Here is a 57,746-nt window from a genome sequence, read left to right on the forward strand (position 1 = left end):
AGCTTGGGTGTGATACTTGATGTTTCATTATCCATGGAAGCTCAAGTCACTCAAACAGCCAAACTGGCATTTATCCTTTTCACTTGGCTAGGTTACTGGCCCCCTACTTAGTCACGCTCTGACCTAGCCACAGTGATCCATGCAACAGTCACCTCCAGATTAGACTATTGTAACTCACTCTTCACTGGGATGCCCTTGAGGCTGACCCAGAAACTGTAACTAGTTCAGAATACGGTAGCACAGGTTCATACCAGGACCCTACAGCATGAGCACATTCTATCAGTGCTCTAATGGCTGCATGGTTGCCAGTGGAATACTGAGTCAGATTCAGGGTTTTGGTCTTAACCTTCAAAGCCCTGAGCATTCTGGGACCATCATATTAGGACTACCAGAGCCCTTCACTCCACGGACAGCAGCTTGCTGGTATTGCCTGGCCCAAATAATTTCCAGCTGTTCTCAACCAGGGTCAGATTGTTTTTGGCTCTGGCCCCAATCTGGAGCAATGCTCTGCTGAATAAAATGTCGGCCCTGCCGGACTTCTCTTAGTTCCACAGGGCCTGTAAGATGGAGCTATTCCACCAGGCCCACGGTTGGGAACAGCAATGGCATTTCCCCATCAAAACTGGCCTCCTTTTCACTATTCTTTTTTCCTTTCCCTTTTATTTTATCTTATCTTCATTCATCTTAGTTAGGAAGCTTTAAAGTGCTACTGAAAGTTGAAATTGGGATTTTAAACTTTTTGGGGAGCTGTCCTGAGCCCACCATGGGGATGGGTGGCATATACATCAAATAAATAAATCCCACTGGCTTGAGAACATAAATGGTCTGCATTTGACACAAACTGAGAGTATTCCAGTGCTCTCCTCACTCCTCATATATTCACACAAACACATGTGCACTTAGTTCTCCCAATCCTGGTTGCTTGCTTTGTATAAGCCACCTAAGAGGACTAGAAGCATCAGGAAAGACCTCCACTACTGGTAATTTTCCCCAGGCATCCTAGCAATGTGAAAAAGCCCTGTATCAGAGGGCCCCATCAAAACAGATCTCTGCTAGTAGAGTAGTGTGACCAGACGTCCCGCTTTTGACTAATTTGTCCCATGTCCCGCAGGGTTTTTAAAATGTCCTGATTTTTGGAAGGCTGCCGCACTGCCTTCTAGGGCACTCCCCTGTGACAGGGCGGGAAACAGGGGTTTGGCAGTGTGGCAGCCTCCTACGTTGCCTACTGGGGCGCTCCCGTTTCCCGTCCTGTGACAGGGCGGGAAACAGGGGAGCGCCCCAGAAAACAGTGCGCTCCTGCGGCTGCGTGCACACACACACACACACACACACACACACACACACGGCGTCCTGCTTTACAAAGGTGAAAATCTGGTCACCTTATAGTAGAGTGACTGCTGGGAAGGTGTTTCAGATTTTTCCAGAAGTGAGAACGCAGCCCATTCAAAACAATGGTGAACTCCTTCCCAACAACTGGAACCATAAGGATATTGGTGGGCATTTGACGTATCTTATGCCATGAAAAGCCCATCTCACAGTAAGCAAAGGTATCAGATTAGGGGAAGGTATGCTAATTTGCATTGTGCTTTCAAGTCACAGCCCAGATCCACATATGCTCACATGATATAGCAGAGCCACCTAGTGGAAGCAGTGCTGTACCACACTGTCTTCTGCATGTGTTGGATGAAGATGATACCTCATTTTACTTCACAGAGGTACCATTTATCTCAGTCTTACACAGCTGTTTACAGCCATAACTGCTTTCTTATGCAGCATTTGATAATTCTGCTTTGACTCACCCACCTTGATCACAAAAAACATCATTGCCCTTCTGACTCCTGTATGTAAAAAGTAGCCTCTTTACTAGAGACACTTCAGAAATCTCAAAGTATCCATTACATTTAATTAAACGAGTTACTAACACTCTTATTGCTAGAAAAGCACTTTTTGCAGATAATTAGCTGAAAAATTGTTAGCATAACAAATATCGGCTGCTATATCTTCTCTTGCTAAATGTTCATTTGCGTAAAAACTTTAGTTCCAAAAAGCAATCTGAATCAATCACAGTACAGACTGTGCCAAATAGCTTCCACCAGAAGCCAACCCTTCCACAGAATCCTTCAGATTCCACAGTGAACTGAAAAGGATTTGCAAGAAATAAAGCAATTACATTGCACTTTGATGGTCCTGTATCTTTTTCAAAGCAGTCTTTTTTTGTCCCAAATATTCTGTAAGGATTTTGGGAACCTTGAAAGCAAAATGCAGGCCAGGGAAAAGGGTACAGCACCAAGGGGGAGGGAATCAGGTAAGAGTGATTATATTTCCTCTCATTGCTGCAACTACATCATGCCCCTGTTGGAGCCTTTGCTACCAGTTGCTTTGCTTATGCATTGCTGCACTATTTATTCAATTGATAGCACTTCAACTGCAAGACTCAAGAAATTACAACTGACCAAGCTATACTTAACCCGCAGCTCTAATTTTCCCCACAAAATTAGGTCTGTAACTAAGGACTTATTGTATCGGAGAAAAAAAGGAGCCTTCTCATTCCAGAATGGAGAATGCCATAACAAATATTTCACAGCAAGGTAACATGTCCAATAGACTTGTAAAGAACAGATTTAAAAGTCAAGGGAAATGACACAACTTGATAGCCAAGTTTTAGGGCAGTTGGAGAAGCACAAAGAGTCAAGTACCAAAGGCGACTGGAAAGTATTTTAACTTGAGGCTGATAATTCTTTAAATCCACTAGTAAGAAGGGGCTTGAGGGAATATGAACTGTGATCCATCCAAGGTCCTTAAATCATTTACTTTTGACCAAGGTCACTAGTATGCCCGACTGGCTACTGGTTACTTGTAACAGACGGAGGAAGGATCAAGAAACCAAAAAGAAGAAATGAATGCATACCAAACTTGAAACACAAATGGAACCAAAATCAGGGGCTGATCTCTGCTTGTATATCACAAGCTAGCTGAAGCCCTCTTTTCCACAGCATATGCTGCTATTGGCAAGTGGATACACCCTCAAAAGCCCTCTCATGGTACAGAGGGATTCTGCTACTTGAAGTGCCTCTTCAGAAAAGCTGCTGCATTTCTCTGCCATTCTGAGAAAAATCCAACAAATCTGACAACATTCTATTTTCCCCACAAGTTTAATGACAATACAAAATAATAGAAAAACCACCTGGTCTTCAGTTATTCATGTGAGCACAAGAAACATTTTCTATTCTAGTACAGATAAATAAGGAAATATAACTTCCCAAATACAGCTGCGGTCGATTCATTTCACTTCATAACCCATTTACTCCAGCGTTATGGTACTTGTCAGTTAGACTAATCTGAAATAAATGACTTATGAAGTGTATCTGTAAAGCTTTTAGCTCACACAATAGGGTCACACTTTAAATAAGGCAGGGTTATGCTTTTGCTTTTATACAAATTATAGCATAGCTTCCCGGTACAAAATACTAAATTAAAGCATGTTTATTTCTGCTTGGAGAAGTACTCTTTACTCTTCTGAACATCAGGCTTGATTGTGTCACTCCCAGGTTTCCAGCCAGCAGGGCACACTAAAAGATAAACGACGTTACTTAGGAGCGTCAGTTGAAAGCATATCAAAGTTTAAAGTCAAGTTATGGACCTACAAGGTCACCTGGAACAGTGAAAAATTATCAATAGTGGCTGTATCTATTTGACGATAGTAAACTGATTCTTTGTCACTACTCAGGGTTGGCCAGAATAAGAACTATAACAACATGCTGGTTTACCTCCTTTGGATTACTGAGGGGAAAAAACAAAAGTAGACCATTTGGGAAAAAAGCTAGTGGTTCAAGAAAGTGGAGCAGACAGGGATTTTTTTATTATTTTATTTTGCTGACAAGTCAGTTGTCTTGCTGTTTGCTCCTGGCCCACAGACGCCTCATAAAATGAAGCCCAGTTCTACCTGCCTTCAATTCTGTTTTTTAGCCAATCTAAAGTGGTATCTTAGAAGCGTTTTCTTGTAAAATGACAATGGGTCACTGTTACAGAGAAGTACAGCCTCAGGTTACCATCTTCTTACCAGCAGGTGTGACAGAAGTGCAGATGAGCTGCCAATGATAGTAAAATGAACTTAACACAGTGGTTCTCAACCTTCCTAATGCCGTGACCCTTTAATACAGTTCCTCATGTTGTGGTGACCCCCAACCCTAACATTTATCCATTTCACAGATGGAGAACACTGATGCAGAGAGTCTTAGGCGACCCCTGTGAAAGGGTTGTTCGACCCCAGGTTGAGAACCACTGAATGTGAACAGGGATAAGTTGCTCAAAAGCAAAAGCCACTTGGAGACTACCTGAGCAATCCCACTGATCTGTATTTGTCCTTTCCTTTATTTATACCCTCTGCTGTTCCCTTCCTATTCTCCTCAATCCATTTTAAACAATAAAACATCAGCCAGGCAAGTTATGATCCAAGATAATCTTACCTTCTCCATGTTTGTCTGTAAACTGAAAAGCCTGAACTAGCCGGAGTGTTTCATCAACTGAACGGCCAACTGGGAGATCATTAATTGTGATCTGGCGTAAAGTTCCTTTATCATCAATGATAAAGAGACCCCTTAATAAAACATTGAGCACAAATCAGAAAATTTAAGCAGATACAACACTACGACCTAGTACCGAGTACAAAGTTGTGTCCCAATAGTGTATTCTGTTCTCATCTCTCAATTTCTAGCATGTTTTTCTAAAAACAGAAATACATAAAATCTGATTTTCAATTCTTGCCATAAAACATATAAAACGTATCAGAAAGGATAATGGTAAAAAACAACTCAAAGTTATATGGGGTCATAATCGAATAGTGCTGTATGATGTAGACTTAGTTACAATAGATTATATCATAAACTCTGTCCTCAGGAGAAGGTTAAAGTTATAAATGGTGCAGAGGTAAAGTTTTATAATACCAAGCTCACAATCTAGACCAGGGGTAGGGAACCTGCGGCTCTCCAGATGTTCAGGAACTACAATTCCCATCAGCCTCTGTCAGCATGGCCAATTGGCCATGCTGGTAGGGGCTGATGGGAATTGTAGTTCCTGAACATCTGGAGAGCCGCAGGTTCCCTACCCCTGATCTAGACCAAAGAAAATTACTACCACAACGCCAGAGTCATGTAGCTTTATGGAAATGTCTTCCTATCAGTATTGGATCTTTGTATTTCTGGAGAATATTTGCATACAAAGTATGCGTAAGTGGTATTACTTCACTCCTGTAGTGCAAAGTAATGAAAACTGCCAGTTCCTTAATGACATACAGGAATAATTTCTAAACAGTATTAGTTGAATCTGTATTTGGATTTCCTAAACCCAGTAATTAGGCCAAAAGAGGGAAGACAAAACAGAGCTTTTGGACTGTGAATGCCCTAATCCTTGTTCCACATATGTTAAGTAGTATGAATATGTTTGTTTCTAGACTTACTTATCTGGGATCTTCATGAGTCTTTCTTGTTTTCCCTCTTTCAGCCTAATTACTGGGTTTAGGAAATACAAATACAAATTCAACTAGTATTATTCATATTCTTGCACTACTTTTTACTGGGATGAAGGGAAACATGCAGAAGATTTCAAAACTCTTCTCCCCAATATACCACAGGAAAACATTTAACAAGGACACCAAGAAGAATATATTGAGAATTGCAACAGCATTATTGCTTGTCATCATACCATGCTCTCTAAGCAAGTCATTTAAAGGTTGTAATAGCTTTACCTGTAAGAAATGCCTTCATCTTCTTTTAGTATTCCATACATCTTAGCAATCTCACGCTTTGTGTCAGATAACAAGGGAATGCGCATGTTACCCAGACCACCTTGCTTCTTAGGAGTGTTGATCCTGTAAAGGTAGGAGAAAGGGGTTTAGAAAGCTGAATCATATTTCAAGAATTCAAGGAGAGGTCATAGGAATGTCATTTGTGTCAAATGTAGCACAATAAGATAATTACTTATGTATATCGATCAATCTTTATAATGGCCATAGATCAGCATGAAGTAAATAAAATATAACTCAAAGGATAAAATTTTAGGTGATTTCTGCTGTTTAGTCACTTTTAGAATCTTACAAATTATACAGCATTAATCTAAGAAAATATAACTCGGTTTCAAGAATGACATGGAAATGCCTTGGTTTCAAGAATGACATGGAAATGTTACGTTTCATACAATGTTAGAGTGACACAAGAGCTGCTACCGGTGATCCAGTCCTATAGTGTTCTTGTATCTTATCAGAGGCCCCTTCTGCATGGGCTAATAAACGCAGGCTAACCATGTTATAAAATCCATGTTAGGGGGGAACTTCGCACAGATCTCATTCGTAACATGAGTCTGTTCCATGTTTCCCGCCCCCAACCCAGGATTTTCCAAGAATTGCACAATCTGCAATTCTTTTGTTTTAACGGGGATTGCAGCCACAGCCAAGCAAACGGCTGTCCTGGGAAGCGCGTTACTTGGCCATGCTTCCCTTTTTTTTCAGTCCCCACCTCTCTGCTGCATAGCTACAGAAGTGCACAGGTTCGGCAGCATGGCTGTGGAGGTCCATGCCTACCAGGCTTCGTAGCTACGCAGTGGAGGAAGGTGAGTGGAAAAAAAGCACCTCCGTGTGAAGGCACACGCCCCGCCCAATGCGCTCACTGACCATGGGATGCCCATGTGAATGGCCCAGGGCTACGACATTTATCCCACATGCTTTACATCTGCTGCCTGTGAGGAAAGGGCCTACTTATGAACTTGATACCAGACTGCAGATCACTAAATGGGGACCATGCATGAATAGGGGAGGTTTTCCTGAAAACCTGGAGCAACCCGCAGGTCTGTAGAAAAATCTTAATTTTTTTAAAAGGGGATAATTCCAAGTTCTCACAAGCTTACTTCGCAAGATCTTGACAGCCATTTTGGAATGCCAAGGCAACAACTGACATCACAATTGTCTGTGACTGAATAGAAAAATGGCTGCCAAATTTCTTTTGAAACTCAAGGCAACTTGGAAAAAAAGGAAGAAAAAAATGTCCAAAAAGGTTAGAGAGAGAAGGGAAAGAGAATGGGAGTAAGGAGGGAAAGGAAAGGAGTGTGGAGAAGAGAACCAGCAAGGTTATCTCTAAGAAGGAATCAAAGTTATCTCAAAGAAGAAATCAACAATGAAACACTTAGGAAATAAATTCCATATTGCCTTTAGAGACTCACTGATCGATTCATGTCACAAGATTGTGAAAGGTGGATCTCTTATGGACTACTTGGCAATTAACAATGAGAATCAAATATTTGTGAACCATAAAGTATTTGTCACCTGCAAAAACGGTTCTTATTCCTAAATTGCTTTGACCAAGACATGAACTTCAGACTACTATTCCCTGGCAGCAGCTACTTCTGCCTTTACAAGGTTTGGAAGAACTTGCAGAAGATAAATGAAGTTTGTGACCCAAGAATTCTTACCAGGCAAGGTGGCAGAAGTGGGAATCAACAGAAGCTCCAATTACTTCACAGTTGATCTTCCGAAATTCCTCAGATCTGTCACTGAATGCAATAATCTCAGTTGGACAAACAAAGGTGAAGTCAAGTGGATAGAAGAACAGCACAACATATTTGCCTAAGGAAAAAGTAACTAAGTTAGTATCTTTGCATAAAATAAAGCAGCAACAATCTCAGAATTTACAAGTCAAAACATTATCAAATCCACACATCAGGAGTATCTTCTTTGGAACGTTCTGTTGTGCTCAATTCACCTGCATCCTCAGATGCTTTTTTAAAAAGTTACATACAAAAGCTACTTATTGCTAAATTGGCAGAAGTGTCATATGGTTCAACTAAAGACTCAGCATGTACTAGATTACCTAAGTGGTTCATAAGTACGTAGAAAGTCTCTAGTGGGTGGTGAGATTCTGCCCTCGCTGGGCCTAAACACCAGGGAAGCTAGTTCTGTGCCAGATTTTTTGTCTGTCCACTGATACCTTGAAAGCCCGGTCAATCTGTACTCTAAGTTAATGTCTTGGGAATATGCCCTGCTTCCATTTTGACTTGAAAATGCTTTGAGTGCACGGTGGTGTGGGTCACAGCTTGATACATTTGCTGCATCTCAGAAAACAGCCCACAAACTGTTGATTTCTTGCAGTCCTCAGCAGACTGAACATAGGAGAAGCAAAGCCCTTTGCCACTTCACTTTTGGACTATAGTCCTCCAAGTTCAGCCCACCAAGCTCAGTTAATCAGAGATGCTGAAGGAAACACAGGAGAGAAGCAATGTCAGGATAAAGAACAGCATCTGTAAGTGGGATGCAAAGATCAGACAAAAAGGAGAAGAGACCTCGCTTTCAGAAATCAAGGATGTCAGAGGTTCCAGCCTGTATAAAGAAGCCTCTGCCAAGTTGATTCACTTTATTTGGAGGTAACTGAAGTGAAACTATAGGCAAGCCCCTAATGATTCAGGAGCTCGTTAGTAAGAGACAAAGAAGTTGGCCCGCAGATAACGAATACATGTTTCTATGGGTAGATTAGAAATTTTTAAGGACTAACTTGTTGTATGCTACCATCACAGCCAATGTTCTATGAGCAAGAAACTTGCTTATTCAGGTCCATGACCCTTGTTCTTGAAATGCAACTAGTCTGGAGTAAGAAAACTAACAATGTCACTAACGCAATCTTTTGCATTCTAGCTTAAGTAGTTTACTGTAGATTTATTACAAATTGCTTATAGGAAATTATATAAATTCCAAAGCTATGCTCCAATCACAATAGAAATTTTATAACATAACCAACAAAGTATGCTGGAAGTTATTTTTGCAACAGTTTCCTTATTCTGCATCCAATAAAAGACATTTTAGAATAATATTTTCAGTGCAAGGAACGTTAGGATTTTACATGAAGAACATCGCATTCTGCTTCTGATCTGCAATCGCCTACCCACAATTCCAACAGTTTTTAATATTCTTACCTTTGTAGCCTGAGAGCTTGATCTCTTTGAATTGCCCATCAGGCATCACAGCTGTGGCCTGGAAATCAGGGGCTGGTTTACCAATATGAGCATCTCCTGACGACATTCTGGCAGGAACTGAAGACATTTAGAATGTGTTAGTTTTTGTAGCTTTTAAAAACTCTTCTCCAGAGCCAGAAACCAACTGACATTATGTTAAAATGCTCTTATTAATTTCCAGATTGACCAAAACAACTACAGGTTTGCAAAAGCACTACAGATGTAGAGATTTCCATATTTAGGCACCATGAACAGAAAGTGCTTTAAACTGAATTGTGGTGTTTTAAAGTACACTGAAATATTGCGAGTAATCAAAAACAGTATTATCTGCAGCGCTAAAGCCTCTGACTTCACTGTTGTAAGGCAACAGTGCACAGGTTTAGCAGTACACAGGAATGTTAGCTGTTGTATATTACAAGCATTCAGAGCAATTCTATAAAGCATTTTCACTAAAACAACCATTACCCCTAGGTGGAGCAGGCGGGGAAAAAGTCCACCTCCTGTACTATTGTGAAATTCAGAGGACAATTGTCAATTTAGAGCACAAGCAGTGAATGTGCTTCAGTTCTTCCTCACAACCCTCCTGTGAAAAGGACTGCTGAGACACTTCAAAGCAAAATTACTGCATTGATATGGAGAATGAACTTCAACCAAGGCTGTGAGATTTTTAGACACTTGAACCTTATCAGATACACATTCATTTGTGAAGTGTAATTGTCAGAAATTCCAACACTGGCAAAATCCAGCTAAAGGTTTTAAAAGGCACAGTTCTGCCCATGAGATAGTATGTCCACACCAATTTCTGTCATCACTTGAAATATGCACCTAGCAATTAAAACTTAAACAATCAGAGAGGTCTTGTCAGCCCTGTTTGCCCGTGTCAGCTTAAGGACAAGCTCAGTCAACTAGGCACATGCTAACACACACTTCAGCAAACTATGTTAATAGCTTTAAAAGCGATATTATAGTCATAACCATTTCTGAAGAGATCCTGCATATGACGAAGTGAACTCTGACTCACAAAAGCACATGCTGGAATAAATGTTAGCCTTTAAGTCAGTGGTTCTCAACATGCGGGTCGGGACCCCTTTGGGGGTCGAACAACCCTTTCCCAGGGGTAGCCTAAGACTCTCTGCATCAATGTTCTCCATCTGTAAAATGGATAAATGTTAGGGTTGGGGGGTCACCACACCATGAGGAACTGTATTAAAGCACTGCAGGATTAGGAAGGTTGAGAACCACTGCTTTAAGCCATTAGACTTCAGTTTTGTTAGAACAGACCAGGTGTCCCCAACCTTTTTGAACCTGCGGGCACATTTGGAATTCTGACAGCAACAAAATGACTGCCACAGAATGACTACTGCAGTAGGCAGAGCCAGCCACAAAATGATTGCCACAGGTGTGCGTGCTGTGGTCACAGCATGGTGCAGTGAGAGCCAACAAGGTGTAGTGGTTAAGAGCAGTGAACTATAATTTAGAAAACCAGGTTTGTTTCCCCACTCCTCCACATGAAGCCTGCTGGGTGACCTTGTGTCAGTCACAGTTCTCTCAGAACTGTCTCAGTCCCACTGGACTCACAAAGTGTCTGTTGTTGAGAGAGGAAGGGAAGGAGTTTGTAAGCCACTTTGAGATTCCTTAGAGTGTGAAAGTGGTGTATAAATCTAAACTCCTCCTCTGCAAAGAATGTTTTAGAAGTCTCATAGCCAATCAAATTTCCAATAGTCAATCAGAAGCCATTCTGGGCAGAAGCCCTACCTGACCTTCCCACCTCCTCTCCTAAAGACACTTGAGATCATCAGAAAAGGTGACATGGTGCCCATGGGTGCCACATGGAACACCTGCAACAATTTAATAGATCGATCCCTATAATGTTCTTAGAAATGACCAGAAAATAGATGCATTTCAAATATTTCAAGGGTCAAATCGATCACTCAGGAATTTCATATGTCCTTGTGTAACATCAGCAGTCTTTGACACTGCTCCACTCGAAGTTCATACAATTAAGCCACTTCCTAGAGTCCCAAACACTTGCCGAAGCGCTTCTCCAACCTTTAAAGTCCTTTCTAGGAAGGGCAATTAAAGCTGTTAGCGGAGCAACTATCTTTATCTTCCGCTAGGCAAATCACAAACCGCGAAAGAGAAAGTCTGAGAAAGGTCCCGATCAAAGCTCACCATCAATGTCCCCGAGCGACAGTCGGTGTTCAGAGCAACCGTAAGTATATTTACTCAGAAGTCCCACGGGGATCCATGAAATTTACTCTAGTGAGCAAGCCGAAAAATTCAGCCACTTGCATATCTCACACAGCCAACAGAAAGACATGCCTCTCAGCAGTAATACACGCCATTGCCGACGCCTGACTCGTGAAAGCAGCGGCACACTCCTTTGACTTGTCAGTCTCTGGTTCTTAATAGGGAATTCCAGACAGGCAAATCTCTGAAAGCGATCAGCGGCTTCGAGCCCACTAAAGTCTGCAGCAGAAGCCGCAACTCTCTGATCAGACGATAGCTGATGGCACTTGTAAAAAAAACCCCGGGCGTTTGAACTGCAATTGAGCTGAACAACTCAGCCTTAATTGCAGACAATTCTTCCCCACCCTCCAGGCGGTTTGAAGCGGAATTTTACTTCCTCCTCTTTCTTCACCCAAGAGAAGAGGCAACAGAGGGACACACTTAAAACCTCAACGAGAAAAAATGAGGCCGCTCAGCCGGCAAAGAACAGAAAACTAATACTGAACACTCAATATCCTGCACTGCCTTCTTTTTTTAAAAAGAAGCAGCTTATTTTTAAGCATGCAAACAAAATCCGACAAACCTGCAAAAAGCATAAAACTACCGTCCTTTAGAAGACTTTGCTACAACGATCAAGCGGAAACATCCCCGGGAGTTCAACGCAATTCTTGACACTTGCTCAGGCACAGTAACTACGATCCTTACCTAAAAGCAAACTACAACCACCCTAGATGCTTCAGCGACGATTCCCCAGCTCCAAGCCTTCGCCTGTTCCCCACCGGCTTTTATATCTTCTAGACTCTCGCGAGGAAGCTGATCTGAAGACGGCGAGGTCGTCTCTTGACTCCTCCTCCTCCTTGCCTTTCCCCACCCAGTTTCTGTAGCTGCAGCGGCAGCATGACTTTGCAATTTGGCCTGTCTCCGGGGTTCAGTTTCTTAGCAGTAAGAAAGGTGATGGGAGTAGATTTCCCGTTGCCAGTGTAAGATGGATGGTTATCTTGGCCGCCCGCGAGTTGCTTGCCTCTTTGTTTTGTTGTGAAAGCGAATATTACATTTTAAAGCAGTGGTGGATGATGTTACTGTTCAAAAGTATAAACCATGACTAATTTACTAAGTGATGGGAAGATAATGGCAAACGTTCCACTGATGCTCTTTGTGCAACTAATGAGCATTTCACAATTGAAAACGCAAAGTCATGAGGATGTGGCATTTTGTGATGAGGAAGGGTCATCGTTTTGGCAAGTGCAGCACAATAGCGTTATCTTTTATCTTTTGTTCCCAGTGCACACACCCACATACTTCACACTTCATTGAAACTTGCATGTATAGTGTATGAACTAATTTAGACATGGAAATATTTTCTCTCCTGTATTTAGGGTTGCCAGTTTCCAGATGGAGGCTGGGGGTCACACAGAATTACAACCGACATCCAGACTACAACAATCACTTATTTGTTACTTAGTTAAAAATGTATTCCCCTTCCCCTGGAGAAAATGGCAGCTTTAGAAGATAGACAGTTATACCTTACTTAGATCCCTTTCCTCCCTGAACCCCATCCTTTCATGCTGCATCCTTTAATTTCCAGGTATTTCCAAAGCCAGAGTTGGTAACTCGATAGAAGCTGTATTGTAACTCCGGAATACTGCCTCTGATCCTACCAAGCTGCTGCTAGATTTAGTCTGATTTACCTGGCTCTGAATTTAAGCTCTCTACAATTTGTTTAATTGGCAAAACTTGAACAGAAGTGCCTTCTTAGTGCTGGTAATCCTTTCTCAGAGTCAGTATACATTATTATTTGCATTGTGTGCAACATTACAGTACAATTTAACGTCTATAGGAGAAGGGTTAAATCTTTAGGAGAAGACCTGAGGAAATTATCCCATTGTTTGATGGAAATGGGCAGCTGAAGCTTTTCATGACATAGAAATAATATCACCTGGCTGTATTAGTAGGTCTCTGTTAAAGGTATAGTTCACCACCCTACATGGGACAGGATTTTTACGTCAGGAGAAATGCTACTGGAACACAGCCATACAGCCCGGAAACCCCACAACATTCCAGTGATTCTGGCCATGAAAGCCTTCGAAATTAAGATCTATTTGTTTATGGTAAGAGAGTAAAGACAGATCAGCTCTCCTTGCCTGGTTAAGTATTGTTAAGTATATAAACAGATTCACAGGTTTGAAGAAAAATAATGTTCTGTCCTTTTAACAGAGGCGGAATGGGATTTTATTTCCCAGATTATGTTATTTACCTACATGCCATGAAAAACTTCAGCTGCCAATTTTCACACATTGTGATAGTGAAAAGTGCTGTTAAGTCATAGCTGACTTATGGAGATCCTGTAGGGTTTTCAGGGTAAGAGACATTCTGAGGTAGTTTGTCATTGCCTGCCTTCTCATGGTTTCAGAAAAGTGTCACCACTCCCTGCCCACACACCTCTTCAAGCCCAAATTAAAAGAACAGGTCATTTTCCTCCAGGTTTGTTGTCCCTAAAGATGTAAGATTCCTGTCTAATCATATTGTCATGACAATGGGTGTTTAACATCAACAGAATTTCTTTATTTACCTGAACTAAAGATTACCCTACCAAATGTCATAAAGATGACCTTCCCAAATGTCACACACAAAACTTTTGTTATTTCTGTAAACAGTTAAATATAAGACAACTTCCTCTTTTTCTTCATAGCACATGCAGAAAAAAATTAATCTTCTTTTTGGGCAAATACAATATTTCACTGTTAATAACAGCAACAGTTAATAACGGCAACTGCATTTTTAGGCAGCTTAGAATCCAAGGAAGTTGTTTTAAATTAGTTGTTGCAACAATAGTTATCAGCTGGAATCAGAAATATGTATAAGCAAAATACATTACACAACCAAACCTTTAGTTATAAAATAGAAATAGTCATGATATATACTTGCCTGTTCACCCCAGGTGAACAGGTGCTGTGTTACTCAGTGGTGAAGGGAAAGTATGCTGTATAAGTACCTATTAGATACTAATTGCATATCTGCCATAAAAGAATCCTGGTACTGTATAGAATGTCTAGGATTTGGGGGCAGAATCTGCAACCGAATTTAAACTAGCTTTAACTGGTATGCCATACATTTCCAACATGTTTCCATTTTCTTTATTATCCACACTGTCTCGTCGTTTATTTGTTTAAAACATTTATTAGCCACCTTTTCCCTTCGTGGAACTCAAGGCAGCTTAAAACATAAATAAAATTATTATAAAAGCAGTATAACTAAAACAATTATAAAAAGCTTATACAAAGTCATGGTTTAAACACTTCATTTAGGACTTACTATAAATAAAAGCTAAACCAGACGAATGCAATCCTAAGTAAAACTGTCAACTGCTTCTTAATGATCAAAAGTGAACAGGCCAGGCTTCGAATGCAGACATATCGTACTAGCTTGTTACTCGTGGTCTCTGACACCCAGGTTGCAATCCCAAGTACAATTGGTCTATTACATTTTTAACCACGATTTTCCACCAAAGAGGTTGGAGAAGCATACAACATACATCCTTCTGCTCCATTTCCCCTTTTTTCTGAGGTTCTTTTTCTGAAAGAGCTCCTTCCTCAGTCAAAAGTACTGGCTTCAATTCCATGGGTTCTGTGCTCTTAAATAAAAGGAAGTCAACTCTCTCCAGATTAATTTAGAGCCATCTGCAACCATCATGTGGAATTAAAACAAGATCCAGCTTGATCAGCACAATGACACAAAGTTCTTGAATGTGGGATGGTGACTGCCAGTAGAGAACAAAAGGAAAAATACTGAAACTGAAAAACATCTTACACATTTCTTTCCACACACTGTCAAAAACATGATGAAAGGAAGCTTATCTGTACATTACAAAACAGAAACAAACAATGGGAATATTATAGCGTAGAAATGGGTCTAAGAGCAATTCCCCACAGTCAAAAAAGCACATGATACTTACAGTAAAAGTCTCGGTTTGGATGAGGAGTCCCCACGGCTTCAGACCCAACTCTGCTCCATCCCGGCCCTGGCGTGCTCTCTCTCCCTCACCCCGCATTTTTAAAAAACCAGCAAGAAGGTACATCTTTTTGAAAAAAGCAGGCCGCAGCCTCATCAATGGGGAGGCAGCAGAAAAACCATACGGTTCATTTTTCCCACCCTAGGAAAAAAAGTTTAAAAAATAGAACTTCCTATGTTTCTACGAAGCTGCGCAGCCAGAATTTAAAAAAAACAACCTTCCTCAAGCGGGGGGGGGGGGCAGGGGGCGCGGGGGGTTGCGTTCCCGCCCCAACCCAACCAATCGGAAAAAGCCGCAGAGCAGATCACGGGCTCGTGGAAATAGTTACAGATTTTGATCCTGGGATTAACTTTCACCCTTGCAACAGACACACCCGGGGGTGGGGAGGCAGAGACAGGGATGAAAAGGTGCTGTATTTTATGGAATCGGGGGGTGGGGGTGGGGGGGCAAGGTTTATTTTCCCAGTGGAGATTCACCCATAGATTGCCAACAGAAAAAAACCCAAACATGTTCTGTCCTTTTAATAGAGGCTTAATGTGCGCAGATGAGCAGTTTTTCCATGGCATGGAGACAGTGTGGAATTCAAATAATTTAACAACCGGTTCCAGTGGTGGGATTAAAATAATTTAACAACTAGTTGTTTACAAGCACAATTTTAACAATCGGTTCTGCTGAAGTGGTGCGAACTGCTGAATCCCACCACTGCATGGAGATAAATAATATCACCTACTAAATTGTTCTATTTAGCCTCTACTAGACAAGACATTTTTCTCCACTCTATTGGCAACCCTAAATGTAAGAAGTGCACACATCCATTACTATCTGTATTAAATGCAACAGGAATAGCACATTTAATCCAGAAAAGTTAATTATTGTATACACAGGTTGTATGAAACCATGATGTGCCCAGGCCTGGAAGGTCCAAACTAGCCCAATCTCATTAGATCTCAGAAGCTAAGCAGGGCTGGTCCTGGGCAGTATTTGGATAGAAATTCACCAAGGAAGTTCAGGGTCGTGATACAAAGCAGGCAAGCAAAGACAAACCACCTCTATTAGTCTCTTGCCTTGAAAATTCTATGGAGGTTGTCAGCTATGGTTTGGCAGCACCTCTCTCTCTCTCTCTCTCTCACACACACACACACACACACACACACACAATGCACATAATGCATGGAACCTAGTGAAGGATAACCACTAAAAGAACTACCGTAGCTGGGAAGTAATCTGTTTAGAGTTAATCTTTGTTACAAACTCAATAGCTAGTCTTATACAAGCTTTTATCTTGGCCTCCAACACCTCCAATTCAGGACAAATCATATCGACATACCCTGCAGAACTCTAAACACTGAAAAAATATTAACAGAAGTACAACTTTTTTTTACCAAGTGTACAGCAACCTCTAGAGCAGTGGTTCTCAACCTTCCTAAAGCCATGACCCTTTAATACAATTCCTCAGGTTGTGGTGACCCCCAACCCTAACATTTATCCATTTTACAGATGGAGAACACTGATGCAGAGAGTCTTAGGCGACCCCTGTGAAAGGGTCGTTTGACCCCCAAAGGGATCACGACCCACAGGTTGAGAACCACTGCTCTAGAGAAGTCAGAACTACTGTTTAACTGTACAAAGAAACAAGATGTAGTAGTAACAATAACATAAAACTTTATAGCAGCCCAATCCTATGGAGGGGGGGGCAATGGGCTGAAGGAGGTGGCATTGGGCCACACTGGCACATTTGCCCCCTCTGCTGGTGCAAGGGGCATCCCCTCTGCCAGAGAGGGCAAATACATTCGGGGGGCTGACTGTGGAAGGCCTGTGCGGGGCCGGCTGGTGATCAGGCCGTGCGCCTCTGGGTTGGTGGTGTGCGGCCTTCGGTGGAGGCCTACTGGAGCCCTAAAAGGCCACCACAACAGGCTGCACCATGCACATGGCCTGATCTGTGGCCAGCCAGCCTCCCCAGGGGGGGTGGCCAGCTGCCAATTGGGCAGTGCTACTCAGAGCGCCAGCCGCCCCCTGTGCCGCTGGCCCAGGCGTGAGGCCCAATCTGCGGCCACCCTGGAGTGGTGAGATTCAGGCAGTTAGTTACTGGTTCAGCAGAATCAGTGCAAACCGGCTGAATTCCACCTCTGCCCTAACCTTTCCCAATGAGGACATAAAGCAGTGTACGTCATTCTTTTGCCCTCCATATTAGCCTCCATTTTAGCCCTCCAAACAATACTATGAAGTAGGTTGGTAAAGTGCGTGCGATTAGTTGGTTCAATGACACCCAGCAAGTTTCCATGATAGATTGGGGATTTGAACCTGAGTCACCCGGATCCCAGTCTGGCAATATAACCACAAATTCATTGTCTCACTGATTAAAATGCAATGCAGTTAACTTTTGCAAGATGGGAACCAAGAAATCTGCAACCCTATGCAGATTTACTTGGCACCAAGTCCCAATTAACATAGTTGTGGTGCCCAATATTTTGTTACCAGATATCAAGCCAACAGGAGAGAGTTTTAAGTAGCTTTATTTGCAAAGAAAGGGGAGCTGTCCTCACATGGGCAGAGTCCACTGGCTTGTTACATACACAGCATATTTATTCCCTTTCCCGATTCTGCCACACCCTCTCTGTTCTACCATTGGCTAAGGTTATTTGAAGTGACAACTTTCCAGTCCACCCATTTACATGTTGCACCCTGATATGTGCCCCATACCCTCACCCTTCTCGTATGTACATTAAAATGAATGTTTGTCGTCAGAGCAACAGGATAAGTTAATATGCATGCTCAGTTAGCACTGCTTGCATAACTTTTGCCCCTTAGCTTATATACTCAACGCTAACTAGCTTCAGCCAGTTTTTATCTTGTCCAGCCACAAACATCCTCCTAATGATGGATTCCGCATGGGCCAAAAACAGCAGTGTGAAAACAGTGCGAAAGCGGTGTAAATCTTTTTACAGCGTTTTAAACAATTTTACACCGTTTTCACACTGCTGTTTTTGGCCCATGAGGAAGCCGCCCCTCATTCCTAGTAGAAAACACATTTTTCATTTACTACATAGTGGACTTACTTCTGAGGAAGCATGCATGGGTTTGTATAGCACAACTTAATAAAGAGTCAAGAGTTTCAGTCTAATAAATCACTTAATTTACTATGATGTGCATTTGTTCATATTCTTCCTTTATTCTTCACTGGCTCAAATGCCTGTGTTAAAATATCACAGAAAGTCATCTTCTTTGTTTCTCCAGACACCACTGTGTTCTTTACCCATCATAGAAGCCTACAGTTTCTGTTTAGTAAATGGTTACAAGAGTGAAGATGTCCACATAGTAAAATACTATTTGAACCATAGTTGTAAAACAATGGCAGTCATTATTACTTCGGGGGGGGGGGAGGTTTTTTTGGGGGGGGCGGAATTGTTTCTGAAGAAAATATCATCTACAAATGCAGTTTGTCAACAGGCCCCAGCTAGTATTTTTCTCAGCCAGCAGAAAAGATAATTTAAAATGAGTAATAATTACATCAATGGCTCCCTAACCTACAATTGACTAGAGAATCTAATACTCTTCCTTTTTTACATTTAATTCTTCTACCATCTTCATTACTTATAATGCCATTTATTCTCTCAGCAGAAGTTGCTTCCCAGTTATTCTGCAACCATTTTTCTGCACTTTTCTCTCTTTCTTACGGCAACATTTATCCGGAGCATCTCACCTTTATTTTGATCCTGAGAGACAGATCTCCTCCCAGGAGGACTCAAGTGAGTGGTCAAATGGGGATTTGCTTATGACTACTGGATTTGGGCCAGATGAATGAAGCTATAATGAAGATGGAACAATAAAGTAATTCTGGAAGCAATAACATCAACAAATCCCATTTGTCTTGAACAGCAAGTCAATATTTCCATTTCCGTGCAGTGGCAATGACATTATTGTGAAAAACAAAGCCTGAATACCTAAGGATTGTATTAGTTAGTGGTGAAAGCAGGCAGAAATAGATAAGGAAGAGTTAAATAGATTGTACTTACAAAATACCTTGCCCACATTTGTCCCTAAATTCAGAGTACAACTACAGAATTGTCAATCCTAGCATAATATATACTCAACAATTATTGCTGAGTTTAAAGCTAGAGATCCAGATAACAGTAATAACTATAACTCAGTAACATCAATGTGGTATCACCTTAGCTAAAATCATGCCAGTTGCTTAAATAGAATCTATTACTTTCTTAATTCTATCATCAACAGAATGTCAATCAGGATTAAAGTATTAGTTGGTACCTCTGAAAAATTGTTGTAGCATTAATTTTTATCTAGTGTGACAGTTATTTGTTGAGACCAGAAAGATACTAATTCCCTGAAGATATGGCTAGATTCCTATGACACAACAGAGTTGGTGCAATTTAAGTGAAGTTTTAGGAGGGCTGACATGGTAGAGAACTAAGAGTATTTTTTGTTGGGAAATTCAATGACTTTATGTTCATATTCAGTACATGGCTGATACATTTATTTATTTATTTATTTATTGGTTGGTTGGTTGGTTGGGTTTATATACCGCCCTACCCCAGAGGGCTCATTTGTTGTTCAGAGGAATTTCACCTAGGTCAGTTTACTCTTGCTAGATGGGTGAAAACTGGTTTCTTTTGTTGGCTATTCCAAGATATTGCAAGGGTCACTTGTCTGAGCCATTGACTGTTGTTCAATTGGCTAATTCTGGTGCAACATATGCTAGTTTTACATTCAGTATAATGGAAAAAATTTCTAAAAGAAAAATGTAATCAAGGAAAGGAGAAAGAATATAGGATTGATATGAGGATAATAGCAGTCTACAAATGTTTACTCATTAACAAATTCCACTAAATTGCATGGGCTCCTGTAAATAAGAATTAAGCCCACTGAACTGAGCGGCAGGTACTTCTGAGCACGCATAGGAGATACTGGAAGAGTTGCAGCCACTGTCTAATCCAGTAGGACTTCTATTACAAAGTATACTTTAAGAACCACCCCCCAAAAGTTTACATTTAACCACTGAAAAAGCAATTACACATGGTATATTACTTTGTTGTTTTTACAGGTTTATGTTTAACTTTTTTTTAGTTGGATTCGGAAAGGGCAGTTGAAACTCAGCATTGTAAAATGCTGCTCTAAGCAAAATGCATTGAAGAAATTAATCAATAATGAACACCATAATTAATTTCAAAGTCCACCCAGATGACATATATGAATTGAATAGGGTGGAGAAGGGAGGCACTTCTTATCAAATTCCTTCACAATGTAGCAAGGAATGTATAAACTATGAACATTTATTTATTATTTAGGAGATTTATATTCTGGCCACCTGTGTGTAAATCTATCACATATAGACATAATCCAGAGGGACTTCTATGAGTTGCTTTGCAGAGGAACTTATATTTAACGGAAAGTACCTTATAGCCTTAACAGAATTTAGTGCACCAAACTAACCCCCTGTAAATATTTATTATTTTGTTTAATTGCATTTCTATCTTGCCTTTTGATTAAGATCATAGGATGGCACACAAGACTTCTCCCATTTTAACCTCCCAAGAATGCTGTGAGTACAGATGCCAACAACCTGGAGGAAAAATATAACCTGTCCATTTAATAGGTGGTTAAGTGTGTGGAAATGGGCAGATTGAGCTTTCCATGGCATTAAAGTAAATCTGGGGATCTGGGAGGCGATCCCCCCACTACCCTGTTGCAGCTTCACCACTGCTAGGGGCACATTCTTCTGGGTGGATTCTGCACAGTAGAAGTCCCCAGTGTGATGCCCTTGGTTGTCATGACATATGCCAATACTTTTCCTAGTGTCTGTCAAGTGTTCATAGAAAGTAGGCAGGCCCATGTATGGAATATTTTTCCAACACGGCTCCTGATTGGCTATTGAAGATTTTAGTAACTTGCATTTTTTTAAAAAAAAATGTTGGTTTGGCAGTGAATCTCACAGTTGAATCCATCCCCCCCCAAAGTTTTCTCTATCTACCACTGAAACTCCCCCTCATCCATCTTTTATCTATTAAGCTTGTCTGCCTTCAAGCATGGACCCCCTGAACCAAACTTCACCAAACCTGGATGTTATCATCAGGATAGTTTCCTAAAGATACCCTGAAAGTTTGGGGCTGCTAGCTTAACAATTGCATCCCTGACAGCAGACACTCCCCAAATTTCCCCAGATTCTTCTTTTAAACCCACCCCCTTTGGAATGGATTTAAAGGGAGAATCTGAGGTCCCCAGTTTAAACATTGAAAGTGATGCTGTTTCAGGGTGGGGAATAATCCATGACTAGGGTGATGACCTGTGATCTGATGTGATTTTGGGGCAACCCAATGTAAAAATCATGAGAATCCATGCTTTGTAACCATGCTTTGGTACCACTGTGGTGCCATGACACATTGGATCCATGATTGTTGTGCTCAAATCTTTGTCTAGGTGCATGGTTGGTGTGTGATTTTAGTGACCTAGTGAAAAAAAATCAGAAGGATCCATGAAGATCCATGCTTTGTTTTTGTACTACTGTGGCACCATGACACATAGTATCAATGATTGCTGTGTTCAGATCTGTGGTTAGGGACATCACCTATGGTCTGATGGTGATTTTAGGGTGATCTACTGCAAAAAAAAAATGAGGATCCATGCCTTGCAACCATGTTTTTGCAGCACTTGGGTGCCACAATTTATCAGATCCATGATTTTTGCACGCAGATCTGTGGCCAGGGACATGGCGATCGATGGTGATTTTGGGACGACCTGAAGATCCATGCTTCGCAACCATGTTTTTACACCACTGTGCAACTCCATGAAGCATTGAACACATGATAGTTGTGATTCTGCTGCCTGTAGATTAAGACTCGTTCTACAGTATCATGGTGGTTTCATTTCGTTTTGATGTGAAAATCATATAAATTAAAAAGGATCCGTGCCTTAGCTCCATGTTTTTACGCTGCTGCCCTGGCACAAAGTGTTGGATGTATGTGTTTTACAGTTCATCCTACAGTCTTGACTTCCACATGTGATTTGATACTGGTTTGGGTAGAGTTTTCCTTTAAAAAGTGGAGGATCCATGAGGACCAGCATAGACCCGCCTTTTACCTTTTTCCGTAGTCACACACTTATCCTTCATATTTTTAATTCTTTCGGTTCAGAACAAGCGTTGACTAAGGTAAATAAATAAAATCATGCAAGATAAACGCACATTGTGTTCAATAAAAAAAAAAAAACTTCTGCCATTTTCAAACCTGTCGGCGCACATTTCCATGCATAACTTATTCCAAATGAAAGCTTTGCAAAATAGGAGAAATACGGCAATTGTTGTGAACTCCCCCCTGCCCACGTGGACTGGAAAAATCCAAGAACAGTCCGCTGTTAAATATCAAACCCGGAAACGGAAATGTTAAAGTCAGAGTCAAAGGACTTATAGCAGCCTTTTGAACTCCGCTAAAAAAGGGAGAGTCCGAGCAAGTGGTGAGTGATCTGATGCGGAATTCCCAAGGCTAGGTAATCCTTTTGCCGAACTTAATTTGCGTCAGCCACGTTCTTGCATACTGTCAGGGGAAGAGTAAAAATAAAAGCAGAGCTGTGAGTGATCTGGGGGACGCGCCGTGCACCGTCTTGTGCTTGATTTCGCTGTAAAAATTGGTTGGTCCAAAGAAACCTAGCAAAAAAAAAAATACCCCGATTTTATGTCATGTGTATAGCTAAGCTGTGTGCAAGTGTTAGTTTTTAAATGCAAAGTGGCTTCAAACTTGCTTGGTGATTCTATGGCTAGTAAATAAGTGTCACTCTGTGGGGATTAGTTTCTATGCCATGTGTCCTTGGATGCAAGCCCCATAGAAAAACTGGGGTTTACTTCTTTGTAGGATTGGTTAACAAATTATAGTTTATTTGGCCATGTATAAAAAATTAGACGTGTACATATTTCCAGATACTTGATTTTCACAAAATAAGTGTGATTACCACACTGGCAGGAAATTCTTATTCCCATAATCCCTTGTAACTATTAATGTGTTAATAGTTTTGTCTCTGAATTATATGAACGGGGAACCTATTTGTCTTTATATGAAAAGATAAATGGATGCTTGTGTTCTTCAGTTTAGGACTGGTGTACAATTCCTTCTTTGTATTAGTGAAGATTTTGCAGTGAAGTCCATAACATGTACTGCAGGAAATGTATATTTACTCAATACTTCTAAGGGTAAAGCTAGGCATTGCTGGCACACAGACTTTGTGATAAATAAAAACTATATTCTAATTAAGTGTGTGAAGTAGCAATTTGCATTTTGAAACGTTCAGACTCCCTGAAGATTTGCATTACTGAACCTAATTTCTGTTCATATTTAACTTGGCTTTACCTTTGGAATTTTGAAGTAAAAACTACTGTCTTGGGACACATTAAAGGCTAACCAATTTATGGTGGCATAAGCTTTCATGAGACATGGCTTATTTTATCAGACATTCATGAAGGTTTATATAGTGAAAAATGACTTTAAAGTATCATGAGACTCTGTTGCTTTTTGTTTAATTTTATAAAATAGCATTGAAATTCAAGGAGGAGCCATGAAAGAAGCTACAAGTCATATATCCTTGAAATATAACCAGATCTGCATCTATTTAAAGGAGTTGCATTTAATGTAAATTGGTTAAGTTACATATAATTGGCAAGGCATCTAACCCAATTCTGCACATGTTGATTCAAAAGTAAGTGCCCATATAGTTCTGTGAAGAAATCCCAATGTTCACATTTAATAAATGGATAATTTACAGCCCAATCCCAAGTGGTGAGAGCTGGGTGGCAGCTGTTGAAGTAATGCAGTGACGGTAGCTATAAAGGGGATTCGGCCATGGCACTCCTCAAGAGGGGTACCCACTGGCCATGAGGGCATGCATTCTCTTGCTCGCCCCCAAGAACAAATAATTCCACCATTTCGTGCAGAAGAGGCTGGTGCGCTGGTCTTGACTGAGAGCTAAGACCCTCTCAGCGGCAGTGTCCTGGAAATGATGATACTGATACATCACCAGGGTAATGGGTGCATTGTCCACCACCATTGGTTCAACATGTGACAGATGAAATTACGATTCTATTTAGTTCTTTTGGTTGAAAAGGGTAGCATGAAGTTTAAAAATGTAAGTGCTGAAGTCTGGTCTATAGATATGATCTGACCAATGATGCAATTATAGGGTTCATAAGTGAGTCCACTAACAAACTTTTACAGCTCCTGTATTCTAAAAATTTTAGGGCTGTGATCTATAGATGAAGTCTCTATTGCAATCTGGAAAAGATCCTCACCCACCCACCCCCCCTTGGACATGCAACATCTAGTAAAGAAGAAATACTCTCCTGTTTTCTGCTCATCAAATTTATGTCATAATGGATTTTCCCTGTTAAGAGAAGCAAATAAGTAACATGAGGAGTTTTACATTAGAAGAGGGAAGTGTAATTTTTACACTGTCCTGATTGTCTGGGAGTGGAGGTTAATGGTTTTTTTGTTTTTTGTTTTGGCTGTCAAGTTGCAACTTTCTTATGGCAACCCTGTTCTGTCTTTAGTGAACTCGTCTCGTTGGACACAACTGAATTGTTGAGGGGAAGTGGCCCCTCGTTGGGCAGCTCCAGACAGCCAAGAGGCACCTCTGTGTACTCACTCTGTGTGGCTGAAGGGCCACCATTCAGCCCACTGGTATCCTTAGAGTATGGCTCTTTGTTCTTGCATTCATGGGATGGCTTCACCCAGGGGCTATCATTTTGCCAGCATTTGCTAGCCTTTCTCTTGGGGAGTAGGGATGCATTTTCTCTTAAAGTTTCTTGCGGATCTCCACTTGTGCCAATATAAATAGCAAATACAAATATCCAACAAATAGCTCCTGTGCTGTACTTTCAAATAAATAAATCCAAATAAATATTTTTCTATGATCTGCTCTATGATATATGATAGCATTCTAGTTACTATTTTATCATATTTCCATTAGGTAAAAGATGTCCTCTGAATCTAACTATGCTTTGCTTCACAATGGACAAAAGATGCCTCTAGTAGGATTGGGTACTTGGAAAAGTGAAGCTGGACAGGTAAGCAGTGGGTACAGTATTGGATGGAGGACGGAGTCTGGAGTTCTGCTGTAAATTACTCAAGTTCTGTATCCATGATACACAGATTTTTGTATTTGGGCAAAAAGCATGTATATGGCCAAGAACTGTAGGCCCTGTGCACACATAATGTGGTTAAAAGGTTACAGTTGGCCTGTGGGATTGTGTCCTTTTCTTTTCCACACTCTCTGCCTCAGTCATGGTGGAACAATATATCAGTATTTGGCCCAGGGCATGTTTTTCCAGAAGTAAAAAAAATACACAAACAACCCAAGTGATATTCTTCGCCCAAGGTGGTCAAAATTCTGCATTTAGGTAACTAATAATGTTCTATTCTTTAATAGTTCTCCAGATATAATGTTTGTGGTATGATACTTAATCCTGTTTAACTGTAGACTGGGAATGGGCTCATTATAGTTTTATTTAAGCAGGATTGGAAACCCAGCTTTCAAAACCTAAAATTATGCAATTATTCTTTGAAAAAGCTCCAAGCTGAATCTTCATTTTTTTCACTCACTGTCTTAGGTTGCACACTTAGGAATAAGTCCCATTTAACATTTTGTGGCTTACTTCTGAGTAAGCATGGTAGGTATGTGGCTCTTTAGAGCAGTGGTTCTTAACCTTCCTAATGCTGTGACTCTTTAATACAGTTCCTCATGTTGTGGTGACTCCCAACCCTAACATTTATCCATTTTACAGATGGAGAACACTGATGCAGAGAGTCTTAGGCGACCCCTTTGAAAGGGTCGTGCGACCCGCAGGTTGAGAACCACTGCTTTAGAGTGTTTATGTCAGTGAGCCTGATCAATTTCTGGTTTGGTACAAGAGGGTGTCTAGGAGAGGAAGGAGCATCTGGGGTCCTCACTGTCACCCCAACACAAAGGAATAAAGGGAATATATATTGGAATGGACTCTTGGATGTGCCTCTAGAAATTAAGATAATCTGTACCCTGTAATGATACAGGACAATGTTTTCACAAGGTAATACTTTAGATCTTTTTTTCGACTGGTAGTATATATGTCTTGCAAAGCTGGCTCTAATCTTCCTTTGTACTCACGTATATTAGCTTCCTGGTTAGAAAAAAATCAAAACATTCATTTTAGCCCGTATAAGTGGTCCTTGTAGTGCAACTTTTTACTGAGCCTTTTTTATTTTTAATGTCTCCGGTTTCTGTGGTATTTCAGTTCAAATAAGTATTTCTGTTTTTTCCCACCCATGCCATGGGGTGGAAGATTTTTTCTAGAGTGTTCTAGAAACAAGATGAAAGTTTTAAAAGCACAATAACATTCTTGGCATTAAACATGAGACTGAATTGATAATTTTGTTCATACATGGCAACCATAGAATCATAGAGTTAGTAGAAACCCCAGGAACCATCCAGTCCAATTCCCTGCCTTGCAGGAACACACAAACAAAACGTTACAAAGAACTCTGTGCCCTCGCCCTTTTTTCCTGCATTTGTTTCCTATTTCTTCATACAGTTGTTGAGTCAAAATGGTCCTTAGGATACTGTTCAGTTGGTAATGATGTCTATCCATTCCTACTTCCTTTTTACTCATTCTGTTGTTACACAAAGACTCTGTATGGTGCCAGTACTTTGAAGATGGCCACAAAGCCCTTCCTGGCACTGTAATGCCAAGAACAGTTTCTGTTGTAGTACCGAACCCAGGACCAGCATATGATTAATGTAAATGCATTGGATTAGGCACTTCTGTTGTCTGCTGATGCATTTCCTTTTTTAGGATGATGGGATATAGTATAAGATCTTTAGTTTCATTCCTACCACAGTAGCTACACAATCTTACAACCATTTTGTGTGCCCCTATTTATTTGCAGCTTTCTCTAATTTTTAACACCTTTTATAAATATATGTTTAAATTTATAAACATGCTAACAAAGACTTTGTGCATGGGGTGTATCTTTAAATATCTTAATCATAATTCATTATGCTGGCTTAGTGACTTGGGATCAATCCCAGACTTAAATAGTGCTGGGTATCTCCAGGATGTTTGCTTTAAGAAGTAGTTTGAAAGTACCAAATATCAACTGTGTGTTCCTGGGACTCCTGGGACTCCTGGGACATTTGGATCTTAGATGTGATGGCACCAAGATAGCACATTCCTATTAAGCTTTGTTATATGCCAAGTAAAATGTAAACTTTTTGGTCATTTTGTTGGAGGATGAATTGGTTAATGAATGTACAGAGCCTTCAAAATACTCCAAGTGTAATATTAAGACCAGTGGTGTAGCTGCCACGGGGCTGGGGGGGGGGGGCGCCCTGGGTGCACATCATTGGGGTCATGTGGGGGCGGAAAAGAACAGCCAGTTGAACTAAGGTAAGTGGGGAAGGTGGAGGGACGCGGCCCCGTGGTGGGGGCAACCCAGATCAGCCTGGAGTTCAGCCAGCTGCTCTTTGCACCCTGGAGTTCAGGTGGCTACAAAGAGCAGCCAGCTAAACTAAGGTAAGTGTGGGGGGGGGGCAGGAGAAGCCACGGGGGGGCAGGTGCCATTTTACCTCGGGTTCCATTTCCCCCTTACGCCACTGGTTAACACCAAGGCTAATGCACTAGATACCTGAATGGAGGTATGGCTTCATGGATCCCTGAAAATCGCAGCTTTCCATCTTAAAAGGGCAATTTTCTGAGTATGCCCACCTTGAGTCCGAGTGAGAAAGACAGTCTATAAATAATAAAAATATAAATATAAATAAATATGCATCATTATGATGCATTTCTTTTAAAAATTGGAAATCCGTATAATCTTGGACTTCCAGACTGGTTCACCTTAATCAGCACTGCCTGTAACTCCAAGGATAGTCATGAAATTGATGGATTTATCTTGGTTTGCACATATAAATGTAATTCAATTCTTCTCCTCCAGTAACAAGTTTTAATGATTTAAAATATGACAGATTTCTTCATCTGCTTTTCCCCTACAGATCATCATTTTAAAAATTAAAAACAAATACAAATACAAAACCTTTAATGGCATATAAAGAGTGGTAAAATACAGATTATGTTAAAACCAATTGACTAAAATTTACACAAAGGTTTCACTCTTGATCCAAGTGCCTTTGTTAAAAACCTGGCAACTGATTCAGTAGTGTGGGGATGATGGTCACTAAGCAGGTGTGAAACTATTTCCTTGTCTGATCTCACTGAAAATTTCTTCAAGATGGCCTCGAGAAAAAGCAACCGATAGACTGCCAAATCTTTGCAATGAAGGAGCGATTTTAAAAATTATTTGGTTTAGAAATGAGAAGAGTCTTTACATTTTTTATTGTTTTTCAACATACATTAAACAGAACAGAAAAAATGAAAAAAGAAGTAATAGATTTTAGTTAAGATTACAGCAAAGAAGGTATCTATCCATCATTATATTAAGTACATATTACATAATGGATCCCAATATAACATTTTCTGATTACTAGAGAGACCTTATAAGGTCTAGATTACTAGAGAGAGCTTTATTAGAATATATATAATTTGTTTACTCCTGGGCATTTTTACTAGTCCAATGATTATATTGTAGACATTATTGATTTTCAGTCCTTGAGTTATCCTGTTTTTACATAGTTGATTCAGATTGATATTAAAAATAGACTCCATTTCTCATCAAATTCGTCTTTTGAGCATCAGCTTACAAGATTAGTTAGTTTGTCCACAGTACCATATTCTCGATTTTGTCTTCCCAACATTCTACTGTGAGACGTTTATCAGATTTCCAACTTGTGATTATTACGCTTGCAGCGGTTATTAAATACCATCACAGTTCATTCAGTTTCATGGGAAGCTTTTCTAGTTGTATACCCAACAGCATTGTTTTTGCAGTGAGAGGAAATTTAAGTTTTATTGTCTGCTGTATCATCTTGTGTATTTCTATCCAAAACTTCTTGGTTTTTTACAAGTCTACCACATGTGAAAAAAGATTCCAACCTCTCTATTGTATCTGCAGCAGATACCATCATGCTGTTTAGTCATCTTCTTAATTACTTTGGGTGTAATACACCATCTAAAAACATTTTATATTAATTCTCCTTCAGTATCTAACTTGCAGTGAGTTTAATGTTTTTGGTCCATAATGATTCTCACTGTTGAAAAGTTATTTCTTCCTTGAAGTTTTGGAATCTTACATATTCTGCCTATCAAATGTTGCTTCTGTGTTATACTCTCTTTTGTAAAGTCTGTTAAGTCCTGTAGTATTTCACTCTGTGAACTTAGTTCTCTTTTCAGTCTAAATGAGATCTGGAAATATGTCAGCCATTGCATTTTTCTTCCCTCTGTTGTTATTGTTTTCCATGATTTAATTTCTCCTGGTCAGGCTCCTTCTGACTATCTGTTGCATGTTGGGTCATACATACTCCAAAATGGCCTACAGATCTTATTCATTAGTATATTTCTTTTTTACGAAGGTACCATATCAAGATTTCAAGCAGGGAAAGTGTGATTTGATTGGGTACTACTAAAATTGCCAACCTGCTGGTAGAACCTAGAGATCTCCTGGAACTACAAGTGAGCTCCATACCACAGCCATCAGTTCCCCAGGAGAAAAGGCAGCTTTGCAGGGTGGACTCTATGGTATTATTCTTTACTGAAGTCCCCAGCCTCCCCAAATCCTGCCTTCCTCAGTCTCATCTCCAAAATCTCTAGATATTTCCCAATCCAGAATTGGCAGCTCAATTCACCTCCCCATGGTGGTGGGGAACTTGGGCCCTTCATTTTTGCCTAAGGATTGATGAAGCTCCTCAACCAGTAATCAATTGGTGCCCATTGTTCCTAGTCATAAAGATCTAGGTCTGGGTAGACTTCTGGTACTCATGACCTCCTTTTTGCCTTCTGACACATCATTGCTATGACAGCTGTGTGGCTAGGAGCAGTGCTGTCATCTTTTCACTGGAGTGCCTAGTACATGCTAAACACTCTAGAATTAATATTTTATGATGAAAATTTGAAAGCTTGGGAAATAGGCAGGAGTAGTGTATTAGCCAGAGATGTGTGTGAGAGTCTATTCATATATCAATTATAAATGATTAACTTTGATCTAGCACAGGGGTCTGCAACCTGCAGCTCTGCAGATGTTCATGGACTACAAATCCCATCAGCCCCTGCCAGCATGGCCAATTAGATCAGCCCCTGATCTAGCAGAATGGAGTGGTCTGAAGTCCTGAATTCAAAATCAATCCATGCCAAGTATGAACATGCAGCCGATCTGAGACCTCTTGTATTGTTCAGTCTCATTTTTCCTTTTTGGAATCTCTGGTTCTCCACCAATAGTCTTTATGATTCACAACATCAGAGGAGCAGGATGCTAAAGAAGAAACACAGACCATTTCTCGCGAAGATTTATAGGCCCTGTTAAATAGCTGGTCTCTGCTGTTCTGACTCATAGTTTTCAGTTTCTGCCAATATATATATATAAAAATATATTATATTAATATAACCGCCCTCCCCCGGAGGGCTCAGGGTGGTGAACAAAACATGGATAGAGCACAATAAAATCAGGGACTAAAATCAGTTAAATATTAGTTAATTTGGCTCTATATAAATAAACCCCACCCCATTAAAACGCAGCATACTAATCAGCATAACAGATGGTACAACTATCAAATCCCCTAAAAGAAAAAGGAAGGGGTGAAGGCAGGATCCACTGATGTTATGAAGGGGGGGGCATCAGCAGCCAACCTCCCCAAAGGCCTGGCGGAAAAGGGTACCCCTTGTCCCTGGGCACCACTCTTCTGGTCACGTGGGGACAAGGGGTAACCCTTGTCCCTGGGCACCACTCTTCTGGTCACGTGGCGGGGGGCACAAAATTGGCCACCACGAGACCAGGAAGTCCTGCTGCCTCGTCGTTTTCGCGTGTCTCGTCCCCGTCTGTGTCAGTCGAGGCATGCTAAAACGATGAGGCAGCAGGACTTCCTGCTGCCTCCAAGTGCACTCAACCCCACCTTGGACTCCCTCCTCCCTTCCCCCTCCCCTGCCGGCTGGGCTCCCAGCCAGCAGCCCACTGGCGTAATGCCCATTGGGCAAGGTGGGCAGCTGCCCAGGGCATCACCTTGTGGGGGGCATCAAAATGCTGGGTTCGTGTTTGGGTATTTTTAGTGGTTTTCTGTTTTTGGCCTGCAGGGGGTGCAGTTTTTAGGCTAGCGGCACCAAAATTTCAGCGTATCATCAGGAGACTGTCCTTATGCTACCCCCCAGGTTTGGTGAGGTTTGGTTCAGGGAGTCCAAAGTTATGGACTCCCAAAGGGGGTGCCCCTATCCCCCATTGTTTCCAATGTAAGCTTGAATCAGGGAGATGAGGGCTACAGTTTTGAGGGTCCATAACTTTGGTCCCTGAACCAAACTGCACCAAACTTGAGGAGCATCACATTAGGAGCAGATCTCCTGGATGAGACCCCTGAAAGTTCTGAGACTGTGCATTCAGAAATGTTGCCCCCCAGCCTGCTAACCCCCCATTGACAGCAATGCAGAAAAAACTCCAATGCAGAACAAAAGATTCTTGGGCACATATTTCAGGATGTTCTTTTCCAGGGAGGACATTCTTGGATGTATCATCATACCAAAATTTCAGGGTATCATCTGGAGACTGTCATGATGGCACCCCCCAAGTTGTTTGAGTGCAGTTGTGGTTCAGGGGGTCCAAAGTTATGGACCCTCAAAGGGTCATCCCCCTTCTCCTTAGCAAGCAAAGAATGTGTGGGATGGGGTACCCCTTAGAGGGTCTATATAGTACTTTTAACCCCAGCTTGAACCAAACTGCACTAAACATGAGAACCCCATCAGGAACAGCCGGCCATGATGATACCCTCAAACATTTTGGTGCGCCGATACATCCAAAAAATGTCGCCCCCTTTAACCTCAGGAACATCCCAGAAATTTGCCTCCAAGAATCTTTGTTCTGCATTGGAGTTTTTTCTGTATTGCTGTCCATGGGGGGTTGTGCAGGCTGAAGGGGGCACATTTCTTGAATGCTGCACAGTCTCAAAGCTCAGGGTCTCTGGTAGCAGACACTGCTCCTGGATGATACCCCCCCAGGTTTTGGTGTGCAGTTTTGGTTCAGGGGGGGGGGGGGCCAAAGTGCTATGGACTCCCTCAAAACTGTAGCCCCCATCTCCTATTAGCTCCCATTGGAAACAATGGGGGATGGGGCACCCCCTTTGGGAGTCCATAACTTTGAACTCCTTGAACCAAACCTCACCAAACTGGGGGAGTAGCATAAGAACAATTACCTGATGATATGCTGAAATTTTGGTGCTGATATGTCTAAAAATGCACCCCCTGCAGGCACCAATGTCCTGGTGAAAAAAAATTTGGTCGTGGTGGAGTGGCCACCCATGGGGGGGGGGCATCCAACTCAGGTTTTGCCCAGGGCTACAGTTTGCCCAGGGCTTCCTCGTTACGCCCCTGCAGCAGCCTGCCGTTTCTTCCAACCTCCCCTCCAGGCAGGCCAGAAGAGACTGCAGTCCCGGCCTCAGAGACCTGCTTTTATAAGCACTGAGTCCAGGGATGGGACTTGGGGAGCAGGAAGTCCCACCTCTGGACTCAGTGCTTATCAAAGCAGTTCTCTGAGGCCGGGATTGCAGTCTCTTCTGGCCTGCCCGGAGGGGAGGACAGAAGAGACTGCAGGCTGCCGACTGGGAGCCCAGCCAGCAGGGGGAGTCTGGGGGGGAGGGACAATTTGTCTCCGGGCGCCATTTACTCCCGGTACTCCTCTGTGTAACTGGGCCAAAATGTGCCTGGGCGGACGCTGTGTTTTCCACTCCCCTCCTCCTCCTACGGTGCCCGGTGCCGCCTTGGTGGGAACTATACTTTCAATGAGACATTGGGGCTCGCAAGGTCTCCTGGGTAGTGTAGTTCCCACCAGGGCGCTTTTTGCAGCCTGGACTGAATATGTTGGTTTCTCAGCCTGAACTTTTTCAGGTTGAATTAAGGTAAGGGGGGGGCGCCATGGGGGAGGGGTGGAGACAGAATGTCGTTTCAGCAAGTAAGAGAAGCAGAAGCAACTCTGCCGTCCTGTTTCTCCCCAAGCCCTTTTATTGACAGTTTACAAGAGGAAAAACAAACAAGGCAGGCAGGGGTTTGCAGCACCAGGATACAAGACAATGAACAGAGCAAAGGGCACAGGGGGATTTGGAAGTTGCACGTACACATTGGAGCCAGGAGGTCTTGCAACCTCAGCGGTTTCTCCGAATCCACATTTTGGAAGGAGAGGTCAGTCGGGGAGTATGGGAGACCCTTTTCCGGGAGGGTGTCCACCATACTCGAGCGTCTCCCAGGTGCTCATGCCCTCAAACAGGCGATTTTCCACCCCCAGGCATGCGCCTGGTGCGTAGCGCACCCCCCGTCCCCTTATAGTTTTGCAAGTGTCTTCCTTCTTCTGAAGAGTCACTGACACCCCCATACCCAATTTGCTTGCTCTTCATCCTAACAGAAATTTGTATCCCCAGTGAGACAAGGGTTCATTTCCATACATTATTTTAAAAGCCGGATTCCCCCCCCCCCATTCTGTGACTTACTGGTGTTATTTTTCAGTTTTCATAATGACAAGGATATGTGCAACCTAAAGTTTACAGCAGGAAAAATTTCACATGCTGTTTAGAGTAACTACCCCACTGGTATTTTCAGAATAATAATGTTGGCTATAAACTATTCCTGGGACAAAGGAAAGAAAGATATTTCAGTTGGCCTTAGGATGAGGGTGGGGGCTGGCATTGTGGCGTTTCCCCTAGTTGCCCTGGCCCCGCAGGTGGCTGTACCGACCCACCTTCCCTGACCTGGGGGTTGGACTCCCCAGACGATGTTACCTTAGCTTGGCCCTGGGGCCAAGGAACAGTCTTGCCCACAGGGCGCCTTGCGTTAGGCCACGCCTTGTACCCTCCTTCCGTACCCTGGCCTGGGGTCTCGGTGCTGTTTGTCAGAGCTACTGGCTTGCCTGATCCCTCTCCCGCTCCCTCTCTCTGTTGCCTCACAGAAGAGAGCCCTCTGTTTCTCCCCTTCTCCGGCTTCCTTGCCCCACCCTGTTATGCTTCACAGGGGTGGGGTGGGTGCGCAGCCGGTGTGAAGCCCAAGGTTCCCCCGCCTGTTCCCCCACAGCGCTGGGCAGCAGCCCCTTCTAAGCTCCTTGCCTTTCTACCACTCCCTTCCCCTGCCAACGCCCTCCCCAGTCCCTGGTTCAGCGGCAGCTCCAGAGGCCCATTTCCCTTCTCCTTTTATCTACTCCTCCTCTTGGCCCAGCTGCAGCTCATCACTCTCTCTCACAGCCGGTTCAGCTGTGAGTTGCCCCTCCCTGCCAACACTCACTCTGCTGGTTTTTACTCTGTCTGCTGTTATCCTGCTGTCTCTCCCTTTGCCAGCCCTTGCCCTGCCTGCTGTGCTGAGTCTGGGCGCTGGGGACAGGGCCGTGCCCAGACAGGCATTTCGTTGTCATTGTGAGTAATGGGGACTGATTTCTCATTCAGATGACCTGTTAGAACATTAGAGAGCTTATGAGACTCTTTATCTATTGCCTAGACTCCCAGTACCAAAAGGAAATTAAATTTGATAGTCAGTGGAGCCTCTGATCTATTTTGGGAGGCAATCTGGAAACCAAAGGATTTTATCTCCCTTTGCAGTAATTGGTTCATGCCTTTTTAAATGTATAATTCAAGAGCTTTATGAGATGAAGGATCATCTATACTTTGGTTGCTTCTGTAGCCTTTGTAAAATGTATTTTCTACAAAGAACTTTCTTTTCAGTTAAAAGGAATAGGTTATAGAATTGCTAGTTTAATTAAGAGAGAGGGGGATAGTGTCCCTAAGAGTTTGCATTTTTGATGGTTGTGTAGATCTGTGAGTTGGTTTATATTAATTAAATGTTGTTATAATGTGCTTCACGTGGTGGTTACCTATACTTGGGCAATATCTGCATGCTGATGTGCAGTTAAACAATGTGATGGAACCTATGTGGCTTCAGGAAAGTTTTGGCAATGTTGCCTAGTCCCATGCTGATTCTACTGTTAGACAAAAAGTATATCTTGATAGTATTTCTTCTTTGTAGAGGAGCTGCAGCTCTGAATATTGCAGGCATTACTTGAACAGAATGGAAAAGCAATAGGTCAAAATGATAGAAGGAATCAGTTATGAATTAATTGTCTTTTTATCTCCATGGAATAATTGGAATCACTCATTGTCCCCTCTCTCCAATTTTATTCTTATGGTGAACCTGAGTGGTAAATTATGAGAAGTCCAAGGTAATGCACTAAACTATTGTGACAAATTAATTGTGACAAATTAAATAAAAATTCTTTATCATCTTAACAGTTAGCATTTATTGCTGATTAAGCTTTGATGAATCAGAGGTCATTTAATCAAATACATAGATTGTCCATCCAAAGCAGCTGAATTTGAAGTTCAAGTAACAGTAAAGGTTTGGCTGGGAAGAGAAGTGGAGAGGATTTACAAGAGACCATTGTAAAAAAGAACCAATCAGGAAATAAGAAATCCATTCTGACTTCATGAGAACCACTCTCAGTTCTTGACAGAAAGGCCAGGTAGGATTGATTATGGAAAATTATGAAAATTAATTGTGGAAAATACAGTGTGAGGCATGTTAAGCAGATTCAGTAGGACAGCACAGACCATATAAAAATAAAGTTGAATTAATTAAGATATAAAAGTGGTGGGTGATGCTGAGATATTAGTGTCTGAGTGAGAAAACCAAGGTTTTTAGTCAAGTGGAAGGATAATGTTAAATATCTTTATGCATTTGGGTTGAGTACTTTTACATTGGATTTTTTGAAGGCCAACAATAATTTTTATATAACTACAATGGTGCATTCTGCACAACACAAATAAGACATCTTGAAAACGTTTAAAAAGCATTTTGGGGAGGAGCGCAGAACAGTTTTTTCCCCAGAACACCCTTAGGATTTTTTTTCAGCTTAACCTGTTTTTTGTCAGAAAATGCTAAACTAGCAATTTTTTTTCCTCAAGACAGGGTCAAGACATTTCCTGCTTGCTGTGCGGAGAGCAGGAAGTGTCTCATATTGGGAAGGGCGGGATATAAATCTAAAAAATAAATAAATAAAATTTCTTCTGCCCAGTCTGCAAGCTCTCACTTTTGTTTTCTCCATGGTCTGACGCTTGAATCCTCCTTGCTGCCCATCATTTGGTGAAGTTCTCCTGAGACTTTTGCTCTGCTGGCATCGCAGCTGGGCACTTTTTCAGCTAATAAAGTATGTAAATGGAGTCAACTTCTCCTGTCGATTATGGCAACGTATTGTTTTCCCAGGTTTTAAAGTTTTGAGGAAGGTAGCTTCGAATCTATAGAGACTCAGGAGGGATTCTCATATCAAATCTTTGTAGCTTCAAAGCTATCTCCTTGGAAAAAAAGGGGGGGAAATGACACATTGCAATAATTGACAGGAGAAGCGGAGTCCATTAATGTACTTTATTGACCAAAAAGGCGCCCAGCCTCAATGTCAGTAGAGCAAACATCCCAGGGGAACTTCACCAAATGGTGAGGGGCATGGAGGACTCAAGCATCAGAACATCGCTGGTGGGGGGAAACAAAAGTGAGAGCTTGTAAATCAGGTGGGAGAGAAAAAACACTGTCTTCTCAACTGGTTTATTTGTCCATGCTCCCCGGGCAAAAAATGAGACACTTTTTTTTTAAAGACATCCCCATGATGTCTTATAATGGTTGTGCAGAAAAAGCCAGTATGTCCTGAAAGGCCAAAAAACACACCTTGTTTTTCAGAATGGGAATTTGGGAAAAGAAAAAAGTGTGACAGATTCATTTGCAGATAGTTTAATGAAGTGATAGAATAATGAAGTTGTCTCACTATTAAAGGATTATGCAACCAGTGTGTTTGTTGGAGGCCTTAAAATCCCTCCAGGAATACTTGCATGTGTACATCTTGATTTATATTTTATCTCACTCTTTGGAGCTGTTCAATCTATAGTCAGAGCTCTGTACATTTTAAAGATTGTCCAGTAGCTTCCATTGGTTACCATATGTTCTGAGGCTCAGGAGTAGAGAAACACACCTAGTATGTTTTGTGGATGACAGTCCAGCTGTTTTTTTCACTTGTTTCTTTTGCAAGAACAAGACTATAAAATAAATAATTAAACACTGCACAGCTCACTTTATTTCAGACATTTATTCCAGTTTCCAGCTCTGGGCTTGCTTTCTACTCATCCGACCTTCTACTTTTATTCTTTGTTGCTATGTCCTCTCCCAAATAGCTATCTGTTCTTTTACCAAATGATGGGGGAATCTCAAGAGTACTTTTATTAGCTTTTTAAAGAATATTTATTGGAGGGTACCAAGGCCCTCCAAGTTTCTCTTATATCTGCTCTCTTATCTGTATACTTCCCAACTACATGCAGACAAAGGTAATGAAGAAATCTTTATATTCATGTTGTCATTAGTTGCAGATTCAGAACAACTTTTTCAGATAAAATAAATTTACCTCTTCACAGATTCTGATACACTAACCCTCTCTGTTTATGTTTTCAGGTAAAGGATGCCATAAAGTATGCCCTTAGTGTGGGCTACAGACACATTGATTGTGCTACAGCTTATAGCAATGAGGCAGAGGTTGGTGAAGCTTTCCTGGAGACAGTTGGAGATGACAAGGTAAAGAAATGAGAATGTATATAGAAAGCAACTGAAATGAGATTACAAATAAGTCATATCTTATTTCATCTTGGCTCTGAGTACAATGAAACTGTTGTGGTTACCTCTCTTTACAAACCCATCTGCATTGCAAACAAAAGCTGAGCCTGTTCTGTGTGCAGACTTCCTGCTGACTTGGCATTCTGTAGATGACCTTTTGTTGCTGCAAAATATTTCCATGGCATACAGTTTTAAGATGACGCTGTTGCTTTGCTTCCCCTGGAAATCAGGCTGAACTAGCACATTATTATTGATTTTAAAGCAGAAAATAACATCTAACTTCATATGCTTCAATGGAGATAGCATGTAAATATCTAATTCACAGTTGAGCAACACCTGCAGTTTCTATGTAATTCACATAATCTGCATAACATTTCAATTAACTTGGTAGATATCAAACTGCATACTGTGTGGTTTTATGAAATGGCCACCTAAAAATGTGAAAAATACTTTTGAATGGTGACTTAGAAATACTGAGAGGTGTTTTTTTTTGCCTTCAAACATATCCATGCAACCTTAATTGTGTCCAGAAATATTTAAAAACAGACTTATGATTTCTCTACCTTATACTTTATTTCTAAAAGATTGTTAAGAGGGAAGAACTATTTGTGACATCAAAGTTGTGGAATACCAAGCATCACCCAGAAGATGTAGAGCCAGCCTTAAAGAAGTCCTTAGATGATCTGAAGCTGGACTTTTTGGACCTTTACCTTATGCATTGGCCACATGCTTTTAAGTGAGTGTCAATGGGAACATGAAATCACAACGGCAAGGTGGAGGCCATAGGCAGGTCAAACATCACACTGGTAGAGATTAGGATTCTTGGCCACAGAGCCTTCAGATATTTCAGCCTTCTGTTAATTCTTTCCTGTTGTATTTAGTTAGTGGTGTGATGGTATGGAGTGTCTTCTGCCCTCCTTCCTTGGAAATGAAGCTATGTAAGAAGAAATCAAAACACTTGAAATTTCTTTGGGGGGCAGGACTGATATGTTTATTTATTATATTTACTTCATTGACACCCTGTTTTTCTTCCCAATGGGGACCCAAAGCATCTTACATTGCTCTCCTCTTGTCTATTCTCACATCAATCCTGTGTGGTGGGTTAGGCTGGAGCTGTGAGAACTTGAGGGATAACTTTTTTTTCCAAGCCCCCCCCCCCAGTTTTTTCTGATGGAAAAATAGGGACATTTAGGGATACACAGAAAATGCACTCCTATGAAACATTTTATCTTTCCAGTGAGAAAAATGCTTCTTAAGGAGAGTGGGGTAATGCTGAAAATGAAAAGTCTGAGGGTTTCTTTCAGTGGAAAAATTGGGAAATATTGGAGAATATTATTATTATTATTATTATTAGTATTAGTATTAGTATTATTAGTATTATTAGTATTATTATTAATAATAATAATAATAATAAATAATAATAGAACACAGAAAAAAACCCTGCCTATTAAATATTTTTGAGTGAGAAAAAAATTGTCTTACAAACATTTCACTCATTCCAAGTATACAGCATGAGAAAGGTTTGAGTACTTTCTCCTGTTTTCCTAATGAAAAAAAATAGAACTTCTAGAGAACACTGGAAAAAACCCTCTTATGCTAGATATATACAATACATTCAAGTTTTTTTGTTTAAATGTAAATAATTTTAGTGACAACGAGCTATAATGTGTTTAATGATAATACATTGTTTTCAGTTTTATACAGTTTAGTTAGATATGCAAACAGGCTATCTGTTGTGACTCTGATAGTTTCTATCCAAGTAATACTTTCTTTTGTTTGCTACAGAACTTATTTTCATCAATTTTTATGATTTGCTACATCTCAGATGGCACAAATTTAAAATATATGTGTTATGGTAGCGTAGAGTACAGCAGTTTGCATCTGTTTCTTAAGCATTGAGTATTTCTTCTAGAAAGTAAACACATTCACAGTTTTAAATTCCACAAATATCCCAAATAGTACAATTTTATGTGCTGAGTACTGACTATGTTATAAATAATGCATTTTGTATTGTTCAATCAATGGAAGTTTAAGTTTCATATGGAGGTAAATATTGTTTATTTCAATTTTCCCAAACATTTCTGGATTTTTTCTGAAAAAAACTGGGAAAAACTCAGATTTTTTCCCCATGGCTTCAAAAATTCTGAAAAACGTATTTGTGTAGGTAAGGCTGAGAGTGTGTGACTGGCCCAAGGACACCCAGAAAGCTTACATGGTTGAGTGGGAATTCAGTCTGCTGGATCCTAGTCTAACATTGTAACCACTACGCTAGCTGTCCTTTGTTCAATAATGTCTTGTCCAAGCAACGAATGCTCTCAGAGCATTATTAAAACCAGCTATAAACCAATTGCTCAAACAGTAAGTTAGAATAATAAAGTGAGAAGAAAGGAATGTCATTTCCCTGTAAGATCTTATGAGATGTGCATTAACTTTTTCCCAGTAGGCTTAATATTATTTGTTGTATCTGTTGCCTCATAGACGAGGAGACAACCTGTTCCCCAAGAATCCTGATGGCACAATGCGTTATGATTACATTCACTACAAAGAAACCTGGAAAGCCATGGAGAAACTGGTTGCAAAAGGCCTTGTGAAGTCCATTGGATTATCCAATTTCAATAGCCATCAGATTGATGATGTAATTAGTATAGCTTCTGTCAAGCCAGCTGTGCTACAGGTAAGGTAGAAGCAGGACAAAAGGTATGGATCATTCCTGAGATGGACATTTTCTAGGTATTTAAAAATGAGCCACAATAAGGATTGCTATTGGGACTGAAGAGAGGGAGGCATGTGGCAGGGAACTGCATCAAAAGTTGAGAATGAAAAGACCTGGACAAATAAGACAGGCAGACGTTTGAGGGGAAAAACTTTTTTTTCCTTTTTAAAAATTATGTACAAAATGTTGCAACTTGCCCTTCACTAAGTCTCCATTTTCCCTATCCTCCCATTAGATACTCTTTCACCATCACAGATTTTAACTAAAGTATTTTGTGAAATTTGGTAACTATAGAGAAAGTACCTGTTTAGGAAATACCTCCAATACAGGGAAAAGTGTAGGAGATATATTGATGGGGGATAAGATACCTTCACAGACCTTCAAGTAGCCTCCAATGTTGTTAAAAGTTTATGGAAAACAATAATCTCTCTCTGTGCCAGATCAACCCTGTCCTTCTGCCTGTGATCTATTGCTGGCAGAGTTGTCCTTTCAAGGCTCATATGCATTTAGATATTAACTTCTATTATAAGGGTTACATGTTGTAACTTGTGACAGGATTACTGTGATGCTCTAATGGACAAGTTATACAGCTAATTCTCTGACAAGTCAAATGGACTGATAGCTGGGCAGCTCCATCCCATGACCTATCGGCCTAGTGTGTTAGAATGGGAACAAAGGGAGTATGAGCTTCTCTCGTCTCTCCATCTGAGCATCTAAAACGGGATCCACGGTTTCATTCCACTGGTAACTCGGATTCAAGTTAAGAGGGACAGGCAGCTTAACAGCTTATGATACCTGTATCAAATTATTGACTACCTTATGCTGAAGGCGGCAGAGGCAGAGAAAGCAGCTGAAAGGGGGAAGGCAGATAAGAAGGCAGAGGAGAGCGAAGCAGAGAAAGAAGCTGAGAAAGCGGCTGAAAGGGGGAAGGCAGAGAAGGCGGCAGAGGAGAGGGAAGCAGAGAAGGAGGCTGAGAAAGCGGCTGAAAGGGGGGAGGCAGAGAAGGCGGCAGAGGAGAGTAAAGCAGAGGCAAAGAAAGCGGCTGAAAGGGGAAAGGCAGAGAAGAAGGCAGGGGAGAGCGAAGACGGGAGGAGGAATGCCACACAAGAATTAAGTGGGACCCTCACTCGCGTATAAGTCGAGGGGGGCTTTTTCAGCACAAAAAATCTGCTGAAAAAGTAGACTTATATGCGAGTATATAAGGTATATCCTTCAAAGTCCATGGAAGTCATTGGGTTTAGAAGACTGTAACTCTGCTGAGCATTATCAACCAAACAATACCAGGTAAGTCTTACAGTCCTCCAGAAGGTAAACAAATGATTTCTTCTATATTAGCATGAGATAATGTGGGTCTTCCCCCTTTTCACACAGCTAGACTGCCTTGTCAGCGACATGTAATATTTAAGGCCTGCCCATAGTGGGAATATTATTTTCTAGCCAAAAATATTTTAAAGGCTATGATGTGTTCAGGGCCAGGCATTCAAACCATCATCTTGTCAGTTGCTAGAATGGAAGAATCAGAATCTGTGAAGACACGGATTGACCCATCTCACACTAATATAGAAGAAATGATTTACTTACCTTCTGCAGGATTGTATGACTTACCTGCATCTGAGGGGTTTTTTTTGCACTAGGATAAAATTTAGTCATCCAGCACACTCCTTTCTTCTTTTCCTTCTCCTTTCTTCTTTTCCTTCTTCAGTATTAGACACTTGCATCTTTGCACTTTATGTATTTATGTTGTCTTGCTTATACCTCCTGTATTGCTGTTTATATGTCTGTGTGGGTTTTTTGGATGCACATGTATTTTTGTCTTCTAGAATCTTGCACAATACACTTTTTGTGAGCTTCTAATTCCGTGGTAATCTTGGTGTGGTAGGTGCTCAGATTTAACCCACTCTGCTGAGTACTGACAGTGCAATTCTTAAATCTCTGTTAATGAAACAGGGCAAAATTTACCTACTCCAAGCAGAGAAAGACGGGAACTAGGCCACATCAGAGCAGATAAGAAAAATATAGTATGTACTTGGGAATCACAGGACCCTATTTAATTTCTTACTGTGCAGCAATCTAGTGTGTACACAGTGCAAATTACTTAGACAAATTTTCCTTTCCTTTTCATAGGTAGGTGTTCAGATTGATTACAGAATTTCTCAGGTACCATATGTGTAGTCCAGTAGCCAGGGAGAAGAATGATGGAGAACTGTAGACATATTACGGATTTTGTGTGGCCCACTGGATCCTTTGAAATAGAACTCCTTGTGAAAATAAAACATCTTCTAACAATCTCTTTACAAGACTGACTTAGCCTGGATTAGCCTGTCTCTCAGCATTCCTTAGAGTATTTGCAAATCTGAAGGGCTTAATATCAGTGCTAAAGATCAGGTGTTTTCAGGACCTGTGAATAATTTGAGAGTGAATAATCTGAGACTTCAAAATTGCTGAAACCAAGCAAGGGAAGACCTGATCATTCACTGGATGAAGGTGAATGGTATGATATAGTGTATTACATGTTAAGGGGACAGTAAGGTTTCTAAGAGGTAAGGAGATAGGGAAATCAAATAATTCCAGAAGGCCACTATTGTACCTTTTCTGGGTTCCATGGTTTGGTTTTACAAAGTAACCATGTCCAGAGATATCACAATCTGTAGGTAATTTAGATAAATTCTATTGAAGTTACCGTATTTCAGAACTGGTAAACTGTAGATTGCAGCTATACATAGGGTTGCCAACCTTCAGGTGGGACCTGGAGTTTCTTGGCATTAAAACTGATCTGCAGACTACAGAGATCAATTCCCTTGGAGGAAATGACATCTTCAAAGGGTGGACTGACAACCCTGCTAATTTCCTTCCCTAGACTACACCCTGTCTAGACTGTCTCCAAATTTCCATGCATTTCCCATGTTGGCAACTCTAGGTAGAGCATGTACAGTACAGTGAATTGTGGCAGGTCACAGCAGTGAGAGATAAGGAACTGAAAGTATCTGAGAGTATCCCAGCTCAGTTTGATAGCTCTGCTTATTCTGATTGATCTCTCAGAGTTTTTCAGTGTAAAATCTCTTCAGCTTTTTAGCATGAAAAGTGTGAGGGTTTCCATTTGGGAATCATGTGACTTGAGAATGCCATAACTGACATTTCTTCTATTCTTTCCTATTGTGACTTGATTTGTGTTGGTCTCCTCCTTCTCTGCCTTAGTGGGTGGAAGCCAGTGCAGGCTGTGAAGATGCACAGAATGGTTAGCAGATGTATATTTCTTACTGAGAGAAGGCTCGTACAGGAGTATCTTGGCCTCACAGTCTCCTAGTTGTCAGTGGTTGAAATATCTGCTGTCTAGTATTGTGATTTTTTTGTAGCAGACTGCTCACTATTCTGTGTTTTTTAAATAGGTAGAATGTCACCCTTACTTAGCCCAGAATGAGCTGATCGCTCATTGCAATCACCGAGGCTTGGTGGTAACTGCCTACAGCCCTCTTGGCTCGCCTGATCGGATGTGGAAGCACCCAGATGAGCCAGTACTGCTGGAGGAAACTATAATTAAAAAGCTGGCTGAAAAATATAGTAAATCTCCTGCACAGCTCCTCCTTAGGTAATAATTGATTGGCACTAGGCCGAGATAATAGTGAGACTCTGTAGGGTTAGTTTTTAATGTGACTGAATGACATGTATACTTGAGATCTCAATTTTCTGTTACTTGATTTTGTTTGTTAATTACAAGGAAACATTTAGAACTTCTTTTGCATTCCTCATCCAGCAGGATTTTGACTCTTTACTGATTAAAAAGGTTTTTGTGAATTCACGTGCTCACAAAAAGAAGTATTTGTATTTCACCTTTCCACTACAGTTCAAAGTGGCTCCCAATGGTAATAAAAGCAGACAAAGAAAATTCAACTGAAAACAAAACAAATTAAAAAAACCCTCTCTAGTCTAAGCGGGGGGGGGGGGGGCATTTACATACAGGCTATCGGCTCTGGGTTTAGTGCTGTTGAGAAATGGTTTTTTCCTGCATCGCCACAGCAATGTGGTACATCTGTATACCTCCCAGGGTTTACTTGGCTTTTTCCAGTATTTCTTAAACCTGCTTTCCTTTGACGTTTTGGGTAAGAGCACTACAAAGCCTGGGTGGCTGCTGGGAAAGTCCTTTTTATTTTTTAATATGTCACTAAAATATCATGATATGGGGTGCTGTGTGGTTTCCGGGTTGTATGGCCGTGTTCTAGCAGCATTCTCTTCTGACGTTTCACCTGCATCTGTGGCTGGCATCTTCAGAGGATCTGATGGTAGGAAAGGAAAGCAAGTGGAGTATGTGAGGGCATTTGTGAGTAAAGGTCAATAGGTGAGGGCATCTGAATAGGAGTGGCCTGGCAAGCGAGTAACAATGAAGTGTAGCATGTGAGTAACAATGGAGGTAGCAAGGTCAATAGGTGAGGGCATCTGAATAGAAGTAGTCTGGCCTTTGTTCCCTTTGATTGTTTGTCTGTAGTCATCCTGTGTTTGTGTGGAGCTGATTATCATGATATTGCTACTGTTGTAGTAGTCTGTTCAACAGGCTCTCTGAATTGCTAGCTTTCTTTCTTTTTGAAAAGTAACTCTCTAGCCTTTTCTGTTGCTGAGATATAAGGGGAAAGGCATGCATCAGAAGGGGGTAGAGAGATACTCATTTATATTAAATGAAAGCTGGGAATTCAGTGAACCTGTTATGCATATTGCAACAACAATATACCAATATTGCAATTTTCTGGTGCCTATTTTTTTAAAAAAAATTGCAAAAAACCTCAGTGGTGTGGGAAAGGAAGATGGTAGCTGCTGGAGGATTGGGCCAGGGAAACTGCAGGGAATCTTGCCATGTGGAAGCTGCCTCATTGCCATAATTCTTTATCAGCAGCCACACTAGCTATAGAGGAACCACACAAGTCCATGTGCTAAAGCAACTGATTCCATAACAGGAAGCAAAAGCAAAACTGAAGAATAGCGTCAGAATAAATTAAGACAAAAGGCAGTAACCAACTAAAATAAAATTCATTTCTGTTTAGCATCTAAGTGCCAGCAAGGATGATATCAGACTAATATTTCACGGGAGACTTTCACAGACATGATACCACTGCATCACATTTGCTCTGGGGCACCCAGAGCAGGGCATCGTGGGGAAGAGGGAATGTAATTGGGTGCCTAGTAAAACAAACTCAGCTCCTTCCAATCTCAGTTATAAGAAAGAGCAGAGATCCTGGAGATAGCAAGAAATTAGCAAATAAGAAAAGAACTGGTATCAAGATACTCAGTTTTAGCTTTAATGCAAAGGTTAAAGTACATGCTTCTTCTTAAAAGTGGTTACTGATTTCAAAAGTCTGCTTTGCAGTTACTTAAAATAAACTAGGCTGAAGCTCCAAACTTAAACTGGGTATAGATCTTAGCCCTGAATATGCCTTAAAAGGCATGAGGGGTCTGAAGAATCATTGAGGAAAGGAGCAATTGGAGTTAGAATTTCCCTGTTGGGCTGAAACATTGGATGTTGCTTCGGCTGTATGGAAAGAATAATAGCCTCTCTTCATTCCACTCACAGATGGCAAGTGCAGCGCAAGGTGGCCGTCATCCCCAAGAGTGTGACTCCAGCACGCATACTGCAGAATTTCCAGGTTAGTGAGGCTCTCTGCCTGAACCTCCTGGAGCAGATAGCATTGACTAGCAATGTAAAGCCTTCCTGACTGGTGAACATCTGTGACTTCACTAGAGCTAATGCACCTCCCCCTTTCCAGTTTGTTCTGGGCAGCATCTGATGTGGATTCAGAGACAGGATGCTTCAGAGAGCATCAAAAGAATCCCTGAGAGCATGGTAACCATTTATTTGCACATGAAGGAGGGCAATAAAATAACACTCAGGAGGTAGGTTTCTGTTCTGGGATAGCCCATTAGGCCTAACTAATGAAGAGGAAAGATTGATGAAGGTTGTAAAATATGGTATGTAGTGCAGAGTGGGCAGTAGCTGTCAAGTAATCTGATTAGGGAAGAGTTTGGGGGTATCTCCCATGCAGACAGGAGCCCTGATCCTGGATTGGGGGAGGCTACCATTAAAACAGGCAGAATGCTTTTAAAGGAGGAACCTACTTTGCCCAGATGCTGGGAACTTCTGCTGGGACCCAAGCTCCCCTGTAAAGTAGACAGTAGGGAGTTTGAAGATGTGTTTGCCAGCCAGCTATACCTTTTATATTTTTAGAGCTATCTCACTGGGCATGACAGCTGTTTTCCATGTATGTGCTCTAGCTTAATCTGTAATAAAAAAGGTTCTTCCCTGTTTTAAGAAAGCAGACTGTGATTCAAGTCCTACCCACATGCCTAAACCAGTTCTAGAACCAAAGAACAATAATTGAGGCGTGGGGCTAAGTTAATGGAAGCTCTACCCTTTGTACTTGCTCAGAGGCATCCTTTTCAGGGTTACCCAAGGCACTGGTTATGTGATAGGATGGGTTTTATAATTTCAGATGGCAGCACAAAGACAAACACACTGTGTTTGTGTGTGTGTTAAGCATCATCAGGTCACTTCTGGCTTATGGCAACCCTACAAATGAATGGCCTCCAAAATCTCCTATTGTTAACAGCCTTGCTCAGGTCTTGCAGACATGGTTTTACATGAAAGAATCATGCAACATGCATGTAAGAACACACAGGACCAGGGTGGGTTTGTGACAACATCAACACACTGCAGTGAGTAGACCAGCTGGCTTCTAGCCCCCCTACCTTGTTTGGAGGTTTTAATGTTAGATAATGAACTACTGGTTAAGAATATCCAGGCCTTTCAGTCTAAATGTTTGTTTGTTTGAGCTTGTGATGGTTCTCCTGTGCTTTAAAGTGTGTTTCCTTTCCTTCTTTATTCTTGGTGTACATCTGACGACCCAAATTCACTATCTGCCCTTTGTTTAATAAAGCTTTTTAAAATTTAATTTCAAACATAGTTCTCATGTTTAATTTTTTTTTCTGGATTTAAATGAGAGTATTGAAAAATCTTTGATGTTTCTCCTAACCTTTAGGCAAAAATGAATCTCTTTAAACATTATTTTGATCTATTGTGTTGATAAGCAGGTGTGTAGCTCTTGCAAACATGATTATGTGTCTGATCTGCACATCCTATTGGCAGTAGTACAGATTTTCAATCAGATCCATGCAAATAGCTACTGCTTTTGATCTGCCTGTTTGACTTGCAAGTCTCCCTTAGGAACATGACAACCACCTGGCTTATTTAGAAACTGCTCCCTCTGGGATGACAGGAGGCAGGATTAGGATGACTTTCTGCAAGGCTAATGTGTTCTTCTAAACTTGCCTTGAGCAGGCAACTTCTGGGTCTGAGCCAATTTTTTTTAAAAAAAGAGTTGTAAGAGAACCCAGAACAGTTGTTCTGTCTTTGGTCCTACCAGTCCCATCCTTAGTGAAATTTCTGTTGAAAAGTGGAAAAACATTTTCCCCTCTGTAGTCTTTCTCCAAGGTGGCAAAAAATTCATTAAACAGGGGAGGGGAAGAAAGGAGAGCATTTGAGTCCTGGAAAATTTCAAAACGAACGAGAGCTGCAAAAAGAAAATGTAAGAACAGGGCAACTGAATAATACAATCCATGGGGTTGCAAAAATGTCTAAATATCTATCTTAGAAGCCAGGGGAGGGGGGGTGAAGAGGGTAGTTGTTAGAATGTTGGATTAGACCCGAGAAGGCCCAGGTTTGAATCCCTACTTACCGTGAGAGTCACTGGGGCAATACTAGTCATTCTAACCAATGTCACAGATTTTTATTTAAAACATATTTATGCCATCTTTCCACCCAACTCAGGGTCCCTAAGAAGGCAAAGATTAAAACTGCCCACCTATTAAATTAAACCAGCTTTTAAGATACACACACACACAATTTTAAAACAAATAACTTAAATAAAAATATAAACACACAAAGAGAGGGGATGACCAATGAGCATTTGTGTGTGTGTGCATTCTGCCAAGTCACAGCTGACTTGTGATGAATCCGTAGTGTTTTCAGTGCAAGAGATGTTCATGGGTGGTTTGCCTTTGCCTTCCTCCGAACCATGACCCTGATGTTCATTGGAGGTTGCTCATCCAAATTCTAACCAGGGCTGATCTGACTGCTTCTGAGATCTGACATGATCAGGCTAGCCCATGGCTACCAGGTCAGGACAAGAGTTAGTGAGGGAACTCCAAACAAAATAAAAAGCCTTACTCCACTAGCAGAAGACAACAGTAGAGGGAGACAGATGAATCTCTTGGCAATGGAGTTCCAAATTTACAGGGCCATGACCAAGAAGATTTTTTTTATTGCCACCTATCTAGGCACTGATATGTGGCTCACCCAATATGGCTCTGAAGGTGACAGCACTGTCAAGGTAGGATGGTATGGGACTAAACATGAAAGAGGGTAGAACTATAAGGATAACATGAAAGAGGGTAGAACTATAGATACTGCCCTGAGCTATGTGGAGGAAGGGTGGGATAAAAATTGATCTGCAGGGATTTGATGTGTTGTACAATCCATGGTATGAGATGAATGGGTATAGTAATTCTAAGCTGAACCAAAAGATACAGAAACCATGTTATTAGCTGCACCTGAACCAAGAATTCCACATTTCTCATATCAAAAACAACTATTTCCAGGCTTTCATGGGTCAATTCCCCACGGTCAATTAATTGCGTGATACACAAAATATCAAGGTTTCAGCAAAAACTCCCCACTGCTGAACTTCCGAACACGGATTCTTCCCGGTTCTGGCGCTCCCTCTCCCCCTTATCGCTTGTTTTTTGAGAACCTGCATGGAAGTGCACCTTTTTAAAAAACATGCGCCGAAGCCAGATCGGTGGGCAGGATCAGGGGACAGAATCTAGGTTTATTTTCCCATCGTAGGGGGTGACATGGAGCCTTCCAGCCAATCTGAGCGCAGTGAGCTGTGCGCGATGCACACACAGCCTTTTTTTTTGCGCCAGTGGTGGCTACATTGAAACATGACTGCATGGAACGTGATTTCTGTGCCAACTGTAAACTAAAATTAGACTTTCAGGCCAATGCAGCTGCGTGGGTAAAGAGTGCCGAAAATGTCGAAGCCACGCATAAATGTAGCTTAGCGTGAAAAACAGCTACCGTTCTATTTGCGCATGTGTGTGGTGACGTAGCTGCGTAACAGCCTATCAGGATGAGGAAGAACAGAGCCGCTGAGCAGATCACACATTCGATTTCGTGATCGTGGGGTGTGTTGCATTGCTTGAAACCACAATAGACATTGAGGTCTTCACTAGACACACGCTGCAGTGGGGAGGGAGAAGCCACAATGAAAAGGTGCTGTTTCTTTTGAAACCTGGTTGTATCCGCCTTCAATTTCTCAGTGGGGAAATGGCCTTATTCAGGGCACAGTCAGGTACCCCAGTGTGTGGTTTCTGCGTGGCAGCTGAGTATGGAAACCTAGGTTGTTGAATTTTTCAGATAGAAACAGGATGAACATCTTGCTGGAAATCCTTGTTGAGATTCTTAAACAAACCGGAAATGAGCTGTATTCTATATATATTGTTCAATTGATATAATAACTGACAATTGCTTAAACTGGGAGAGGGGCCTGCTAACAATTTTCCATACAGGAGAATAACTAAAGCAAAGTAGACTTTTATCACTGATCTTTTGACCTGGGTTCTTACCTTGTAAGAGAAATATACGTTAACAGCTACTAAAAAGGTGGGATAATGTGCAATTATTAAAACTAAACAATAAAAGCATTTATCTTTGGTTTTAGGTGTTTGATTTCAGTCTGACAGAAGAAGAAATGAGATCTATTGGAAACCTGAATAAGAACTGGCGATACATTGTGCCAATGGTCATGGTAGTATTGTCTATACTTCACTGTATAGAGCATTTTCACTATATTTTTAAACCTACTATGAATGTGTTTAGTGTTCTACTTCTTCAGTCAAATCCTGATTTTTATGCGTACGTCTCTTGGTAATTGGTCTTCCATCAACTACTCCTTGAATAAAAACTGCCTGAGCAGAACTCAAAATGACTGATTACATAGCTGAAAACAATTAATATTACATCATAATCTTTTGAGAGTAGTATTGGCTAGCAGCAAGATACCCTTTGCTTTAATTTCAAAAAGAAGTATCCTGTAAACTTGGCCAAAATCTCTGCAGAAACTTTTTAAAGCGTGCAGAAGAGCTGCTTCAGATCTAGTCTAGCTCCATCTAAAAGTATTTCTATATGATACTATTTTGGGTTACAACCTCTGTGGGCAGCTTAGAGAACAGATAGGTCTAATACTCTAGGAAACTTCTTGTACCAGTAGCACAGAGGAGGAAACCTTCTCATGCAGTCAGGTTGATCCATGTAGTCAATTGTTTTGAAATTTTTGTGGTCTCCACATATTGGTTCAGACACTATTTTTAACTTCAGCCACAACATTTGCATCACCTATGAAGTAAGTTTAAGAAAAACAAGGAGCTATGAGCAACAAATATTTCACCACCATGTAATTTCTTTCAAAGCTGTCTTGTAGGAGAGGTTTGTATGGCTGTTTTTATCCGAGTTCAAGTTTCTTTAAAAAATCTTAATAAGTGTACGTAATTATTTGTATTACATGTCCTCTGGTGGGTCTCAGGACATGAGACAGCTATTTAAAATTCTGGATAGATGAATTTTTTTCTTAAATATAGTAGATAAGAGGAGTATAGCATTTAAACTTCCTCCCTCTCTGCTGAAATATCTTCTTAATCCTTGGCTGATACTTTATTGTTTCACATTGTCTCTTTCAAAGCTGTTTAAAACCTGCTTTACTTATATTTTTATATAATATATAATAAAAATACCATCTTACGAAATGGAAAAACAATTCTAGTCCAAATGTCATCATCCCCATTGGTTTTCTGTTTGCATTCTTCAATTTGTCACTATATTTAAAAAAAACTGAGTTAAACAAAGACTGAAAGGAATGCTGCTTCAGTAGCCATTGTCTTGTGCCTTATTTGTTACAGCAGCAAGTGTTGCTGTTGGCACTAACAGAAGCATCAGTTCTAGAGGCTGCCAAAAGAAGAGAGAGAATAGTTTTGCCACTACTTGTCAATAAATGACTGAGAAATCTAGTTGCCTTTGAAACTTCAGCACTTCCTTTTAACTGTCTCCTTCCATTTTACAGGTGGATGGCAAACCGGTAGCAAGGGATGCTGGACACCCCCTCTATCCTTTCAATGAGCCCTATTAACTCCTGCAGTTTTTAAGCCAACAGGAGAAAAAGCCATTCAGTGTTCTTTTTTGCCACAATTTTTGCTATATTGGAAAAAAATTCAAATCAAATGCTTTTTTCTATAGTGTTCTTTTTTATTTTTATTAAATTGCACATATTTGTTAAAGATGTAAGAAGGTAGTATGTACTTGCTTCAAATTCCAAAAAATTAAACTTTCTGTTAGATCTTAAATGATTGTGTGTTCCTTTGTTTTAAAACCTGTGCCAAGATCACCATGGAAATAAAAATACCTGTGGAAGGAATAGAGAGAAAATGTCATGAAGCAAGTGAATGGTCTAAAAACTAAAATAGCAGATGCATAAACCAATATAGTCTTTACACCAAAATAAGTAATCCCTATTTTTTGACACATTTAAAAGAAGAAAGACATTTCAGAAGATGTGTCAATATACTGGAATATTTTGTCAAGTTGTATCTTTAGTTACTAGTTTACACTCTTTCCCTCCAGGAAAGAGGTTATTTGAAATATTACAACAACACAACCCCAACTAAAAGCAAGATTCAAATGTTTCATTGCTGAATAACATTCCTGAATATTTTGGAAATTCCTTTATAGCAGTTTTCTGCTAGGCTTTTTCCGCTTGGGCGGACTAGAGCACCTCAGGGATGGCAAAAACGCCGTCCCTGGGGAGGGGTTTGCATGGTCGCCGCTGCTGCATCGCATTAGTGCCAGCTTTACCACCTCCAAGCAGTATAAAGATGCTGCTTCCGAACCTCGCTCCCGAGGTTTTTCAGAAGCAGCCTCTTCCAACCGTCCCTGAACGGCGTACCTCACGTCGCAGAGGCCAGGGGACATGCCCCCCTGGCCTGCGACTCCAGAGCCAATGCTCCAGCCTGCTTAAACTGAAGTAATTCTTCATAGGATTGTGCTAGGAAAGGCTGCCACCATGTGGAACATAACCGACATGTCACCAAAGCAAGATGAGCAGAATAATGCTTCATACCCTCCTCCACATGAGGATCCTGCCTCCTTCAGTGGATCCCATAAATCCACCCAGCTTTTATTACTGCACCTGATGTTTTCTTTTCAGACATTTTGGGTTTTTTTCTGGTTAGTTGTTCCCTGAAACATTTTCTTACCATACTTATAATCTTTAGTCTTTTTTTGACCTTTTTCTAGATCATTGCAAAAGCATAGTCATAAAGTGTCAGATAAATCATCTTACAATACCATCATAAACAGGTGGTTTTTTTTAGTATGTTTCTCTTCCATTTGTGTTTAGCATGGGGTCGGGGGGAGAGAACCTACCTCTTTCTTTAAGAGTGTTTCTTAGACTGTTCAACTACATGCCCATCCATTCCAATATTAATCGATCACAAGGGAATGAGAACAGGGCATGTGTTTCTGCTTGTGACAATAACCCAACAAGATAGAAATTAAAATGGAAAAATAATACATAATTAAGGAATATAAAAAGTTGTGATCAGCTAAGAGTTTAATTGCTAAGTTTAAAAAATCTTGAGACACAAAACCAAATGCATTGTCATTGTTGTTATACATGTGTGAAAGTCTTCTTGCTCCATTGCTGAAGGTTCACCAAAACTTGGATCATGCTTTTTCAGACCCAGAGTACCCCAGAAAGCCTCCAAACTGATTCCACACACATCGTGTTCCGACTCCTGCATAGCTATCAAAATACAAACCATCAACTTAAAAATATCTTTCGAAACTTACAGCCTCTTGTCTAAGAGCCAAAAACCCCCAGACAAACTCAGATATATTGATCTCCAGAGTACTGCCACTTGTTGGAAATAACCATTTTAGGAATGAGGGTAGGTAGAAAGGTTTTGACAGCCACTGTTTGAGCAGAACTGTGTTCCCATGCAAACCTAGTAGATATCAACACCTTTCAAACTTCTGTTAACTCTCCCCTTCTTACTTTATGGTCATTGATCAAATAAAAAATTAGCCCCTGCTTTTATACTGCCCAGCTGATGGTAGGGGAGTGAATCTTAGATGGAGAAAGCAGTGCTTCCTATCCAGCTCTTCTGTTTTCTTAAGTTTATTGTGTTAATAGTGTTGCTTACACAGGGGTGCAAAGCTAGTCTATACCTATCAGCATATTGCCAATGACCTTATGCCCTGATAAGTTTATAGTCAAATTCTTATTTCAAAGCATGACAGCCCCCAAATTCCCTCTTAACATAAATTCTACCAATCATTTTTATTCCAAGGCAGGGCAGGATACATGGTTTCTCCATTCTTCATCTCATACTAAGAACTCTGAGGCAGGTTAAGCTGAAACAGAATGACTAGTTTGAGGTCACTCAGTAAACTTAATGTAATAGCGGTTTGGGTTGACAACAGCCCAGAGTAAAAAGTGTCCTCTGTCCTTTTAATAAAGGTTTAATATGTGGATATGAGCAGCTAAAGCTTTTCAAGACATGGAAATAAATAACCACATGGTAAATAACATTCCAGTAAGCTGCTATTAAAGAGACAGGGCATTTTTCCTCCAGACTTTTGGCAGCATAATCCCAAATACTTGTTCTACTGTTTTAGAAACTTTCCCTCCTGCTCCTCCTGTTGATAAGACTGGTCCTTCGGGACCAGTGGTGGGATTCAGCAGGTTCACACCACTTTGGCAGAACCGGATGTTAAAATGATGTTTGTAAACAATTAGTTGTTAAATTATTTGAATTCCACCACTGGAACTGGTTGTTAAATTATTTGAATACCACCACTGTTCAGGACCATGTTATTGTGATCACAGCTGAAGGACAATATAGAAAACACACAGAACTGCTTCTCTATAACCATTGTCAGTCCTAGCAGCTTGTTCATCTGAACTGTAATTTAACAATTTGCCTTGCAGGAAAAAGAATTAGTCAAGGAGCTGGAGACCTAAAACATGGCTACTAATATCAGCTGCTAATTCTACGTGTCAGCCCCACAGTTTTCATAAACCAACCTGGCTTCTGATACCTGTGGCATAGGAGCCATCTGTCACTCATAAGCAGTTCAAAAGAGACATTTTCCCATTCCTTTCCACTTCAATATACTGGAACCAAAGAAGATTACAAAGAGTGAACTGCTGGCCTGTGACAAATGGCACTACTCGGAGGGCTAGAGCCAAAGCTCAAGCAAGTATCAACAGCTGCTGTTGGGGAGGGAGAAGTAACAGTAACTAGAGTCCTGTACTGATGAGGAAATGTTCTAAGGTAACACATAAGGTAGATTGAAGAAGAAGGCAGTATAGAGCAGACTGTAGTTGAAGGAAATGCAAAAGCAGAAATAAGGAGAAGCACTTGCAGAACATGTATATTATATGCACAACCCCATCCGTCAAGCTCTCAGTCTTAGAACTTATAGCAGTCTTTTCTAGGTAGTACATTTTAGAGCAATTGGCAGATTAATCATTATTTCTCTAGAAGGTCATAATTAGTTTTCTCTAAATTGTACAAGTGTGTAAGGTAGTCATACTGATCCACAGAAAAATGCCAAATACAAATGCCATGTACCGGTAATAGCTTTCAGTAGATCAGTCAAAATCACAAATATACTGTGGTAGCTTTTGGGATATCTGGGACTCTCCATCCCGCAAGACATGCAGTACAGCAAAACAAGGGAAAGGGGAAAAGAAAATAAGTTTTCAAGGTAAAGTGAGAAAGCCTCCAAGCTACAGTTTGTTGACTCAAAAATACCAGTTATGTTAAAGACTGACTGGCTTAGAATAGTATTAGAGTAAAAGAAGTTGCACCAAAGGCTGCTGGGAAAAAGAAGAAAAACATGGCAGTCTCCCTTTATGACTATAAAACCAGATGGGTTGCCAGTGCTAAAGCTACTTAGTAAGGCTCAAAGAAATCTCTCAGGCCCCTTCTGCACATGCAAAATACTGCGTTTTCAAACCACTTTCACAACTGTTTGCAAGTGGATTTTGCCATTCCGCACAGCTTCAAAGAGCACTGAAAGCAGTTTGAAAGTGCATTATTTTGCATGTGCAGAATGAGCCTCAGTCTGTATTGAATCCAACTTTAAAATATATTATTCTTAGAGCAGGAGAAAACCTTTTAACTTGGTAGACATGTATATCATGTGGCCCACCAGCTGCCTTTGGGAGCTCACATGCTGGTCTGTTAAGGCATTTGCAATCTCAGATCAAAGAGGATCAAGATTGGTAGCCATAAATCGACTTCTCCTCCATAAATCTGTCCAAGCCCCTTTTAAAGCTATCCAGGTTATCTGCTCTGCCATTTTCTGTAGTAACTTCAGATCAGTAACTTCAGTAAGTACAGATCAAACTTTACACAAGATTTCACATAGCCCACATTCGACTCATTATTAAAACTGAGTGGGAGCATTGTTGTCATTGGTAGGAATGCCCTATAAACATTGCCTTCCTTGCAATTCAGGGTTGTGAGTTTATTCCCCTTAGATTTTCAAGAAATCATCCTTGAAATAATTTGTGTGAGCCCCAGACTAGCATATTTAATCCATATATACTCACTACTAGGAACAGACACATGAGTAACTAGAGTATTATAAAAATAGTTCCAGAGGGGTAAAAGTTCTTCTTTCTTCATGGACAGTCACTCAGATAAGGCCACAGTCTGATGCATATTTATGACTTGATTTCATAGCTAGTTGACTGCTCCTAAGTGGTTTTAGGTTTCTTGCATATGGTCAGGCTGCATCTTTCAAAAACCATTAAACATAGAGGGATTTTTGTTCTAAGATCAGGCTGCTCCAGATCAAATGATGCTACCCCTGCAGCTTCAATCTGCCTTCTTGATAGTTTATTTAAATTGTTAATTTCTGAAATGAGAGATGTTTCATTTGCTCTGGAAGACACACCCAGGAACCAGAATTTTATACTCAGAGGTTGCTGTATAGTCCTTATTAATAGAGGTTCTTGTATTGCTGGGAAACCACATTCTGTGGTATGAGCATAGGCATATCTAGGGGGAGGTAAGACAGGGCACATACCCTGGGTGTCACCCCTTGAAGGGGGCACTAGCCCATGTCCTGCAGCCTCCAAGCAGCCCTTGTTGAACTGCACCCCACCCTGTACTCCATATGCGGGACACACAGTTGAAGCCAGCCAGACTGAGATCAGGGTTCAACTGGGCTTGCCCTACTCCTGAACTCCATGTTCAACACTGAGCTCAGCCTGGCTGGGATGAGCTTGATGCAGGCTCTGATACTCAGACATCTGAAGGTCTGAATTTTGTCAGTGGACATGGGCTTGGTGTTATGTTTCCATGATGTTTAGTTTAGGTCTTGGGGATACAGATCTATATTGCTGACAGAAATGCAATTTGTATATGCTCAGAGACAATGTATATGAAGAACAAAGTGGCTGTGATTATAACTAGCAGCATTAATGTGAACAGTTGGACTCCACCCAAACACAGATTTGCATTCACCAATGCTGCTGCTGCTGCTGCTGCTGGGTATGAAAATGTGAATCACTCCCTGGATTGATAAGCCCCACCCGCAATACATTACTATCAACCACATCTTTGCATAACAAATTCCACCCAAACACTTACTGATTGGTTCCCCACCCTGGGACATGGACAATATATACCCCAAACATTCCCTTCTCTCTGGACACAGTGTGTAACAGACTTCCCTCTGTGATACACCTCTGAAGATGCCAGCTACAGATGCAGGCGAAACATTAGGAACAAGATCCACCAGACCACAGCCACACAGCCTGAAAAAACCCATCAGAACCAGTTGAATCCAGACATGAAAGCCTTCGACTGTTACTTGTACAATATTTATGGGGTGCTCTTGCTGTGTTATCGTACACACAACATCCCATGCCATGTCCCTATCATGAACTTGACCAACTTGT

At 41.0% G+C, this 57,746-nt stretch overlaps 2 protein-coding genes across 6 annotated transcripts; one reads left to right on the forward strand and one right to left on the reverse strand.

The window, feature by feature from the left end:
* Nucleotides 1-3,136: 3,136 nt before the first annotated feature.
* On the reverse strand, nt 3,137-12,071 carry PRDX1 (peroxiredoxin 1). 4 transcript variants are annotated; one of them, XM_048498603.1, is made up of 6 exons: nt 11,926-12,071; nt 8,953-9,069; nt 7,459-7,612; nt 5,744-5,866; nt 4,467-4,597; nt 3,137-3,569 (listed from the first exon to the last, which is right to left on the reverse strand). In XM_048498603.1, exons 2-6 carry the CDS (start codon nt 9,056-9,058, stop codon nt 3,484-3,486), a joined length of 600 nt encoding a protein of 199 aa, XP_048354560.1. In that variant the 5' UTR covers nt 9,059-9,069; nt 11,926-12,071; the 3' UTR covers nt 3,137-3,483. The 4 variants fall into 4 exon arrangements, with proteins under 4 accessions (XP_048354560.1, XP_048354559.1, XP_048354562.1 ...); XM_048498602.1 differs by having other exon boundaries at nt 11,804-11,933; XM_048498605.1 differs by lacking the exon at nt 11,926-12,071 and adding an exon at nt 11,825-11,846.
* A 10,508-nt stretch (nt 12,072-22,579) lies between these two features.
* On the forward strand, nt 22,580-52,113 carry AKR1A1 (aldo-keto reductase family 1 member A1). 2 transcript variants are annotated; one of them, XM_048497142.1, is made up of 9 exons: nt 22,580-22,693; nt 25,193-25,289; nt 37,806-37,925; nt 38,549-38,700; nt 40,443-40,638; nt 44,064-44,263; nt 46,235-46,307; nt 50,439-50,525; nt 51,834-52,113. In XM_048497142.1, exons 2-9 carry the CDS (start codon nt 25,200-25,202, stop codon nt 51,897-51,899), a joined length of 984 nt encoding a protein of 327 aa, XP_048353099.1. In that variant the 5' UTR covers nt 22,580-22,693; nt 25,193-25,199; the 3' UTR covers nt 51,900-52,113. The 2 variants fall into 2 exon arrangements, with proteins under 2 accessions (XP_048353099.1, XP_048353098.1); XM_048497141.1 differs by having other exon boundaries at nt 22,596-22,726.
* The last annotated feature ends 5,633 nt before the right edge of the window (nt 52,114-57,746 follow it).

This window comes from Sphaerodactylus townsendi, linkage group LG05, assembly GCF_021028975.2.
Source record: "Sphaerodactylus townsendi isolate TG3544 linkage group LG05, MPM_Stown_v2.3, whole genome shotgun sequence".
NCBI classification, from domain to species: Eukaryota; Metazoa; Chordata; class Lepidosauria; order Squamata; family Sphaerodactylidae; genus Sphaerodactylus; species Sphaerodactylus townsendi.

Excerpts from the sequence above, each read along its gene's own strand:
- PRDX1 (XM_048498602.1), bottom strand. Across the intron at positions 4,598-5,743 it reads GATGAAGGCATTTCTTACAG|GGGTCTCTTTATCATTGATG; the intron begins GTAAAGCTATTA and ends TGTTTTATTAAG. Across the intron at positions 3,570-4,466 it reads TACAGACAAACATGGAGAAG|TGTGCCCTGCTGGCTGGAAA; the intron begins GTAAGATTATCT and ends TTTATCTTTTAG.
- AKR1A1 (XM_048497142.1), top strand. The coding sequence starts at position 25,200 with ATGTCCTCTGAATCTAACTATGCTTTGCTTCACAATGGACAAAAGATG. Across the intron at positions 44,264-46,234 it reads CCTGCACAGCTCCTCCTTAG|ATGGCAAGTGCAGCGCAAGG; the intron begins GTAATAATTGAT and ends TTCCACTCACAG. Across the intron at positions 46,308-50,438 it reads GCATACTGCAGAATTTCCAG|GTGTTTGATTTCAGTCTGAC; the intron begins GTTAGTGAGGCT and ends CTTTGGTTTTAG.